This window comes from Schistocerca americana, chromosome 1, assembly GCF_021461395.2.
Source record: "Schistocerca americana isolate TAMUIC-IGC-003095 chromosome 1, iqSchAmer2.1, whole genome shotgun sequence".
Lineage (NCBI taxonomy): Eukaryota > Metazoa > Arthropoda > Insecta > Orthoptera > Acrididae > Schistocerca > Schistocerca americana.
In genome coordinates this window covers 926,826,322-926,898,410 of record NC_060119.1, presented here as the reverse complement: position 1 = coordinate 926,898,410, position 72,089 = coordinate 926,826,322, and positions in this window count along the sequence as shown.

Below are 72,089 nucleotides of genomic sequence, written 5' to 3'. Positions count from 1 at the left end.
GGTTGCCATCTGAGCTCTTGATAGTCATACAAGTGGTTCTCTTCTCTCCAAAGGTCTCTTTAATTTTTCTGTAGGCAGTATCTATCTTACCCCTAGTGAGACAAGCTTCTACATCCTTTCATTTGTCCTCTAGCCATCCCTGCCTATCCGTTTGCACTTCCTGTCGATATCATTTTTGAGAAGTTTATATTCCTTTTTGCCTGCTTCATTTACTGCATTTTTATATTTTCTCCTTTCATCAATTAAATTCAATATCTCTTCTGTTACCCAAGGATTTCTATTAGCCCTCGTCTTTTTACCTACTCGATCGTCTGCTGCCTTCACTACTTCATCCCACAGAGCTACCCATTCTTCTTCTACTGTATTTCTTTCCCCCATTCCTGTCAATTGTTCCCTTACGCTCTCCCTGAAACTCTCTACAACCTCTGGTTCTTTCAATTTATCCAGGTCCCATCTCCTTAAATTCCCACCTTTTTGCAGTTTCTTCAGTTTCAATCTGCAGTTCATAACCAATAGATTTTGGTCAGAGTCCACATCTGCCCCTGGAAATGTTTTACAATTTAAAACCTGGTTCCTAAATCTCTGTTTTACCATTATATAATCTATCTGATACCTTTTAGTATCTCCAGGATTCTTCCAGGTATACAACCTTCTTTTATGATTCTTGAACCAAGTGTTAGCTATGATTAAGTTATGGTCTGTACAAAATTCTACCAGACGGCTTCCTCTTTCATTTCTTCCCCCCAATCCATATTCACCTACTATGTTTCCTTCTCTCCCTTTTCCTACTGACGAATTCCAGTCACCCATGACTATTAAATTTTCATCTCCTTTCACTACCTGAATAATTTCTTTTATCTCGTCATACATTTCATCTATTTCTTCATCATCTGCAGAGCTAGTTAGCATATAAACTTGTACTACTGTAGTAGGCATGGGCTTTGTGTCTATCTTAGCCACAATAATGCGTTCACCATGCTGTTTGTAGTAGCTAACCCGCACTCCTATTTTTTTATTCATTATTAAACCTACTCCTGCATTACCCCTATTTGATTTTGTGTTTATAACCCTGTAGTCACCTGACCAGAAGTCTTGTTCCTCCTGCCACCGAACTTCACTAATTCCCACTATATCTAACTTTAACCTATCCATTTCCCTTTTTAAATTTTCTAACCTACCTGCCCGATTAAGGTATCTGACATTCCACGCTCCGAACGTAGAACGCCAGTTTTCTTTCTCCTGATAACGACATCCTCTTGAGTAGTCCCCGCCCGGAGATCCGAATGGGGGACTATTTTACCTCCGGAATATTTTACCCAAGAGGACGCCATCATCATTTAATCATACAGTAGAGCTGCATGTCCTCGGGAAAAATTACGGCTGTAGTTTCCCCTTGCTTTCAGCCGTTCGCAGTACCAGCACAGCAAGGCCGTTTTGGTTAATGTTACAAGGCCAGATCAGTCAATCATCCAGACTGTTGCCCCTGCAACTACTGAAAAGGCTGCTGCCCCTCTTCAGGAACCACATGTTTGTCTGGCCTCTCAACAGATACCCCTCCGTTGTGGTTGCACCTACGGTACGGCCATCTGTATCGCTGAGGCACGCAAGCCTCCCCACCAACGGCAAGGTCCATGGTTCATGGGGTGGTGCGGGGGGGTGGTGGGGGGGGGGGAGGTGTACACGTATGATACTGTTAATTACGAAAGCCATCCACCACGGCAAGGTCATATGACATCGAATGGGAGAAATCGGTTTTTAATTGTCCCAAGGTAAAAAACCGTATAAAAAGCATCAATCAAGATCAAATCGTATTTAACTTCCGAGTGACTGGTGCAAAGCATGTTCAATATGCTGTCCACCGTTTTCTGTAACAAGTTGAAATCGAGGAACAGCATGTTCCACAACTGATCGAAGTGTTTCCGGGGTCTCGTTCAGAATTTGCTGCGCAATGCGTGCCTTCAATGCAGCTACGTTTGCAGTCGGAACACTGAACGCAACATCTTTCAGGTATCCCCACAGCCAGAAGTCACACGGATTATGATCAGGTGATCGGGACTGCCAGGTTCTAGGGAACAGGCGGTTGATAATTCTAGCATTTCTGAAATGGCGCTTCAGCAGCTGCCTAAATGGATTTACAATGTGTGGAGGTGTGCCATATTTCACAAAAATGATCCCATCCAAACATCCACGCTGTTGGAGAACTGGAATGACGTGGTTGCGCAAAAGACACTCATAGCGCTTACCAGTGACGGCACAGGTAACAGGACCGGAACCACTTGTCTCTTCGAAAAAATATGACCCTATGATAGATAAATGATACCGTAAATCCGCACCACACAGAGAGCTTTCCAGAATGAAGTGGTACTGGTTGATTTGCGTGTGGATTCTCCGTTGCCCATATTCGACAGTTCTGTGTGTTGACATACCCTGTCAGACGGATGTGGGCTTCGTCTGTCCACAAAGTCGTCCACGGCCAGTCACTGACCACTTTCATACAAGCAATTCTAAAGCAAAAGTGTCTCTTTCTGGCAGGGCAACAGGAAGCAAACTCGCGCACATGGGTAATTTTGAATGGCTAGCAAAGAAGGATGTTTCGTAGGATTTTAGGCACCGTGCTCACGGGTATGTTCAATGTTCGGGCAATTCTCTGAGCACTTCACGTTTGCACATCACCACTCGTCTCCTCCTGCATTGCTGTGACCACTGCTTCCACTGACGTCGAATGAGTTCGTTTCCTCCATCTACCAGGATGATCACCAAAAGAACCAGTCTTTTAGAATTTCCGAATCATTTTCTCCAGACCCACGCCATGTCATCAGACCAACGCCTTTTTTCAAACCCTACAGTGTTCGAAACGTGTGCAGAGCGAAGAGTGCACAGTCATCAGTCTTGTAATACAGCTGGACAATCAGAGCGCAATCCTGCATTGAGACACTCATGGCGGACGTCGCAGACTCGAAAGGCGCAAAAGCCGTGTAGCCGGCTTGTTTCTACCAACTTCAATTGGTCGTGCGCATGACAGTCGTTTGCGTATTCTGACACATACAGTGCCATCTCTTGATCAATTTTCGCACTATTTTTTTCTTCTGCGATACGTTTTCCTCCTTCTCCGACAGTATTCCGTTGCAATATGACGTCATTGTGACCAGTGGTGTTATTTCTACTGCGTTTTGAAAGTTTAACTTTAATTATAATCACCCTGAATATATTATTAGTACCTTAATCTATACCAACTTATGTGTGTTTTTTTCTGCATCTGACAGTATTCCCGTGACCATATCTCATAATTTGATTTGCTATCTGATGTTTTCTGCACAGTCTTAACTGCACCAGTATGTGAATTATACAGACTAACCGTTTTGCATCCATGTGTCCATACTTCAACACCTGGCCTGCTGGCCAGGGTAGAATATCTATTAATGGTTTGCTCTTGCCACTGTTACTGAAGGTACTAACCAACATACTAAAAACATGCTATTCCTAATAGCTATAATTATTAGTCTACAAATTAGGTAAATACCGATGCAATGTTGTTCAGTATGCTGTCCTCAGTCACTAATAAAAATATCTGCACTTGTACCGCTAATACCTTTTATACGGCTCCCTTCTAAGAGTCGAAGGTGTTTCAGCGGATATTTGAAATTTCGATTTCCATTACGTAGATGGATGCCCAGACAAAGAGTGCTCATCACGTCTTCCATGCGACCCCCAGTGTCGACGGAGGCGTTGGTTTGTTTCCCGTTACAAACAAAATAATTTTTAAAGCGAAGTTTTACGTGCTTATTCGATACGTCGGTCACAGCTTAGTCTAGGGCGACATTTTTTTTATCGATATGTGTTAAGAGGGACTGCAAAACTCGAAGAATAATCATTACCCCAGTAGCGACTGCACTGCCCTGGCCCACGCTGACTGCTACCGCTAAGTAAGAGTATGCGGCGCTACTGAGTCCTTACTGGATTGCAGTTTATTCTTCGTTTTTTACTGTCCCTGTTAAGACATATCGATGACACAAATATCACACAAAATGAAGCTGGGACCACTCTCTCTGTCGAATGGGCTCGTAATATTCCGCTTGAAAAATCATTTTCTTTTTAACCGACCATTTTCCGTCGAGAGGGGGCGTAGCGTCAAAGATGTGAGGAGCACTATTTGTCTGGGCTGACTCCAGTTACACAACGCAAGAACGAAATTGCAAATATCTGCTGAAACACCGGACAAAATGCGTCTAACAAAACGTCCCATGTGCACCAATAACCTTTTGTCAATTAAGTCAAACGTTAAAGTTCAGTTTACGATTTGTTAGAGAAAAGAAATTACAGTAAGGTGAATACACGCAAATTTGAAATATAAGGTGCTGAAAAAGGGAAAAGAGCCTGAACGTTTTAACTTACACTTTACAAAACCGTCCAAAGCCTTGAAAGGTTTTCGTTGTACGTCCCTCCTGTCTCTCCCTCTCTTTGCTGTCGGTGTCCATAACGATATGCAGCCCACGGAGCAGCCAAGATTCCGGTTGCTTTGAACGGTGAAATGAAATCTCGTGTGGCAACGGTCGTAAAGGGTCAGTGGGGGGGGGGGGGGGGGGGGGCACTCAGATTCAGAAAAAGGGATGAAGAAACAGTTTCTGTTAACAGAGAGGCTCCACCGTCAGTAATGATCAGATTCATTTGGGCAAAGGCCTCTTTCACATTTACTAGGATGAGATTGGAATTATCTTGACGATAGTTGTCAACCGAATCAAATTTATGGGATACTTTCTTTTGTTTTCACAATTTCCAGCAGAGTTCTCGCAGATCTCATAAACGTCTACAAGAAATCCTTTAAGCGTATCTCGTCTGTTCAACTGAAAGTGAACGGCAAGTGAGTCAACAACATTTTCCCTAAAAGTATTGTCTTTAACGTCTTTGGGACTAAAGTGGTTGTCATTTTTTTCGGCAACGGTACCGGTGCCGGTTACCGGTGCGTACCCTCGCAAATCAAAAAATGGTTCAAATGACTCTGAGCACTATGGGACTCCAGGGATTTTCTCTGCCTCGTGATGACTGGGTGTTGTGTGCTGTCCTTATGTTAGTTAGGTTTACGTAGTTCTAAGTTCTAGGGGACTGATGACCATAGATGTTAAGTCCCATTGTGCTCAGAGCCATTTGAACCACTATGGGACTTAACTGCTGTGGTCATCAGTCCCCTAGAACTTAGAACTACTTAAACCTAACTAACCTAAGGACATCACACACATCCATGCCCGAGGCAGGATTCGAACCTGCGACCGTAGCGGTCACGCGGTTCCACACTGTAGCGCCTAGAACCGCACTGCCACTCCGGCCGGCCCTCGCAAATCAAGCACTACATACAGGGTGTTACAAAAAGGTACGGCCAGACTTTCAGGAAACATTCCTCACACACAACTAAAGAAAAGATGTTATGTGGACATGTGTCCGGAAACGCTTAATTTCCATGTTAGAGCTCACTTTAGTTTCGTTCCACCTACGCTCAATGAAGCACGTTATCATGATTTCATACGGGATACTCTACCTGTGCTGCTAGAACATGTGCCTTTACAAGTACGACACAACATGTGGTTCATGCACGATGGAGCTCCTGCACATTTCAGTCGAAGTGTTCGTATGCTTCTCAACAACAGATTCGGTGACCGATGGATTGGTAGAGGCGGACAAATTCCATGGCCTCCACGCTCTCCTGACCTCAACCCTCTTGACTTTCAATTATGGGGGCATTTGAAAGCTCTTGTCTACGCAACCCCGGTGCAAAATGTTGAGACTCTTCGTGCTCGTATTGTGGACGGCTGTGATACAATACGCCATTCTCCAGGGCTGCATCAGCGCATCAGGGATTCCATGCGACGGAGGATGGATGCATGTATTCTCGCTAACGGAGGACATTTTGAACATTTCCTGTAACAAAGTGTTTGAAGTCACACTGGTACGTTCTGTTGCTGTGTGTTTCCATTCCATGATTAATGTGATTTGAAGATAAGTAATAAAATGATCTAACATGGAAAGTAAGCGTTTCCGGACACATGTCCACATAACATATTTTCTTTATTTTTGTGTGAGGAATGTTTCCTGAAAGTTTGGCCGTACCTTTTTGTAACATCCTGTATACAGGGTGGTCGGAGATCCCCGTTACAGACTTCTAGGACTTGTAGAGGGGAGTGAGTAGATCGTATTTTGAATACGAACCCATGTCCGGAAACGTCACCCAACGAGACTACAGAGCGTCAAAGTTATAGGCACGGGCGTCTGTAAATGTACGTATACACGGGGTGATTCCGTGATGATGTTACAGACTTTCTAGGATTACGGAGAACGATAAATGTATTTATTTGAAGTAAGAATCCCTGTACCGGAAACGAACTAGTCGAAAGTTATAAACGAAAAGCATTCTGATACCTCTGACAGTTGAATACATATACTGGTTCTTGTGTTGCGAGGAGTGTAGGGTTGCTGACTTTCAGTGGTGGTAGTTTGGACAAACCTAGAAAATATGTCCAATAAACGTGGACTTTAAATTGGATACCTGAGGAGCTATGACCATTCGTTCATCTTCGCTAGCCGGCCGGTGTGGCCGAGCGGTTCTAGGCGCTTCAGTCTGGAACCACGCGACCGCTACGGCCGTAGGTTCGAATCCTGCCTCGGGTATGCATGTGTGTGATGTCCTTAGGTTAGTTAGGTTTAAGTATTTCTAAGTTCTGGCGGACTGATGACCTCAGATGTTAAGTTCAAATGGCTCTGAGCACTATGGGACTTAACTTCTGAGGTCATCAGTGCCCTAGAACTTTGAACTACTTAAGCCTAACTAACCTAAGGACATCACACACATCCATGCCCGAGGCAGGGTTCGAACCTGCGACCGTAGCGGTCGCGCGGTTCTAGACTGTAGCGCCTAGAACAACTCGGCCACCTCGGCTGGCAGATGTTAAGTCCCATAGTGCTCAGAGCCATTTGAACATCTTCGCTAAATTGTAACACATTTCCTTTACTGAGCAAGTGTTCATAGCTGCTAAGGGACGCACTTTAGAGCCCACGTTTATTGGACATTTTTTCTCCTTTTTGTCCAAACTACCACCACTGAAAGTCACCAACCCTACACTCCTCGCAACACAAGAACCGGTACATGTCTTCAACTGTCAGAGGTATCAGAACGCGTTTCGTTTATAACTTTCGACTAGTTCTTTCCGGTACAGGGATTCTTACTTCAAATAAATACATTTATCGTTCTCCGTAATCCTAGAAAGTCTGTAACATCATGTCGGAATCACCCCGTGTATACGTACATTTACAGACGCCCGTGCCTATAACTTTGACACTCTGTAGTCTCGTTGAGTGACGTTTCCGGACATGGGTTCGTATTCAAAATACGATGTACTCACTCCCCTCTACAAGTCCTAGAAGTCTGTAACGGGAATTTCCGACCTCCATGTATATCGTATACGTAGATGGCAGCACTTACCTATTTTGTATGGTTGCACTGAAATACTAATCGCTAGCATACGCAAGCATGTAATACACTTGGTACTAATTTGAAAGTTTGTTGCATGCCGTCTTCTTGATGTTGCTGTTTTAACGGCCAGCAGTGTATATTTGGGCGACGTGCTATGGGCAAAATGTGAGTCAGTAGTCACTGGCGCCAGTCCGCTGGCGCAGTGTGTGACTCAGAAGGTTCTTCGCGGCTCTCCAGGCGAGCCTAGTTTGGGTCGGTCGTTAACCCGGCTCTCAACGGCTATAACGGGTACAGGCCCTGCTGCGGCAGCAGGGTCGCACCGCACCACAACTACCTGTATAACGGCGGTCGATGCCACGACGTGTCGAGTCGTCCAAACACTTGTTGCTCCTGGCTGCGATCCACTCTTCTCTCGTCGGGACGTAAAACTACTATTGTAGTTCGAATTACCAATGTAATTACTTTTCGTCTTTTTTAAGAGAGCAGAGCGAGTGACTGTAGACATATCATTGGCGACTATGCTATCCTTACTATAAACATTCCAATCTGAACATAAGATTTCGTTGTCACTGACGTCTAGTTTCAACCAACTTTCTGTTCCCAATACTATCTTTGCATTATATCCTTCAGTAAGCGATACTAATTCTGGTACCTTTCTTTGGATGCTCCTGCAGTTTACCAAAATCATATTAATCTTTTCTGTCTCTGATTTGCGAGGACTAAGATTCTCTGAGGTTGCTGTGGCTCATTTAACAGATACATCTTTTCTTTGCTCCTAAGGGAGGAGTTCGCTAACATAAAAAAGACGCATGTGCACACCACACGTACCGTTCTACCCTAGTAGCCGCTTGCTGCGTGTAGTGCACGCCTGGCCTATTAAGGGGAACCCTACAATTCTGCATCCGATAACTGAGGTCGAGAAATTGGCATCCCATACCGTCGCAGAGCCGTCTGAGCCTCTAGTTTAGACCTTGCACTCTGCTCCAAACCAGAGGACCGCGATCAACCCTGGGAACGACGCAAAAAATAGACAACTTAGCCTGCACCTCGTGTGCGTGGCTAGTTGCTTTCACCAAATCAGCCAGCCGCCGAAAGGAGCCGAGGATGGCCTCACAACCCAAGCGGCAGGTGTCATTCGTGTCGACATGTGCCATTACACGCAGCCGGTTCCACTCAGTGCGCTCGATAGCCGCCGGCAGGGCTTCCTCCACATCACGGATGAGACCTCCCGGCAAACACACCGAATGAACACTGGAAATCTTTCCCGCCTTGCCTGCTATCTCCCTTAGGGGCTCCAGCACTCTCCTAACATTGGAGCTCACAATGACTAGCATACCTACCCTCTGTACTTGTCCGGACTGGGCAGGAAAATCGACCGCTGGCCAACAGCAGAGGCATCCCGTGCTGGCTCAGAGTTATCATCAACGCTGAGTAGCACCTCGTACCTGTTGCTAAGACGTAGGGAGCCAACCGCAAGGCCTGCTCCCTCTTTCGCCTTCCGCCCAGTGACACGCGAACCCACCACTGTCTGCCACCCACTCTGGAGTGAGGACGGACCGGTCAGATGTAGCGTATCGGAAGCCGCAGCGACGTCCGAGTCACCAGTGGGTTACAGTGTCACCTAAAGTATCACAGGTCTCGTCGCTGGTGCCACGACGTCACCACAACTTTGAGCATTAGCTAGAAGCTTGTCGACGGTAGCCAAAGCAGCTTTCAGCTGTTTACGGACAGGAGCCAACTCTCCATGTATCCGCTCACAACAAGCACAGTCCCTAGCCATATCGTACTGTGTATAAAATAGATATAAGGTCTCAAATAGCGGTACCGAGTTCGAAAATATACCAAAGGAGAATAAGGTAACACTAAAAGTTGCTGTGCAGATTCCTCACTGTACTCTGTGACCGCAAGCTATTAAACAGAAATAAATTTCTCTATTGAAGTTGATGTATTTACAGATACCTGTTATTACAAATTCTGTTTGCCGAAAAGTTACTGTAAGAGACAAATATTCAAACCAGAATGCACTGATGTAAACTGTGTGCTGTCTACTACCACAAAATTAGAACTTAGTGACGGAGTCTCTGGTGACGGGAAAATTTACACTAGGAACCCTCTCTACACAAGGATATTCACAACACTTAAGTAAGACAAGAACTACGATTAATTTTCTAACCACAAGTCTACACAGTAATATAAACACGTATAGTTCACTTCTTAGCAGAAGCACGTGAAAAAAAAACGAAGACTAAATTAATTTACAGTTTATCAGACAAGTGCAGCTGCCGCTCTGCTGCGCGTCATCTCGGCTCGGCGGCTGCCGCTGGCCTGATATCCAATTTTAGCAGGAACAAAAAATACAATAAGCACCAGCGAGTTTGCAATAAATGGCTACGGACGAGGGGCACACGGACAGAAAAATCTATGAAATATATAGTCTTACGTAAATTTTAAAATTTTCCGTCGAACAGTATATTCAGAGAAGTTGCGGACTTGCAGTGGTCGTTGTTCTCTTCACTGCACAACATTTCGATTGGGCGTCTGCTGAGTCGATATATCGTGAAGTGAAGCGAAGACGGCCGGCTGCAAACCCAAAAATTCTTTGAATATATAATCTTATACAGGCTCAGCCATAACTCCACCCACAGACTTTTAGAGGTGGTTATAAGGACCAAAACAAGAAGAAAGAGTCCAGGCAAATTGGACTCTGAAATGAAAACAAGAAACAAGTGACCAGTCAAGATGGATTCTGAATGCATGCTTTGCTATGAGAGTAATAGAAGGGATGCGTTTCACAATAGCAAAGTTGAACAAGTGCTCACAGCTCTTAAGGCATGTATTTTAGAGCCCATCTCTATTAGGTATTTTGTTCTTGTTTTGTTCCATACTACCTCTTCTGAAAGTTTGTCGGTGGGGTTCTGGTTCGCCCTATAAATGCTCAAATGGCTCTAAGCACTATGGTACTTAACATCTGAGGTCATCAGTCCCCTAGACTTAGACCTACTTAAACCTAACTAACATCACACACATCCATGCCCGAGGCAGGATTAGAACCTGCGATCGTAGCAGCCGCGTGGTTCCGGACTGAAGCACCTAGAACCGCTCGGCCACAGGGGTCGGTCCCTATTCTGAGAGACTAATCAGCTCTGTAATTGTGAATTTCCTCTTGACTTTGTATATGTCAGTAGAGAATGTTGGTGGAAACAAAAAGAAGAAAAGAAAAAAAAGGATCCACATGAGAAGGGTGGTGAACTATTTTTAGACGTGCTGACAGCAGGTGAGGTGGACGGACGGCATACTAGGACACGAAGTATGTACATCAGCAACATATTCAAACTGAGTATGTGCAAAAAGACTATAAACACTATCCTTGGCAAAAGGAAGGAATAACAGGGCCTTAGTTGACGAGATGCACAAAAGAAGCCAGAAAAGATAGACGGGTTTACGATGCAGGTAAAATGTTCCAGAAGAATGACTTCATGAACTGCAGAAGTTCAAATGTTCAAATGTGTGTGAAATCTTATGGGACTTAACTGCTAAGATCATCAGTCCCTAAGCTTCACACTACTTAAGCTAAATTATCCTAAGGACAAACACACACACCCATGCCCGAGGGAGGACTCGAACCTCCGCCGGAACCAGCCTCACAGTCCATGACTGCAGCGCCTAGACCGCTCGGCTAATCCCGTGCGGCGAAGTGCAGAAGTACTACAGAGCAGTAGTCATGACCAATAAGAAGCAATCAGATAAAAACAAACTCTTTCTTCATTTTCGTAAAAAAAGATAATAGACTCGTTTGGATCTTTAAAACCACAGACCGTAATCAATATGGCTAAAATGAAACGAAACGTGAACATGTAAGGTTCTTTAAGCTTTGGATTTTATAAAATCCGTTCCGGCAGTAAAATATTTCATAGTTACTACAAAAGAAATTATTCCTTAAGCTAGCCGGAAGCTACCGCGAATGGATGATTTTGGAGGAATACTGAGGGATATGCGCCAGTCGTACCAGAGGTACCACAAATACTATGCACGCCAGGGGATACTGTTTCCTCCATAGGAAGTGCAACATCTACCACCACTCGTCCACCGGACTGTGACTGGGCTTTCAGTGATAGATTTAGGGGCCCAGTAACGAGGAGACAGGGACCATGTGAAGCTCAGGATCCCCTTAACCAAAAAGATTGAGGAACGCTCTTCCAATAAAACGGAACCAGTGAGACTCACTTCATCTTTTGCGAAGCCTGGAGTGAATCGAGTCAGGGGGAGGCAAACGTAAGGGTATAGACGTCTATAAACTGTAGGCAGTTCAAATACACGGCGAATAATAGTATCCCTTAGGGACATTGCAGCAAGAGCTGGGAGGATAACTTTGTGCTCTTAATATGTATTTCCGTAGGCTTAATTCAATATGTTGATGAGGCTGTTATGACAACCATTGAGGGAACAAGGTACAACCGGCAGTGGAATGTAGCACACCATGGATCAAACGATGCTTGTTGTCTGCAGTCCGAGTTCATACTTCGATCATTCCAGCGTGTGGCAGAAAAATTTTAACGAAGCTCACAATCTACAGCATTTTCCTGAAAACTGATCGTTGTCTGCGTGCGCTGAGTCGAGTACATTAACCAGAGACTTACAAGGTTCTGAGACAAGTTAGGCTGCGACTTCCTAGACATGTGACACAGAATTGAGAGTTGTGGAGTCTCCCTAAACGAGTTGAGATTGCATTTCACATATAGTGTAGGAAACCTAGTGGCATTGAAAAAGCTTCCAGTCGTCCCTAAGTGGCTAAATAAAAGCCCAGTGCGGTTTTCAAGGGAATCTTATACCACTCTTCGTGCAAATTAGTGGCAAGTTCGGGCAACGATGATGGAGGTGGATGGCGATCACACACCCTTCTCTCCAAAGCGGACGACAAAGGCTCAGTAATACTGAGATACAATAATGAGATCTGGCTATTGTGGTGGCCAGGGAGGTGCGACAATTCATTATCGTGTTCACAAAACCAGTCCTGGATGATGCAAGCTGTGTGAGCAGGAGCTTTGTCGTCTTGGAACACAGCATCACCACTGGGGAACAAACATTGTACGATGGGATGGACCTGATCAGCCAAAATGGTCGCGTAATCCTTGGCAGTAACGTGACATTTCAGAGTAACTATGGGGCCCATGGAGTATCATGATAGCCGGCCGGTATGGCCGAGCGGTTCTAGCCGCTACAGTCTGGAACCGCGCGACCGCTATGGTCGCAGGTTCGAATCCTGACTCGGGGCATGGATGTGTGTGATATCCTTAGGTTAGTTAGGTTTAAGTAGTTCTAAGTTATAGGGGACTGATGACCTCAGAAGTTAAGTCCCATAGTGCTCAGAGCCATTTGAACCATTTGAGTATCATGATATGATTGCCCAAATCATCACCGAACCTCCCATTATGTTTATGGTTCGTTTTTGGGACGTAAATTCTGCCAGTAGTTGGAAAGAGTGTGAAAGAAGACTCGTCCGACCACATGACATTCTTCCGTTGCTCCATACTCAAGGTTTTATGGCTGTGGCACCACATTTTCCTGTTACGAGAATTTGCATCACTGTTGAATGGTTTTGGAATTCGAGTTCGCGCTGCGGCTCCCTGCCTAAGCGGCTCCCTCCGTGTTGCTTTGTTACTGACAGGGGTCGCTGAGTACGACATTCAGTTTGTCGTCCCTCCTTTTTGTTACTGTCCTATTGAGTGACTGTCCGTCGCGATCACTTAACACACAATTTCGTCCGCGTTGTGACTTAGAAGATGATATTTTTTCGCTTTTCCTGTAGGCGGTATCAAACTTTGATTCGATGCCTCTAGTAACACCAAACACTTCGGCTACCTTGGTTACGGAAGCAGCCGCCATACGGACAGCGACAATTTGCCCACATTCGAATTCACTTAGCTCCGAAATAATGCACTCACAACTACACAGGCCTCTGTTCTGACGACTACTGATATTGGTAACGTATTGAGGACACTGCACAGTTGGCGTTCGTGTTCAAATACAATAGCACATCCTGCAGGCTTGAGCATCATTTACTTTCATGTTCAAGCGTGCTTTTCTCACAGCGTTTCCATACGTTTGCCCAACCCAGGAATTTACAAATGCTGAGTAAGCTGATATGGTATCAGTAACACTCGACGCTCACATCGGAGGCCCACCGGAAACCCACAGGCCAATGTGGAGATACTTTTCAAGAAGGCTTCTCTGTAAATGTGTAGTGTGATATGCTTGACAATCAGTTGCTTGGTCCTCTTGTGTTACAACAGTGCTTTACAGGGCTCCTTTATATCGACTTTCTTGAAAACGAGCTTCCAACATTTTTGGAAGAGGTCCCTTTGGTTACAAGTATTGGTATGTTCTTCCAGTATGAAGGGGCCTATGCAGCTTCTAGTCGCCACACAACACGTCATCAAAACCTAACATTTTTCGAAAGATGTGTCGGTAAAAATGGTTACGTTTCCTGACCAGCTTGACCGCTGTGGTCTTCAAAGAAAAAGTAAACTCAAGGCACGAATTGATTATTGGGGTAATGAACAGTGCGGCCACCATAGAAGAACTCAAAGACGACCTCAGAAGAACTATCCGTGGTGGTGTCAAGAGAATTCAAAAGTGTGTTATAATCGGAGGTGGAGTAGTTGAGTGGTCAGCGTGACAGGATGTCAGTCATAAGGGCCCGGCTGGGTCGGAGATTTTCTCCGCTCAGGGACTGGGTGTTGTGTTGTCATATTCATCATCATTTCATTCCCATCGCCGGAGTGGAGTCAAATCGAAAAACTTGCACCCGGCGAACGGTCTACCCTACGGGAGGCCCTAGTTACACGACAATTACATTTGCATCGGAGGTGGAATTTACGAAAATCAAATTCGAACTCGGCCATTTGTTTTTGCTTAACACCTAATGTGAGTATTTGTTTGGGTTGCGTTCAAACAGCTGTATCTCTGTAACTGATAAAAATTGGACACATGTTTTATGGAATGTTTTATTCGAATTAATCTACACTAGCAACTCTTAAAATATTTACTATTGTTCCTGAAACGCCCAGAGTACAGAAGGTGTTTCAAAGTCTTTGCAGCAAACGTTTACGGATGATAGACCTTGTCACAAAGAACGACTTTTGTTACACACAAAATGTTTGCTGACGCTCCCCGGCGAAGCTTGGCGCTCTTCAGTTTTCGCTGACCCTGCGGTGACGAGTTTCCACCGAACTAGAAGGGTCGAGAAACGAGGTGTGCTGCATAGTACCAGATGCTTATAATTAAATTTCTCCTAATCACAGAGCTCCAGTGTGGGCTGTAATTATCGTCTTGCAGCGAAACTTGGTGGATATTCTATTGCGTTAATGCGCAACCGATTTACGCTGGAAAAAAGTAGTTCCAGTTTTGGCCATCAGGTGCAACTCTTGAGCTGTGAATGCAAGAAAGACGTATAGTTATGTGTCCATACATAATGGATTAGGAACAGGACGTGGGTAGAAAGTTCAAACAAGTGAGAAAGGCTTGAAGTTGATTTCACTAATAACCGAACATGTCCCTGATAAACGCGTTCTTTTAGATATCAGAGCGAAAAATCTCATGGACACAGATCAGGTGATCTTGCAGGCCACGCGCCTGGAAAACCTCTGGAGATTTACGTTTGTGGAAGGTTGCATTAAGCAGGTCTTTTACTGGGCGAGCATCATTAGGTGTTGCCGCATCTTGAATGAAAACAATGCCTTCCACACAGTTGCACTCTTTCAAAACAGGAATAACAAACTGTAAAAGGATGTTTCCATAATGTGCAGACTTCACTTAACAGCTGAGAGGTCCTCTAGGTGTATTCTCTTCAAAGAAGAATGGACCGAAAATGTGCCTCGTCACTCCACAGAGTATTGCCCGGCCTCACGGCATCAACTTCGATCCGTGACAGAAACCGAAGAGTAAATTCAAAACGTTGTTGCAGATAATGAGGTTTCACCAGTGTAAAAGAAACTGCAAAACTTTCCTTACTATCGATAACGTGATGGATAATTCTCATGACACTGCATGAGCACTGGCACCGCACGGGGAACTTGCCGCATGGCCAGTTACCGCAACAGCAACCTCGTCAATAACTTCTACTGGGATACGATGCCTTCCTTTTCCAGGTGCCACACGAAGCTCGCCCATGTTTCCCTTATCATCTTCTTTAAAACATTTAATGACATCGGTTCTCTCGTCGGACGTTTCATTGGGCGATACTCTCTCAATGCAGCACTGTAATTGTTGCAGTTCACACAAAACAGTTTCACTAACAGCACATGGTCTCTGTATTCAATAGCCATACTATTCACTCACGATATGGTTTGTCAAATGACAGCGTGGATGTCGAACCATGATAAAAACAGTGTACAGCGCTGTATTTGCACCTGTTGGCCAAAACTAGAACTAGTTTTTTTTCCATTGTAAGTCGGTTCCACATTAACCCATTAACATATCTACCAAGTTTCGCTGTCATATAGTAATTACAGCCTGTACTGGATTTCCATGAGTAGGTCACTTAAATTATTACCAACCAGTACTAGTACTGTTTATTTCCAACGTCCGATCAGTCGTGAAATGGAAAACACAGTGAAAATCAAAAATGTTATATTTACTTCTTTTAGCTACACCTTCAAGCTACTTCTCTACTTAGTCATTTCGTGGTACCAACTTTCCCATATCGTCGTCATAGAACTCAGCCGCCTCCGACCCGCCCATTCCCTAATCCGGCCTGTTGCTCGTTGTCTGTGCCAAAATGCTGTCCTCATAGCCAGCGGTTCATGTGAGCGAAGAGACGATAATCAAAGAGAGCCAATCTCAGGCAGTATGCTGAGTGATCGAACATTATCTATCAAAATGCTGCAGCTACATCTGCGTTGCACCTGTAGTGTGCAGCCAAGAACTATCACGAAGAAGGAAATGCATGACAGTGACGTTATGTGGGTTGTATGAAACCAGGCAAAATCCCTCAGCAGCACTTTATACTTGGTGGGACACATTGTTGTCTAGACATCTTTACGTTCTCACTGTGCTGTCAGAAATGGAAAGTAAGATGTGACACGAGGTATAGGCATACTAGGGACATAGCTGGGCGGTCACAGGCGTCTTGCCACGGTTCGAGTCCTCCCTCGGGCATGGTAGAGTTTCGTACCATCCTATAACTGCACCTATACGGCTTATTTCAAAGTCTTTGCATCAAACGTCCGCAGATGGTAGATCACATCGTGGGAAATAACTTTTGCCAGAGGCAAACTCTTCGCTGGCACTTACGGGCGATGCAAGGCATCTTTTTGTATCAGTTATGCCCCTGAGAGGTGGCATGATGTAGCACTCTGTGGGATGCATATGCATATGCCCACATAACGTAACTGTCATGCATTTCCTTCTTCGTGATAGTTCTTGGCTGCGCACTACAGGTGCAACGCAGATGTAGCTGCAGCATTTCTGTAGATAATGTTCGATCACTGAGCATGCTGTCTGAGATTGGCTCCCTTTCATTATCGTCTCCTTAGCGTAAGTTAGTTTAAGTTAGGTTAAGTAGTGTGTAAGCCTAGGGACCGATGACCTCAGCAGACTGTTCCATGGAAACTTACCGCAAATAAAAAAAAATAGAGACATTGTGCAGCACATCTGTGCTAAAACTGTACCGAATTTCCACTGCGATTTGAATTTCGGGATCTATTACAGGTTGAAAAAATAAATAGGCATCGTACCTACCCTACACTGATAGTGAGATTTTCGATAAGAGAACCTCCATGCAGAGAAACATATTTCAGAAGCGAATCAGGAATTTAAATTTTGCTAGGCCTAAACCCTTTCATACAAAGCAGATGACTGGATTGTAGGCAACACACAAGGCAAACGTATCCCACAGAGTGCTACATCATGCCGCCTGTCAGGGGCATAACCGATACAAAAAGATGCCTAGCATCGCCGCTAAGTGCCAGCGAACAGTTTGCCTCTATCAAAATTTGTTTCTCACGATGTGATCTACCATCTGTGGACTTTTGATGCAAAGTCTTTGAAATAACCCGTATGGGTGCAGTTATAGGATGGTACGGAACTCTACATCCTGGTACAGTTGGCAAACATCTGTGTGGGATACTTCATAGCGGATTGCAGAGTCTCCATATACACTACTGGCCTTTAAAATCGCTACACCACGAAGATGACGTGCTACAGACGCGAAATTTAATCGACAGGGAGAAGATGCTGTGATACGCAAATGATTAGCTTTTCAGAGCATTCACACAAGGTTGGCGCCGGTGGCGACGCCTACAACGTGCTGACATGAGGAACGTTTCCAACCGATTTCTCATACAGAAACAGCAGTTGACCGGCGTTGCCTGGTGAAAAGTTGTTGTGATGCCGCGTGTAAGGTGGAGAAATGAATACCATCACGTTTCCGACTTTGACAAAGGTCGGATTATAGCCTATCGCGATTGCGGTTTATCGTATCGCGACATTGCTGCTCGCGTTGGTCGAGATCCAATGACTGTTAGCATAGTATGGAATCGGTGGGTTCGGGAGCGTAATCCCAACGGCCTCGTATCACTATCAGTCGAGATGACAGGCATCTTATCCACATGGCTGTAACGGATCGTGCAGCCACGTCTCGATCCCTGAGTCAACAGATGGGGACGTTTGCAAGACAACAACCATCTGCACGAACAGTTGGACGACGTTTGCAGCAGCATGGACTATCAGCTCGGAGACCAAGGCTGCGGTTACCCTTGACGCTGCATCACAGACAGGAGCGCCTGCGATGGTGTACTCAACGACGAACCTGGGTGCACGAATAGCAGAACGTCATTTTTTCCGATGAATCCAGGTTCTGTTTACAACATCATGATGGTCGCATCCGTGTTTGGCGACATCGCGGTGAACGCACATTCGTCATCGCCATACTGGCGTATCACCCAGCGTGATGGTATGGGGTGCCATTGGTTACACGTCTCGGTCACCTCTTGTTGGGATTGACGGCACTTTGAAGGGTGGGCGTTACATTTCAGATGTGTTACGACCCGTGGATCTACTCTTCATTCGATCCCTGCGAAACACTACATTTCAGCAGGATAATGCACGACCGCATGTTGCAGGTCCTTTACGGGCCTTTGTGGATACAGAAGACGTTCGACTGCTGCCCTGGCCAGCACATTGTCCAGATCTCTCACCAATTGAAAACGTCTGGTCAATGGTGGCCGAGTAACTGGCTCGTCACAATAAACCAGTCACTACTCTTGATGAGCTGTGATACCGTGTTGAAGCTGCATGGGCAGCTGTACCTGTACACGCCATCCAAGCTCTGTTTGACTGAATGCCCAGGCGTATCAAGGCCGTTATTACGGCCAGAGGTGATTGTTCTGGGTACTGATTTCTCAGGATCTATGCACCCAAATTGCGTGAAAATGTAATCACATGTCAGTTCTAGTATAATATATTTGTCTAGTGAATACTCGTTTATCATCTGCATTTCTTCTTGGTGCAGCGATTTTAATGGCCAGTAGTGTAGAAGTATATCTGGAACCACAGGAGCAGGACGGAATTTATACTACGGTCTTCTTCCACAATGCGCCCGCTGTCACCGCTTGCTGTGTGTCCGTTTCCTGCCGGACCGGGCAGCGTGTTCCAGCAGGCCGCGGGCGGCCGCCGGGTGCCGGGGTGTGCCCGCGCCCCCGCCGGCGGCAGCCGCCCGCCTCCTACGCGCCGCCCCCCACACCTGCCGCGGGCCGGCATCGATCGCGCTCGAATCAGGCCGCGGGGCCCGCTGATCGCCGAGGCGTCGCCTCAGGCCACCTCCTTCGGGCACAAAACACCTCCGCCACGCTCGACTGCCCGGCGAAAGCTCACCGCAGCTCCCCACCGTCGTTCGCGTTTTTGTACCGCAGGTCGCTGGGCAATTCATTTGATGTTCGAAGCGTCTGATTTATTCTATTGTTGAACCATTAACAGTCTATACAGCTGTTTGATGCTTTAAATACAATGAAGGGCCAAAGAAACTGTCTAATATCGCGTAGGCCCCCGTGAGCATGCAGAAGTGCCGCAACACGACGTGACATGTACTCGACAAATGTCTGAAGTAGTGGTGGAGGGAACTGACACCATGAATCCAGCAGGGCTGTCCGTGAATCCGTGAAAGTACTTTGGGATAAGGGTAGTTACGGGAATGAATAGAAAACATCTTTAAAAATGAACCGAATGACGTGAAACAATAATCATGAATTTATGATACATCCTTGTACATACATTTCCTCGCGTTCAAAAACGGGATTACATTTGGAAAGTTTGTCCTGGCTTGTACGACGCAAAGAGATCAGGGATTGTCAGTAGGGCCTCATAACCTGTTGTTGTTGTGGTCTTCAGTCCTGACGCTGGTTTGATGCAGCTCTCCTATCCTGCACAAGCTTCTTCATGTCCCAGTACTTACTGCAGCCTACATCCTTCTGAATCTGCTTAGTATATTCATCTCTTTGTCTCCATCTACGATTTTTAACTTCCACGCTGCCCTCCAATGCTAAATTTGTGATCCCTTGATGCCTCAGAATATGCCCCACCAACAGGTCCCTTCTTCTAGTCAAGTTGTGCCACAAACTCTTTTTCTCCCCAATTCTATTTAATACCTCCTCATTACTTATCTGATCTACCCATCTAATCTTCAGCATTCTTCTGTAGGACCACATTTCGAAAGCTTCTATTCTCTTCTTGTCCAAACTATTTATCATCCATGTTTCACTTCCATACATGGATACACTCCATACACTTTCAGAAACGACCTCCTGACACTTAAATCTATACTCGATGTTAACAAAGTTCTCTTCAGAAACGCTTTCCTTGCCATTGCCAGTCTACGTTTCATATCCTCTCTACTTCGACCATCATCAGTTATTTTGCTCCCCAAACAGCAAAACCCCTTTACTACTTGAAATGTCTCATTTCCTAATCTAATTCCCTCAGCATCACCAGCCTTAAATCGACTACATTCCATTATCCTCGTTTTGCTTTTGTTGATGTTCATCTTATATCCTCCTTTCAAGACACTGTCCATTCCGTTCAACAGCTCTTCCAAGTCCTTTGCTGTCTCTGACAGAATTACAATGTCATCGGCGAACCTCAAAGTTTTTATTTCTTCTCCATGGACTTTAATACCTACTCCGAATTTTTCTTTTGTTTCCTTTACTGCTTGCTCAATACACAGATTGAATAACATCGGGGAGAGGCTACAACCCTGTCTCACTCCTTTCCCAACCACTGCTTCCCTTTCATGCCCCTCGACTCTTATAACTGCCATCTGGTTTCTGTACAAATCGTAAATAGCCTTTCGCTCCCTGTATTTTACCCCTGCCACTTTCAGAATTTGAAAGAGAGTATTCCAGTCAACATTGCCAAAAGCTTTCTCTAAGTCTACAAATGCTAGAAACGTAGGTTTGCATTTCCTTAATCTTTGTTCTACGGTAAGTCGTAGGGTCAGTATTGCCTCACGTGTTCCAACATTTCTACGGAATCCAAACTGATCTTCCCCGACGTCGGCTTCTAGCAGTTTTTCCATTCGTCTGTAAAGAATTCGCGTTAGTATTTTACAGCTGTGACTTATTAAACTGATAGTTCGGTAAATTTCACATCTGTCAGCACTGCTTTCTTTGGGATTGGAATTATTATTATTATTATCGTTAATTCCCCATTAAGGAGTGCGTTAAAACACAATCAATATTCACAATGACAATATGGTACATAAATTGGTACATTTCAAATTCATGGCACTTTTTTCTGTCTCTTTCTTTTCTCTTCCCAAAAACCTCTCATAAATTCACTGTGTTTCTTCTTCCTCTCTTCTGTCCACTTCTTTCCTGATTTCTTCTCTTTTGGTGTTTCTTCGAATTTCTGTTTGTTGATTTTTTTCTCTGTATTTTCCTCTGTTTGATATTTCTTCTGTGGAGATGTTTAGATTTTTGAGGTCTTCCATGGTTTCCTTTACCCAGTTAGTTTTCACCTTATTCGTCACCACTATTTAAAAATCTTCTTGGTCAGCCTATTTTCATTCATCCTATGAATGTGCCCATACAATTTTGCCCTTCTTTTTCTGATATTGTCTGTAATTGTCTCTGCCTGTTTGTACAATTCCTTTGTTGGTCTCTTTATCCAGATCCCGTGACTCTGAACTGGCCCATAGATCTTTCTCAGAATTTTCCTCCCTTGCTTTTCCATTTCCTTGATTTTAGTTCTTCCTCTGATTACTGTTGTTTCTGAGACATACGAGGCCTCACGTAAGATTACTGTTTTGTAATGTCTTAATTTGGCATTGACGGAAATATTTCTTTTATTGTAATGGTTCCATGTAAGTCTGTATGTTTTTTGTAGTTTTGTAACCCTTTCTTCATTTGCTGTTGAATTCAGTCCAGTTTTCTGTATAATCTCTCCCAGGTATTTGAAACTTTCTACTTGTGTTATCTTTCCGTACTTTGTTATCAATGGGCTTCTGTCTGTAGATATTGTGTCCACGTACTGGGTTTTTTCATATGATATTTGTAGTCCTGTTCTGGCTGCGATTTCATGCAATTTCTCTAGGGCTTCTCTGGCTTCTTTTCTATGATTTGTAATGATGGCTATATCGTCGGCAAAGGCCAGACATTTTGATGTTGACGGTTCTATTTTTCTCTCTCCCCATCTTTACCCCATTGACTCCTTTGTCCCACGTCCTGATTATTTTCTCTAAAACAGCGTTAAATAAAATGGGTGACAGGCCATCTCCCTGTCTCACTCCTGTCTTGATTTCGAAAGATTCTGAGATCTCGCCCATGAACTCCACTTTTGACTTTGTATTTGTTAATGTTTCCTGAATTAGTTTTCTGGTCTTATTGTCTACCTTTATTTCTTCTAGTGTATTAAAAAGTGTTTCTCTGTCTATGGAATCGTAAGCCTTCTTGAAATCAACAAATGTTACTTTGGTGTTTCTGGACTTTCTCGTTTTTAATAATGTTCTCAGACACCAGATCTGCTCACTGCATGATCTTCCCTTCCTGAACCCTTCTTAGTATTCTCCGATCTGTGGATCTATCTGAGGTTCTAAGCGATTTAACAGAACTTTTGATAGAATTTTGTATGTCACCGGCAGTAACGAACTTCCTCTATAGTTATTAGGGTCTGTTTTGTCTCCTTCCTAAATCACAGTTCAAAACGAAAATTACACACACTGAAGAGCCAAAGAAACTGATACACCTGCCTAATACCGTGTAGGGCCCCCGCGAGAACGCAACAGTGCCGTAACAAGACGTGGCATGGACTCGACTAATATCTGAAGTAGTGCTGGTGGTAAGTGACACCATCAATCGTGCTGGACTGCCCATAAATCCGTAAGAGAACGAGGGGGGGGGGGGGGGGGGGAGATCTTTTCTGAATACCGTGTTGCAAAGCATCCCAGATATGCTCAATAATGTTCATGTCTGGGGAGTTTTGTGGGTAGTGGAAGTGTTTAAACCCAGAAGAGTGTTCCTGGATCCACTCTGCAGCAATTCTGGACTTGTAGGATGTCGCATTTTCCTGCTGGAGTTGCCCAAGTCCGTCGGAATGCAGAAAGGGCATGAAAGGATTCAGGTGATCAGACAGGATGCTTACGTATGTGTCACCTGTGAGAGTCGTATCTAGACGTATCAAGGGTCGCATATCACTCCAACTGCACGCGCCCCACTCTATTGCCGGCCGAAGTGGCCGTGCGGTTAAAGGCGCTGCAGTCTGAAACCGCAAGACCGCTACGGTCGCAGGTTCGAATCCTGCCTCGGGCATGGATGTTTGTGATGTCCTTAGGTTAGTTAGGTTTAACTAGTTCTAAGTTTTAGGGGACTAATGACCTCAGCAGTTGAGTCCCATAGTGCTCAGAGCCATTTTTGAACCCACTCTATTACAGAGACTCCACCAGCTTGAACAGTCCCCTGCTGGTACGCAGGGTCCATGGATCCATGGGGTTGTCTCCATATCCATACACGTCCATCCGCTCCATACAATTTGAAACGAGACTCGTCCGACGAAGCAACATGTCTCCAGTCATCAACAGTCCAATGTCGATGTTGATGGGCCCAGGAGAGGCGCGAAGCTTTGTGTCGTGCTGTCATCCGACAGCCCATATCGATGGTATTTCGTTGAATGGTTCTCACGCTTACACTTGTCAACGGCCTGGTACTGAGATCTGCAGCAACTTGCGGAAGGGTTGCAATTCTGTCGCGTTGAACGATTCTCTTCAGTGGTCGTTGGTTCTTGCAGGATCTTTTTCCGGCCGCAGCGATGTCTGAGATTTGATGTTTTGTCGGATTGCTGATAATCACGGCACATTCGTGAAATGGTCGTACGGGAAAATCCCCACTCCATCGCTACCTCGGAGATGCTGTGTCCCGTCGCTCGTGCACCGTTGTAGCACCATGTTCAGACTCACTTAAATCTAGATAACCTGCCATTGTAGCAGCAGTAACCGATCTAACAACTGCGGCAGATACTTGTTGTCTTATATAGGCGTTGCCGACCGCAGCGCCATGTTCTGCCTCTTTACATATCTCTGTGTTTGACTCCGCATGCCGGCCGAAGTGGCCGTGCGGTTAAAGGCGCTGCAGTCTGGAACCGCAAGACCGCTACGGTCGCAGGTTCGAATCCTGCCTCGGGCATGGATGTTTGTGATGTCCTTAGGTTAGTTAGGTTTAACTAGTTCTAAGTTCTAGGGGACTAATGACCTCAGCAGTTGAGTCCCATAGTGCTCAGAGCCATTTGACTCCGCATGCCCATACCAGTTTCTTTGATGCTTCAGGTGTATAAGGGGTGATAAAAAAAGTTTCTGTCTGAGGGCGTTGCTGCAGCGTATTTGCAACGTACCACGACTTCCATGGGGGTATATAAGCACCGTCGTGTAGGCAAGGGATTTGTGTGGCAATAAATGCGGAAACGTGAACTGTGACGATGTCATTGCCAAATGCGCACAAATAGGACCAACGTGATGTTTTTGTTTTCTATGTTTCCAGAGGACAAACACCAGTAGAAATCCACTGGAGAATGAAGAACGCGTAACGGGTAGCAAGTCTGTCAAAAATCACCATTGTGAAGCGGTGTGCCAAGTTCCTTCCTGGTCGCGGTTCGATACATACTGCCGGTAGATCGTAATCCAGGAGTTACGCCAAGTGGGAGAGACTTGAGCACCCGCCCTATAGCCCCAACTCTCACATCCTCGGTTGCTTAAAAGAGGCCTTGAAGAGTCAACGACTCCTGTCGGACGAGGATGTGCGGCAGACAGTTGCTGACTTCCTCACGCAGAAGCGCGACACGGTATTTTCCAAACAGGTGTCATCAACCTGGCGCTTGGGTGGGATGATTGCCTCAGTGCTCAAAGAGATTTTGCCCAATTGACATACCGATTCTGGACTGTACGGCCTTCGACCTGAAACATTTGGTCGCCCCTTATAACTAAAATACAGCTAAGAGTTATAGATTTGAGACGTGGGACTTAGGAAAAGCAGGAAAAGGTGTGGACGGGGCCTAATCAGTTACCGTTACTTGCACAGTAAACACATACACTTTATTTAAGTAAATAATTTAATAAACAATCAGTTTTTTAAAAAATTGACTGTAGCAGAGGCTACACTGACGGCTAAAGGCCTTATTATGAAAGAATTCTAATTATTTGTTGGCTGAAGGCCACAAGCAATAGACACAATCACACCAAATAAGGAATGGAGTGATCCACAGACAGTCCTCCAAGGAAGCAGGCCTGAGAAAGTCCCTACAGCTGCGTAAGCGGTGAGACAGGCAGCCAAGAGTTATGCTCACCTAGCAGGATGGCAACTCAAACTAGGGTCAGTTTAAACGCAGATCAATCCTCTTACCAAATCCACCTAACGTATGATAACCATTCATGCGAGGGCGAAGTGACAGACAGCACTACGTCTTCAGAATCCGGTGTTTGAAACATCGAAAGGCAGAAGGAACCAAGGCAGACAACAGAAACCACAATCCAGACCGCAATCAAGGAGGCTGTCGAACTGCACGTCACGCCGGACAGCATCGGCAAGACGGGGAAAAGTACACTGCAGCAAAAATACGCTAACCTCCAGGGCAGGTAACTGGGGCGTTAGCGGCCACTAGGCAGTAAAATACCGCAGGTCGCACTTCACCAATAATAACACAATATCCAAAAACTAATACCAGGTAGTAGAAGATGGCTAATAGATTCCACCAACATGACACGCTCCGCTTGTTGCTGTTCGTCTCACGGTGACCCTGCGAGCAGCATCGCACGAACAAACGGCGCGATCACCAAATAGCGGAGGTTTCAATACAGGATTAATGTTCGCTCAACTCAACGTCCTGGATCCGGTGGACGACGAGGTTGTGGCCCTCGGAACTACAGCCCCTCGATCCGGCAATGCTTGCGTGCCGCCAGCGGTCCTGGCCTGTCCTCGAACTGCCGGACCTCTCTGCTGCTCCGTCCCAACCGAACTACTCCACACACCCGACCTGGAAAAACACTTCACGTCCTTCCAGAGATGGTATGGGTACTAGATATCGATAAACGCTGCTGCTGTCACTCGCGGACAGACAACGCTAGCAAACGTAGTGGCGCCAGTAAACAGAAGAAGCAAACGACACGCCACTATCCCTATTACACGATGCCAACCTACCAACGACACCAACGCGAGCCGCACACGGCTCAAGTTTTAATAAAAATAACTGCAGCAAGAGCAGGTAGAACATTATAGATCAACTGACACAGCAAGTTATGCAGCATCTGCAGTGCGCATTAATTCCAAATGCTAGGATTTTGATGTCATTAGTTTTGGTGTCGCACAAGGTTCTATCTTGGTCCCTTTGCTTCTTTTAACGTGCGTTGGTAGACGTCCCACTTGCATTGCTTAACGGATACCTCTCACACATTAAGCTCCTTGTGTAATACCGGAAAAGATAAGAGGTAGAGAACTTTCTTAGAATTTATTCGATATAGGCAAAAGATCGAATCTAGGAACTCCTAATTTTGGAAAAATTGACCTGATTGGTGTTATTAACATGTGTCAGAATTTGGTTAACAAGAGTACTATAAGTCACATTCTTATCACGGCAAAATCAGGCTGTGTACCCTCTTTGCCACAGAGTAACTGTCGTTTCTCTGAAAATTGTATCTTTGTTTCTTTTTTTTTAACTGTCGTAATGATAGTCTAACTAATGAACAGTAACGTCTGTAAATTTTGTTGTGTGACATTCCGTTGATCATTGGAGTAAATGTCAGTCCATTTTTATTGTTACATCAGATTTGTTTGTATATTCAAATTTTCAACGATTTACTTGTCGACACCATAAGTTGTTAACTATTGTACTAGTAGGCCGTGTGGTTGTTTCAGAATGTGCCGAATTATATCATGCAGACGTCACGAAGTAATAGAACTCTGTACATGCTACTACAGATCATATTGATGTTTGTGATGGAGCAACCTTAACAGCGCTAATGACTCCGTTGATGCTAGATAACTTATTTGTCTGCAGGCTTTCAACATCGAGTGTACAGAAGCTGCTCCGATTAAAGTCATTATTGGACATATTAATCTCAGTAGCTTCTCAGATGACAGGCTCCAAATAGGCACATGGGAGGTATAAGATTTTGGTTTCATCTAACATAATCTATACTAGTTTACGAGGGTGTGTTCGGCAACAGTATATTTCTCGAAATCACGATATTTAATGTGGCGTCGGTTTTATGACTAACGGGGCTTGAATCATAACTGGCTATACCCATTAAAATCAGTTGGTAGCCATGACTATGTTCCTATACTTTCTGTTCAACAAATCTGTCCATAAACGCCTTAAAAGTAGTTCTAAAATGGGACATTATTATCAAAATTGTGCATGTGCACATGCGTGTAAAAAACCAAACTTGCCATGTCCTGCCCATATGAAAACTAGCAATATCCCTTGTAAAATACATGATCTGCTACAGGCTCTACAGGGTGATTTTTCCCATCGTGAACAAACTCTAGGAATAGATCAATGAGAGGTTACGGAACATAAAAGATCTAATGTCCGGAAATGCATGGCTTCCATGCTAGAGAGACTTATTCAATCATACATTGTTACAGAGACTATACGCACTGTACCACGCAGCCACAGTCACAACATGGATGGTTTCCTCCTATATGGTGGTACTGTTCCTCATGCGTCATACCCTAGCGCCCTCTCCTGCCAAACTGATTGCTAATGTTGTGTCCGACTCACTTCTCTTGTAGTGGATGTGATACAGTGTTGTACACAATGGTTCTGTATTAGAATCGAGAGCTTACCGACATGGTGTTTACTTACGGAAAGGCAAATGGCGACGGGCGGCGGGCGGCGGGCAAGAAGGTTGTATCAGGAGACCTATTCCCACTGACAACAGTTACATCATTCAATGTTTGCAACAGTGTTTCGCTGTTTTCTGAGACAAGATCGTTTCAGAAATGCACGCACTGTTGAGTAAATAGATGGTGCGATTGTCGGATTGGAAGTTTTTCAAAAATCAGTGCTGTTTTCGTAAAGCTGAAAATAACTTAATTCTTAAAGTTAATTTTTAAAATCTTGAAAATGGATGCAAGTGTAATATACACCGGTGGAAGAGGGCGTAATAAAGTGAGAGATGAAGCGAATTGGAAAACAAACAAAAATAGACAGCAAAAGCAAGAATAATTATGTAAGTTTTTTAGCTGTTTTGATTACCATGTACATTGCGATGAGCAAGAACATTATTGGCTACTTTCTGTTTTAGGTGCTCAACCTCCAAGCCACCAAGACCTCCTATATGTGGCCAAAAGCCTTCAGTCTTCTACTGCAGCTCGCTAAGCCATCGTGACATAAAGCATTTCCATGCAACATTCTATGTTACGTCTAAAATATCTACACTGGGCTATCTGATTTTGAAGAATACTACAGCCATTCCTCTTGAAAGGCCAAGATCAAGAAAAGCACCTAGATCCAAAGTAGCAAAGCAAAGTTCAATTAAATTTTACGTGAAGAAAGCAGTGCTGAGTCCAGTAAGAATGCAATGGTAATTCTAGTTTGCAGAGACACATTCCTTGGAATACTACAGTTATATACGGACAGAGAGCAACGAGTATGTAAAATACACTTACTAAATGGCTGAGCTCCTAAGGAGCTTCGAGGTGGTGAGTATGAAGGAAAGGCGTGATTCTTAAAAAACTGTGCATGCTGTTGAAGCACTCTATTTCTCAGGGCATGTTACATCCAGACAGTATCTTTCTCTGAATTAAGTACTGCAAAATTATGGAGACAATATAATCATTATGTTGCTGCTGATGCAAAGGTTAAGAAGGCTATTTTCCGTACCTTTTTAAATCAGCATTTTAATACTGTATTCGGAACTCCGCAACAGATACGTGTTCTAAGTGCGTTATGTCAAAAGAAATCCTTAAGATAAAGTAATGAAGCCAATGAGAGGACCCAAACTATTACCATGCTAAGGATACATAAACTAAGAACTAAGGCGTTCTTTGATATTATAAAGACACCAGAAGAAGGAGTGGTGCTGTTTCCATTTGACTGCCAAAAAATTTAGTTCTGCACAAAGTACCAGACGAAGCTGCACATTATTCAAGACAATTGCACTATTACAGTTTCACTGGTTGTGGAAGATATTCAAAACAAAATAAAAATAACGAAATCATGTTTCTTTGTGTGTGGAAAGAAAGCCATGCTGCCAAAGTAGCAAATGAAATTGCATCGCCAGTATATGAAGATGAGAAAGAAGTCAGGCGTATATCAAATGGTTGGGGTGGCCAGAATAAGAATTTATTACTGGCTTACCTATGATGTACCACTCAATATAAAAGAAATTCAATTAATTTTTTCTCCAACTGGACATTCATACATCCCACCTGATCATTTTTGCGTGGGAACTGAGAAGTTTTTGTGAAAAAGAGACATAACAATACTTCTAGAAGAGTATATCATTATATTTCAGGACCATGCAACAGTAAGAAAATATGGAGAAGGTACAGTAACTTATGATGGAAGAATGTTAAAGCAGAAATTATTAAACCATTAGGAGCGTGGCATTTCGGTTTCAATCCTTCAAGACCCATTTTCATCAAAAAGTCGAAATCTGTAAATTTATTTGTGAGAGGTGAACTAAACTACAGAACCGACTGTGGCCAATCAATATAAAGCAAAATGCAAAAGAGGGAAGACGTGGCCGGCCAGAGTGGACGAGCGGTTCTAGGCGCTACAGTCTGGAACCACGTGACCACTACGGTCGCAGGTTCGAATCCTGCCTCGGGCATGGATGTGTGTGATGTCCTTAGGTTAGTTATGTTTAAGTAGTTCTAAGTTCTAGGGGACTTATGACCTCAGCAGTTGAACCCCATAGTGCTCAGAGCCATTTGAACCATTTTTTTGGAAATACGTGCTCTGTGATGAACAAAATGCCAATAATTCCTCTAGTTACAATTAAGAAAGAGAAACTGAAAGTTACAGATAATTACTTCCCATACATTTCAGAGAAGAGTTCATTGGTGGTGCAAATGATAATGCAGTTGGTATGGATGTAAACTATACTGACAACTTTAAGGAACCAACGGTTGGAAATACTTAAAATCAACTTTCTCAACTTTTATTTAACATTCAATATTTAATTGTTGCTTAGTAGGTGGTTTTGTATCAAGTTCTTAAAAGCATCGTTTTTTTTAATTGTAACCCACTGGAAGGATCTGAGTTTTGGTAAATTAATAAGCTTCTTGTTCGCTGTTCAATACGCACCTGTGAAAAAAATGTTTATGTCCAACTATGGAAGGAACAGAACTGGCTATGTCCAGCGGGTTAGTAATAAAAGTTGCTATTTTTTAACCCCCATTTGACAGTGTATTGTTATGTTCCTCTTTTGTCCTATCCAGATTTTGGCTTTTATGCCATTATCAAGCACAATACTAAAAGTTGTTACACCATTAAGTTATATTTGTTAAGATAGTCACTGACTTAACAAATATGACTTAATAACGGCCTAACAACTTTTAGCAATGAACTTGATGATGGCATAAAATCCGAAATCTGAGTAGTACAAAAGATAAATATAAAAATTCACGGTCAAATTCAAATGGCTCTGAGCACTATGGGACTTAACATCTGAGGTCATCAGTCCCTAGAACTTAGAACTACTTAAACCTAAGGACATCACATACATTCATGCCCGCGGCAGGATTCGCACCTGCGACCGTTGCAGTCCCGCGGTTCCGGACTGAAGCGCCTAGAACCGCTCGGCCACCGCGGCCGGCTATACAGTCAAATCGTGGTCTACTTTTTTAAAAAGTATTGCATGACTGTGGCTTAACGCCATCGAAAAAGTCGCTATGTTCGAAGAGTATTGCTCCATATCTTGATCATAAATTACTCACACTTTCTAGTAAAGCCATTTTTAATTTCCTTTCGTGCTAATTTAATTGTTTCACACACAAATGGAAGAAAACTGTGAAGCAACAATGCGTAAATAAATTCAAAAATTTTAGAACGGATTCTTTGACTGCAGCACAGTGATCGGTATAAAATGCTAAAAGTCAATAAAACAACGTCGATCGCGTTTTCAGCTTTTTTTATTTGTTATTAGCCGCTTCTGCCCCTTTCCTCAGACCATCAAAAATCTGAAAACGCGATCGAGACTGTTTTCAATGATTTTTAGCGTAAATAAATATTGCAATTTTTCTCAAAACAACTTTGCTTGAACATAGCCAATTCTGATTCAAGCTTCCTCAAGTTCTATGTTCTGAAATCGTACATACGCACATTTGCCAATATATCTGCTACAATACTGACAAGCATTTTTATAAATTCCAGAAATATTGATACCAAGGTTGTAATTAATGTGTGCCGCATCTACAAAATTCTTGAGTGGTTGGAAAATAGAATGGATATCTTGCCTGACCAGGTCTCTGCCTATTATATTAGATGCACTCTGGGAAACGAAAGGAGTGTTACAGACTAATCATCTTTCGTTTCTCAGAAATGGCCAACTTAGTATCTTGTTAACTTGTAGCCCTTCTTTCACAACAACTTTTTCACGCATCTGGTCTCGGAAAGTAGGTGGTTCTTGTCAGAAACAGTTTTAGTTCTATATAACAGCGTGTTTACCCTCTTTTAGGCTGAGTGATAAAAGCTTTGTCCATTGAGTTATAAGTGTGTGTTTGCTTCTGGTAAACAACAGCGCACGGGAGTCATATCCGAATTTCGTTCAATTCAAACATCTAAAAAGATAATATTCCTGTTCTCTCTCTCTCTCTCTCCTTCTCAACAGAGAACATCATATTAGTGTGGATATTAATTCATATGATCGATGAACATGTGAACAGCATCAATACATTGTGATTATCAACATAAAAAAAGAAGAAGGAAGGTTGAAACAAAGTCGAATTAAGGCGTGTTCTTCGAAATGCGCCCCAAAGAAATTAACCCCAGAAAGAGATAAACGAGAATCAATGGTTGTTCCATTACTTATTTCGTATGATTTACCACTACACAAAAAGTAGGTGGTGGTCGGAATCTGGTGAAATAATCTGACAGTGTCGGAGGAAAGCAATCTGCTAATCTCAGAGAGACCACATTCAAACAGATCATGATATGTCTAGATCAATTCTGACTTGTTTAATTGTGTCCAAAATTTTGGAACTTTTTAATCCGATGCTCACAACGGCCAACTATTGTCGTTAGTAACTTCCTAAATATTTCGCGAGCCTGTATGTTGTAGGAAGAGTAGCATTAATGGTAGGTTGCGTTGCAATGCCTTCTTTGTGGATTTCAGACAAACTGTAGAGCAGGGGAGCTCAACCTCTGAGCTTACCTGGGCCACAGTGGAGGAAGACAAGTATTTTTAGACCGCACATAATTTACTTTACACTAATAATAATAACCACTGAGATAAGAAAAAGAGGGAGAGAAAATAGTATTTAGTGGCAGGAGTTTCGTATTGAAACATTCAATTTCTCATAACGTTACATAAATATAATTTAATAGGATATTTGTATCGGTCGTGTGATAGACACTCATTTCTTGGACCTCAATGATTCTTACTGTGGACCACATGCAGCATGGGACGCAGGTGGGGGAGGACTATGTGAATGCTTTCACAAATTCTTAAACGTATTATCAGGTAGGCCAACTACATGAGAACATATATGTGGCGTACGCCGACAGTTCTCTTCTGACGATGATGAAAGGGGAAGTTGCTGAAAGCTTGAGTATTCAAGCAAATACGATGTAGCAAGAAAATTAAGAATCATTCATCCATATGTAATGATGAAAAATGCTGAATTTTCAAGTATGTATCGATCCCGTCAGTTTTGAGTCGATTGTGCGTCATGAAATTCAGGGCCGATTTTCTCAAAAACGGAGGGGTGTTGAGCCATAAAGTCTTACCTTTTTGGTTGGACAGGCGACCTGCCAAATATGACCTGAATGTGTTGGTCGTGGCCGAAGCCTGACTTTCTGAATGAAGTAAAATTGCATTTCCGCATGATCCCGAGCAGAGGCGTGACGACACGTTACAAACACTCGAGCACAGCTGGTCGTTCTCAGCTGCTGTAGTCCGCCAGTGCTATCAACCCGTGGTGAGAGAATGGTTCACATGTTCTTTAGCACCGGAATTCAGTTACCATCCACTTTCACACCCTCCTACTTAAAATTATCGGGATGTTTAGTAACTTGTACGGTCTTTGTATAACATCACCCTGCTCCTTCCGATTAAAATTAATGGGCTGTTTAGCAATATTTACGGTCTCTGTGTATAAGCTTTTCATAGTATCCGATTGTGACTGCCAGATGGAACGCGCCGGTGCAGTTGTTAAAGCACTGGACACGAATTCGGTAGGACGACGCTTCAAATTACAATTTCTCTCTTCCCCCCCAAGAACCACGGATCTTGCCGTTGGTGGGGAGGCTTGTGTGCTTCAGCAATGCAGACAGCCGTACCGCAAGTGCACCACAACGGAGGGGTTTCTGTTGAGAAGCCAGGCAAACGTGTGGTTCCTGAAGAGGGGCAGCAGCCTTTTCAGTAGTTGCAGGGGCAACAGTCTGGATGATTGACTGATCTGGCCTTGTAACATTAACCAAAACAGCCTTGCTGTACTGGTACTGCGAACGGTTGAAAGCAACGGGAAACTATAGCCCTAATTTTTCCCGGTGGCATGCAGCTGTACTGAATAGTTAAATGATGATGGCGTCCTCTTGGGTAAAACATTCCGGCGGTAAAACAGTCACCCATTCGGATCTCCAGTCGGGGACTTTTCAGGAGGACATCGTTGTCAAGAGAAATAAAAGTGGCATTCTACGGATCGGAGCGCGGAAGGTCAGATCACTTAATCGGGCAGGTAGGTTACAAAATTTAAAAAGGGAAATGGACAGGTTAACTTTAGATATACTGAGAATTAGTGAAGTTAGGTGTCAGAAGGAACAAGACTTCTGGTCAGGTGAATACAGGGTTATAGATAGAAAATCAAATAAGGTTAATAGTGAACGTATTATTGCTGCCAAGATAGACATGAAGCCCACACCTATCGCAGCAGTACAAGTTTATATGCCAACTAGCCCCTTAGATGATGAAGAGACTGAAGAAATGTATGATGCGATAAAATAAATTATTCAGATAGTTAAGGGAGATCAAAGTTTAATTGGTATGGGGGACTGGAATTCGATAGTAGGAAAAGGGAGAGAAGGAAAAATAGTAAGCGAATATGGACTGGGGGTAAGGAATGAAAGAGGATGCCGCCTAGTAGAATTTTGAGCAGAGCACAACATAATCATAGGTAACACTTGGTTTAAGAATCATGTAAGAAGGTTGTATACGTGAAAGTGGCCTGGGGATGCTGGTAAGACAGAGATTAAGGAACCAGGTTTTAAATTGTAAGACATTTCCAGGGGCAGATCTGGACTCTGACCACAATTTATTGGTTATGAACTGTACACTAAAACTGAAGAAACTGCAAAAAGGTAGGAATTTAGGAAGATGGGACCTGGATAATCTGAAAGAACCAGAGGTTGTGGAGAGTTTCAGAGAGAGAATTAAGGAACGACTGACAAGAACAGGGAAGAGAAATGCAGTAGAATAAGAATGGGTAGCTTTGAGAGATGAAACAGTGAAGGCAGCAGAGGATCAGATAGGTAAAAAGGCGACGACTAATAGAAAACCTTGGGTAACAGAAGAGATATTGAATTTAACTGATGAAAGGAGAAAATATAAAAATCCAGTAAATAAAGCAGGTAAAAGGGGTACAAAGTCTCAAAAATGCGATGGACAGGAAGTGCAAAATGGCTAAGCGGGTATGGCTAGAGAACAAATGCAAGGATGTAGATGCATATATCACTAGGGTAGGATAGATATGGCCTACATGAAAATTAAAGAGCCCCTTGGAGAAAAGAGAACACCTTGTATGAATATCAAGAGCTCAGATGGGGAACCAATACTAACCAAAGAAGGAAAAGCAGTGTCTCCATGAAAAAATAATGTGCAATCCAAGTGCGAATTAAAGAAATGTCTGTCGACAACATTTTTTTACTTCAGCTTTGTGTCCGAAGACTGGTTTTATGCAGTACTGGAAGGTAGCTAGTCCATCCTTCGCAACGCCTTTTCACCTCTTCATAACTGCTGCAGCCTACATCCATTCGAAACTCCTTATTGGGCACTCTATACAATTTGCACCTCCCTCTCTTCCCTCCCCCCCCCCCCCCCCCCGCCACGTTTCTCACGGTTATCAAATTGACCGATTCCTTGACACCTCAGAATGCGCAGCTTCAAGAGAGCCCTTCTTTTCCTCAGGGTGTGCCATATTTTTTGTTTTTCCCTAATTATAATAGGTCCAGTATTTCCTCATTAGTTATTCGATCTAACCAACTAATCTTCAAAATTCTTGTGTGGTACAACACTTCCAAAACTTCTACTCTCTTCTTACTTGAACTAGTTATTGTCCACGTTTTACTTCCGTACAAGGCTACATTCCACGGAAAAAAACCTGCAGGAAAGACTTCCTAACATTTAAATTTTTGTTCGAGGTTAACAAATTACTATTTTTCAGAAATGTTTTTACTGCCATTGTAATGCTACAGTTTACTTCTTCTCCAGTTCCCAGCATTTGTAGATTTAGAGAAAGCTTTTGACAATATTATCTCGAATGAACAGTGACGGGTTGTTAACCATCCACAGCGGATAAGCTTAGTCTGTTTAGCTACTTAGTTACGGATACTTGAATAGTCTTTCGTTTGTTACAGTTAATACCGAGCGAGGTGGTGCAGTGGTTGGCACACTAGGCTTGCGTTCGGGAGGACGACGACTCAAACCAGCAGCCGGCCATCCTGACTTAGATTCTCCACGATTTCCCTAACTCGATTCAGGCAGATGCCGTGATCGTTCCTTTGAACGGGCATTGCCGATTTCCTTCCACCATACATCCCTAATCCGAGCTTGTGTTCCGTCTCTAATGACCTCATTGTCGACGGGACGTTAAACACTGATCTCCTCCGCCTCTCCACTTCCGTCAACGTCATCTATTTTTCTGCCCAACTAGCAAAGCTCATCGTCTATCTCATATCCTAATTTAATTCCTTCAGCATCACATGATTTAATTCCGCTTTATTCCGTTACCCTGTTTTTGCTTCTGTTGCCGTTCATGGTTCAAATGGCTCTGAGCACTATGGGACTTAATATCTATGGTCATCAGTCCCCTAGAACTTAGAACTACTTAAACCTAACTAACCTAAGGACATCACACAACATCCAGTCATCACGAGGCAGAGAAAATCCCTGACCCCGCCCGGAATCGAACCCGGGAACCCGGGCGCGGGAAGCGAGAACGCTACCGCACGACCACGAGCTGCGGACTGTTGCCGTTCATCTTACAAGCTATTTTCAAGACACAATTTATTCCGTTCAACGGCTCTTCCATGCCCTTTGCCGTCTCTGACAGAATTACAGTGTTACCAGCAAACTTCAATTACCGATCGAAATTTCTCCTCGGTTTTTTACACAGATTGCTCAATGCACAGATTGAATAACCTCGAGGATAGGCTACAATCCTATCTTAGCCTCTATTCAACTACGTCTTACCTGTAACGTCCTTCGATTCTTATAATCCAATTTGGTTTCTGTACCAGTTGACATAACTCTCCGCTCCGAGTATTTCCCCCTGCTCTGAATTTCAGAATAGTCCAATAAATATTATAAATTTCTGTTAGTAGAACATCCACAACTGTCACGTAGATTGTACGTAACCGAAGCTTTCGCGACAGTTGTACAAAATTTTTATCTCTGAAGTCTTACGTAACTCGGTTTCGAGGTGTGAGTCCCATCTTCAAGTGCACCTGCAAATTAAAAATGAAATCGTATGTCTGAACAGTAAAGACTCACGAAAAGCTACTTATAGTCCAAAAGCAAATAAAGTCAGAAATATAAGTAGACTATAACGAACATACCTAAAATCAGTACAAAGTGTACATGTCCAAGATGCTGTAAGTTAAAAGGCACCACGTCTGCTGTACATGTTTCATCAGAGGGAGTATGGAAAAGTGACCGCACTGAAACCACATTTCACTTGTGTCTGATGTTAAACCAACCATATGCTGTAAGCGCCGGCCTGGTCCTTAAGTCTAAATAAACCCAAACCAGCCGCATTAGAGACTGTACGAAAGAGGAGGAGCTACAAAGCAAGGCTAAAAATGAGCCATTAACAGCTACATTTAGGGTAATCCGTGCCACGTTTGCACAGAGCTCTCGTTGATAGACAGCCTGTAAATTGATGTAACTGTAACAAACGAAACACTGTTCATCCGTAACTAAGCAAGTAAACAGATTAAGCTTATCCGTTATGGATGGTTAAGAACAAGTGACTATTTATTGGATACAATATTGTCAAAATCTTTCTCTAAATCTACAAATTCTAGGAACTTGGGTTTGTCTCGCTTCAGTCTATATTCTAAGACAAGCCATCGGGTTGGTATGACTCTGTACGTCCTCCATTTCTCCGAAACCAAAACTGATTGAAGAAATAATACAAAAGCCAAGATCGCTTAAAGACTGTTTACTAGATGATCGGTTTCAACACAATGAAGGTGCCATCATCGGATCTGAATGTAGCTTAACACCTATAAACCAATGTTGCATTCAGATCCGATGATGGCACCTGTAGTGTGTTGAAACCGGTCATTCAGTAAACAGTATTTAAGCTATCTTGGCTTTTGAATTGTTTCTACAACAGAGTGATCGCCCCAATACACACTATGCGTTCACTCTAAACTGACTGGTTAATCTATACTGGTTTTTTCATTCATCTGGAAATACTCGTGTCAATATTTTGTAGCTGTGAATGATTAAACTGATAGTTCGGTTGTATTCACACTTGTCGGCATATGTCTTTTTTTTGACTTGGTATTATTACATTCTTCTTGAAGTCTAAGGGTCTTTCGCCGCTTCCATTTATCTTGCATACCAGGTTATATAGTTCTGCCATGGCTGGTTCTCCGAAGGATGCCACTAATACCGAGTGAATGTTGCCTATTCCAGAGGCCTTCCTTCGAATTAAGTCGTTCAGGGCTCTGTCAGATTCTTCTATAGTATTGTATTCAAGTTCATTTCCCTTCTAAATATACCGAAAACGCTTCACTTTTCCCTTCTTTGTTTAGTACTGCTTTGTTATCTAAGCTCTTGGTATTCATACAGGTGCCTCCCTTTCCTCCAAAGATCTCTTTGATTTGCTGATAGGTGGCATCTGTTATTCCCGCAGTCATGCATGCTTTTACAACCTTGCATTTATCTTCTAGCCAATCGTGCGTAGCCATTTTGCGCTTTCCTTCCATCCCATTTTTTTAAACGTCTGTGGCTCTTTTTGTTTGCTTCATTTTTTGCATTTTTATAATTCTTCCTTTTATCAGTTAAATTCAGCACTTCTTATATTCTCAAGAATTTCTTTATATTCGGCCTTGTGGTTTTGTCTATCTGGTCCTCTACTGTCTCTATTATTTCAATCCTCAAGATTACCCATTATGTCCTACCCGTATTTCTTTCCCCTATTTCCGTCAATCGTTGCCTAATGCTCATTTGAAATGTTCAACGACCTCTGATACCCGTGATGGTATACCGCTGGCCTTTCTTACTACATTCTTTATTTTAGTGTCCTTTTCGACTGTAGCTGTAGCATTACGTTTTATTCCTCTTCATAGAGTGTAAGTTCTGAAGATTATCTCCTAGAAGATCGAAAGTGGTCATCTGAAAATAAAGATAAACAACTCAAATGCGGTCACGACTGTGTGTATTGAAATAAGTTATAATACCACAAGATCGCTGTTCTATAAAAATGTTCCAAAAAAAAAAGTTCCATATCACTTGAGATTCTTTCTTAATATCATAAAAGGCAAATCTAAATATTTCTTACATAGTTTCATATCACACAATGATTTTGCATAAGGGCGCTTTGTTTCCCTTGCATGAGCGTTCTAATTTATCCAGCGCCGTTGGCGGCGCTGCCCTGTCTCTGACAAATGCTAGGGGTGCGTCCTTCCTGCGCTGCCTTCGTTGACTCTATTAACGAGCTTCCGTTTAATTTCCGCTCTGTGCTGCTGGAACATCGGAATTAACTCGATGAATACTGCGTTCGAAATTTTTCTCGCAGTATCAGATACTACAAAGTTCCTGGACTTCCTCTAGAAAGAGTTGTCATTAAAAAAACTACGCTATGCCCCAATCCTTCCGCTACCACTGTAGACTCTGATTGTCTTTTGCAGCTGAGTACCTCTGTTTCATTTTCAATCAGTTTTTACCAATTCGATCAACACCCCTGTAAGCTTATTTCGGTCCCTACGTTCCTATACAACATCAATATGCTATTTTTACTATGTATGTCTGCCGAACCTTTTATTTTCTTTGTACTTAGTAGTTAGTACATTTAGTAGCATCGGCGATTAACACAGAGAAATTTGTACATTTGTGGTATGCACATAATTTAAAATTAAAAAGAAACAAAATTTAAAACTTTTTCCTACAGTTCGTTCACTTCATGAGCAGGCATTGTCTTTACCCCCGGTAGCTGAGTGGTCAGCGTGACAGACTGTCAATCCTAAGGGCCCGGGTTCGATTCCCGGCTGGGTCGGAGATTTTCTCCGCTCAGGGACTGGGTGTTGTGTTGTCGCCGGCCGGAGTGGCCGAGCGGTTAAAGGCGCTACAGTCTGGAACCGCACGACCGCTACGGTCGCAGGTTCGAATCCTGCCTCGGGCATGGATGTGTGTGATGTCCTTAGGTTAGTTAGGTTTAAGTAGTTCTAAGTTCTAGGGGACTTATGACCACAGCAGTTGAGTCCCATAGTGCTCAGAGCCATTTGAACCATTTTTTTGTTGTGTTGTCCTAATCATCATCATTTCATCCCCATCGACGCGCAGGTCGCCGAAGTGGCGTCAAATCGAAAGACCTGCACCAGGCGAACGGCTACGCGACGGGAGGCCCTAGCCACACGACATTTCCATCAACTTAGTACAGTGTCCAAAATAATACGCATATCCGAGTGTACTTCCTTCTAAGAACATTATATTACAAATTATGTACTCTCACTAGAAACTGAATTAGAGGTACGTACCTGTTAACTGCTGTTAGAGGCTGACTTGGGGAAAGAACAGCTTTGCTTCTGGAGAAGTGTAAGAATACATGAAGAAATACTGACGTTACAACTTACCTTAGCCAAAAAGACTGTTTGAGGTGCCGGCCGCGGTGGTCTAGCGGTTCTGGCGCTGCAGTCCGGAACCGCGGGACTGCTACGGTCGCAGGTTCGAATCCTGCCTCGGGCATGGATGTGTGTGATGTCCTTAGGTTAGTTAGGTTTAAGTAGTTCTAAGTTCTAGGGGACTGATGACCTAAGATGTTAAGTCCCATAGTGCCCAGAGCCATTTGAACCATTTGAACTGTTTGAGGTAAGGTAAATAAACATTTGTAGCATTACTAGATGTAGAAAAAATGTTTGACAATATCGACCAACAACATAATCTTCGGAATTTTGAAGTTATCAGGGATAAACACGATGAGCGAAAATTTATCTACCGTTTACACGGTAACCACGGTGCAGTTCTAAGAGTCGAAGGACTTGAAAGGGGGGCAGAAATTGAGAAGAGATTGAAGCTCTCTTGTAAACCATCCTCATGTCATCGAATCTGTATACTGAGCAAGCAGTAGGGAACACTGTTCTCTCCAACCTAGCTATTATCACTGATTCAGTTGCTCCCAAGCATAGGTGACGGAAAAACTCAGACATCTTCCGATCTTTTCTAACGGAGAATCTGCTGTTTTGAGTGACTTTGACAACGGATGCTGTGTTATGACCAGGCGCTTGGGTCCAATATCACAGCAACGGGGGTGGTTCTTCGAAACAAACGAATACCGTTGCTTTTACAAATGGAATGAAATGAAGTGAAAAGGAATGAAATAAAATGGGGAACAAACCGCACTTCAGGCAGTCATATTTATCACAGTTTTCCTTAGCGCTGTACACTTACATCTGTATCTACATGATTGCTCTGCCATTCACACTTAAGTATTTGGCATGGGATTCATAGAATCACTTTCCGATTATTTCTCAGTTCAACCAATGTATTGCTTCCTCCTGCATGGATCTCGGGGAAGACCATTAACGTGCCGGGCGTGTTGGCCGAGCGGTTCTAGGCGCTACAGTCTGGAACCGCGCGACCGCTACGGTTGCAGGTTCGAATCCTGCCTCGGGCATGGGTGTGTGTGATTTCCTTAGGTTAGTTAGATTTAAGTAGTTCTCAGTTCTAGGGGACTGATGACCTCATATGTTAAGTCCCACAGTGCTCAGAGCCATTTGAATTTTGAACCATTAACGTGAAATTAGTGAGATTCGAGCTGACCAATAGCTTACCAAGAGCCGTTCTTCCAGCGTACCATTCGAAACTGGGACAGTAAATAGAGTTTGTGGCAGCAATTCAGCAAACACCCTCTGCAACACGCCGTTGGGTGGCTTGCTCACAGTAAATACAGATGCAGGCCTATGTAGGCATTGATAATGTGCACGTCAGTTGCGAAGCACGGGACTAATCATTCTCGATATGCCCATTCGCCATGCACGTCGATACCTAGAGCATGCGGTCTGTAAGCACTTGACTGATCAGATTCCTATGGCAGTTACTGCTAACGGACTGTGGGTTTACACGAAGCAATCTAACAAGGAACGTCAGAGAAATTCTCGCACTTTCAAATTAAGTTTCATTCGCTTTTCTTCCATAAAGAATATTTAACTTCAGATCTACATCTACATGACCTCTCTGCAATTCATAATTAAATGCTTGGCAGGTAGTTCACATAATCACTTTCCGACTATTTTTCGACCGTTCCAATCCCGAATAGCTCGTGGGAAAAATGAGCATCTACATTTAAACGTTTTATTTTATTATAGTTGTGATTTCTCAATATGTAGGTGCAAGCCAATAAAATGTTTTTGTGTACGGATGATAAATTTGGTGACTGTTACGTCATGAAAAGATCTCGCCGCAACGAAAAACGTCTTTGTTTTGATGATTGCCACCCCCAACTCGCATATCATAACCATGAAATCTCTGCCCTATTTCGTGGTAATGCAAAACGAGCTGTAGTTCTTTGAACCTTTTCTATACTCTCCGCCAGTCCTACTCCATAGCGCACAGCAGTACGCCAGAAGAGGACGGACAAGAGTACTGTACGCAATATCTTTAGTAGATCTGTTACATCTCCTACGCGTCCTCCACAAAACGAAGTCTTGATTCGCCTATCCCACAAAATGTTCTGTTTTATGGTTTCCATATTAGTTGTTCATATTCGTTTCCCTAGGTATTTAGTTGAATCTACAGCATTTAAATTTGTGTGATTTATCGTGTAGCCGAAATTTAATGGATGGTATTTTTTTGTGCTCTTGTGGAGGACCACACACTTTTCATTATTTATGGCCAACTGCCACTTTTCCCATCATACAGATTTCTGAATCATTTTACGATTCATTTTATCTTTTCATCAGCATCAACTGCAAACAATATAACGCAGCTTCTCAGATACTCTCCTGTTGTTGTTGTGGTCTTGAGTCCTGAGACTGGTTTGATGCAGCTCTCCATGCTACTCTATCCTGTGCAAGCTGCTTCATCTCCCAGTACCTACTGCAACCTACTTCCTTCGGAATCTGCTTAGTGTATTCATCTCTTGGTCTCCCTTTACTATTTTTACCCTCCACGCTGCCCTCCAGTACTAAATTGGTGATCCCTTGATGCCTCAGAACATGTCCTCCCAACCTATCCCTTCTTCAAACTCCTCTTCTCCCCAATTCTATTCAATACCTCCTCATTAGTTATGTGATCAACCCATCTAATCTTCTGCATTCTTCTGTAGCACCACATTTCGAAAGCTTCTATTTCTTCTCTTCTTGTCCGAAATGTAGATATACTGTCTGTATTAGAGGGAACTTCAAAAAGTAAGTTATACATTATTACGGCAGTCCATCTAACTTTTATTGAGTGCTGCACTACACTTCAAGAGACACAGATACAGTACACTATTTTTCAACATATTCACCTAGACAACGATCGGCATGTTCTGCGAATCGTTTAATTCCTCGACGATAGAGATCCGTTGCTTGGTTACAGAGAACTGCTGCATGAACGTCCTCGTCATTGGAAAATTTTTTCCACCATAGTGTCTTTCAGTTTGCCTAAAAGACTGTCTGGCGATTGTTGTCTCTTCTCGCTGCTGCCTTTTTCCCTGATCAACATCACTCGTGTCTGTGCGGTCTGTGTCAAATTCTTGGAACCATTTCAATACGGCCGGAGGCGACATAGCAGTTGGTCCATATACCGCCGGAATTTCACGGTGAATGTGTGTGCAGTATAGACGTACTCTCCTGCGTATTTCAGCTTTGAAGTAGGGTTACAGGTGCGTTTCATTTCATTCGCATACTGTGATGCAGCTATTATCCGTGCTGCAGCAGAGCTGTGCCTTCAGCAACGCGTACTCTCCTCTAGAATGCGCCACTCTTGCTGCACAGTGGTGTTAGCGCGGAACAACATGTGCAACTTACTTTTTTAATTCCTGACGTAGATCAGAAACTGCAGAGGAACTACAAAAGTTGCTTCGGTTGTAAGACGTGTATATTTCTATTTTGTCTATTGTCAAACCACAATTTATGAAAGATGTTTACATTTTATTAATAGGATTAAGTAGGAATAATTAATAATTGTCATGTTAGAAATAATTCTGGTAGCAGGGAACGTCTGCACCAAAGTATTGTTGGCAAGAGAGGCCGCAAATTGATATAATTTTAAAAAGGGCTGGAGAGACCGCGTATGGATACATTTTAAGAAAAGAGCGGGAAAGACCGCAGTTTGTAATGGTAGCAGTGATTGTCTGCACCAGAAAGCATTGTTGGCAGGAGAGACCGCACTTCAGCGTTCGTAGGAAGTCAGTAGTAAGCGAGATGTGAAGCGAGTCGGTAGCAGGTCTGAAGCGAGAGGTTGAGAGGAGCGGTGTGCCTGCCAGCCACCAGCTATGATTTACAAGAGATTATAAACGGATGTACAGAGACATCAGCTAACTATTATCATAAGAGGAACTAATATTATTGAATTAATTTTTTGAGAAACTCGAGACTACTGAAGATATGTTTGCGCATTGCTAGTTGTAAGATTATTGTAAAAAGTAAGTCCCATTTGAACGTTTGTAAAATCATTTCATTCAGAATATAATTAATTTTTGCCAGCAATATTGCATTACTGATTATAATCCATCTCAAAAACCATCAACGTAAAACTTCGCAAAATTTTATTGTTGTCAAGAAAAAGTTTAACTATGAATTACGTAACTTCAGTCAAATTAATTAAAGAATGAAGTTAGCTTTGCTATTAAAGAATAACGTCAGCTTTGGTAATAAACACAGCCACTTGTTATGAAAGCCCACTAGCAGCTAACAGAGTATAGTAAAACAGAGTAAGTATGTTCATGTCGCAGCTCGATGTAGCCGTCACATGGCGATCCAGTAACAGTAAAAAAGGTAAGGAACAGTTTTTGGTTACTGCAGGTAACGACTGAGGGCCACGACGACGACACATTCTATGTTTTGTCGAAATAATCAGTAAATCACTTTTAATAAGCAGCATTTAAATTTGTATGCGAAGATTGAGAAAGAGAATTAATTTCAAAGGGAAGATTTCATTTGTTATTATTAAGCAAGAGATAGAAATCCTGACGAAAGGTTTCATAGGTTATTGTAGAAGGGAAGGTTGCGTAACGAGAGAGATATAGAGGAGACGGGAAGATTTCACAGTAACCCAAGGTAACGCGTCTGTTTCATTCGATGAACAGTTACTATGAACGGTGAGCTTCATGTCAGTGAATCACGAATCCAGTCGCAGAACTGAGACGAAACTTCATAAGCATGCACTTTAGTTAGAAGTCGCTTGTGGAGAATGGGATCGAAAGGTTTCTCGAAGTCTACAAATATCCCATTTCAGTAGCACTCCTTACTTGGTGTGAATAGAGGGCCAGTTGTGTTTCGTAATAATCTGAATAGGTACTGGTTATGCACCAATAGAGCGTTTTGTTCGAGATTGTTCATGTTCCACAATCCTAGTGCAAATCGATGTCAGTGATATGGATCTATAGTTCAGCGAATTACTCCTATTTCCTTTCTTGTGTTTTGGTGTGACGTGCGCCATTTTCTGGTCTTTAGACATGGATCTTATCTGGAAGGAGCGGTTGTCTATGACTGCTAAAAATGGACCTATTTCAATACCGTACTCTGAAAGGAGCCACAGTAGCATACAATCTGGAGTGGAAGACCTGCATTTATTAAGTACGTTAGCTGCTTCTTTACACCGAGGGTTATTCTTCTAAACTACTCATGTTGGCAGGTGCTCTTGATTAGAACTCTGGAATATTTACTGCATATGCAGGATGTGGAATAACAACCAGTCACAATAGAAGTGTTTTTATATAATGCACGACTGGTTTCGCGCTTGTGCCCACCTTCAGGTGGTTTACATTCAGTTACATGTTTCACCACTCATTGTTGAAGATCACTGTTAAAATAAAAATTAGTAATGTGACGATAACTAAATAGACCCATCTGAAACAACTGGAAGATGCTAAGTGACATGTGTTGTAATAATTACGTACGTAGGATTTCCTATGTGAACACGTTAAATGTTGTGAGTAAACGTGCTTCTGAAGTTATTAACATCACTGTATCACGGATAGGAAGTACCAATGTTTATCATGATGTATAATACAGAGTTAATATGTAACAAATCGAGATTTTTTTTTGTAAAAAAGACGTGGATGCTTCAGCTGTATATAAGTAGTACAATACTTTACAACAAATGTCGCTAAGCAGCTTCCAACTGTTTCAGTTTGGTCTATTTAGTTATGATCGTGTTATTTGTTTTTTATTTGAACAGTGACCTCCAACACTGAGTTTTGAGACATGTAACTGGGTGTAAAGCACCCGAAGATGGGTAGAAGCCCGAAACCTGCCGTACATTAAATAAAATGACCTTCTATTGTGACTGGTAGCAGTTATTGCTCTACACACTATAACGGAACAGTCACTGAGTTCAGCTGCAACCATTACGGATAAAATTGTCCGCAGCTCGTGGTCTAGTCTCCACGATCGTGTTGCAGCTTATTATAGTATATGAATATTGTTCATTCCTCATTGGGCTATGGTTTTATCGACACTACCGGCAGGGTGAAACACGTATGTATTCAGTAGCAGCGATGGCGAGGCATGACAGAATCTCTGACCAGAGAGTTATTTATCGTTGCTAGTCTGCGCTTGACCGCGAGTGAGTGCTGTAGTTGTACGTAGCGAGTCGCGAGAGCATGTAGTTCGGTTGCGAGCAGTTGCAGTTGCGAGTCGGAGTCGTGTGTGAGGAGTCGGCGGGCGTCGACATGGGTCTCTGGTCACGATTCGGGACGAGGTATATTGTTAAATAAGGTAATGAAGCAGCATTGCGCTCAGCCAATAACATCAGTCAATTGTAATTAATTTGTTCAAGAAATGCCCCAATAATAATTTTGTTTTCAAAGCAATCGTTTTAAGAAAATAATCATTCCAATTGAAACATTATTTCCTATGCTTTTCCTCTCAGAATGAATTTATCAGATTAACTATTGCACAGGACTTAAGGTCAGCGATGCTGCCCTTATAAAATTTATCAGGTTCACCCTAACGTTAATTTTGTGGGAACTTAACATTTTTGCACATTTTTATTATCATTGAGTTTTATTACTGTGGGAAGCTAACATTTGGCACTATTTGCAATTCTATTCAATTCTTTTCATTTTGCATATTTTACTGGGAGGTTACACTTAGCACGATGTCTATTCTCGTTTAAATATTTTCATTTAATTTTTATTGTGGGGAGGTTACACTTGGCGACATCCGGTCCAGAATCGTATTTCTTTGAGAACCTTCTGAAAAGTAGCCAGATATCTGCTTTTATTTACTTAATATAATTAGTATTTGGCGCAACGCCTTTACTAATTTTGTGACTTTCTTCTACAGGTCATCGGCAATTCGTTGCTCTGTTGTATTTTGTTTGTTGCTTTTTGCATTGTGCTTATTTCACTTGTGAATAATTTTGACTATTGTAAAAATGCCGCGAAAGACTGTGAATACTGTATCGCGAAGTATAATGAATGAAATTACTGATTTAAACAACCTCACCGTTAGTACTTGTGACACGCAGTGTAATGATGACAATCCTGCGTTCACTGACAATCAGTGCGTTCCAACCACTAATGATGATTTTTATCTTAATGATGAACAAACGAACTCAATTGTCTCATCTGTTAATTTGATGAAAATTGATGACGCGGGGCGTTCTGTTGCAATGAACGCTGCCCAGCTTAACACACGCGGTTTGTAAAATTCAAGTAACGCACAGACAGATTTTTCTAATGAAAATGGACAGTGTACTGAAAGTACGACGGATTTATTTAATTCCGAAATAGTGACTGACAGTGTACATTCGACTGGCAAACCTTTTTGTAAATCTCAGAATAACCAAATGGTTACAGAAAGCGAGACAATTCTAGATCCACCATGAAATAGCACAGAGAATAGAAATGCTAATTTTGTGTCGGATCCAATTATGGCATTGTTGCTACAAATGAGTAAACAACTTAATGAAAATAGCGAAGATAACAAACAATTTAAAGAAAATTTCAGACAACAGAGTTAAAAACAAGACGAACTTAATGAAAAATTAGACAACAATTCCAGACAGCTAAATGAAAAATTAGACAACAATTCCAGACAGCTTAGTGAACAGATCAGACAGCTTAATGAAAAACATGATAGCCTTATAGAAAAATTAGACAACAATTCCAGACAGCTTAGCGAGCAGATTACAGCCGTTGCCGCGCAGTGTCATGATACTAAGGAACAATTACGTGAGGAAATTGAGGCTTGTTCAAAGAAAAGTAGCGAAGAAATTAGATCTGTTGCTCAAGAATTAAAGGATATGCAAACAACTACAACAGAAACACTTAGAGAGGAAATTAGTACAGTCGGTAAACAATGCTCTGAAAAAGCTGCACAATTACGCGACGAGTTTAAACTAATGACAGCAGAACTTTCGCGCACAATGGATACAAAGATAGACGCGAAATTCGACCACAGAACACTCAGATTGACGAACGTTTTAATCTTCACCTACAAAACAGTGATACGCGTTTCCGCAAATTTATACAGGATCAAAATAAAGTAAAACGTCAAGTCATGGAAACAATCACTGCACAGAGACAAGAAGATAAACGTAAAATGTTTGCGAAGGCAAAAACATACATAGACAACAATATTGCTACAGTATCGGACAAAATTAATACCATCGAACAGTTGAACACCGAATTACGTGATGAAATTTCTGATCTTAAATCAAAAACAGACACACATACAACAGACTTTCAGGCAGTGACCGACAGACTCGAACAATTAGAACTAACACAGGATTCCGATGATATCAAAGCTGACGTTAGAAAACTGAACGAAACCACACGTAAAACGCAAAAACAGATTAATGCCTCTGACACTAAAACCGATGATCAGGTGAAAATACTGACTGAAAAATGTGTTGAATTGGCCAGTCGTATTGACGTTATTGAAAATAATAATGACAGCAAATCAGACAATACTTCACCGATTTTGTTTAACCAAACACCTGAATTCCAAAATTTACAGCGGACAATCAATGAGATCGATTCGTCTAATAACACATTGCGTAGAAAATTGTCAAGTTTACAGCAAGAGATAACAGAGATAAAAAATATTTCAGTTAATGACACATCACAGCAGACGCCGCTTTGCGAACATTTGTCAGACTTGCGCAGCGCGTATAACTTGTGTAATCAACAGAGAGTACGGGACTTAGATTCAGAACAGACACAAACAGATAGATTCTCTTATAATACAGAGCCTTTTCCGTCATACAGAGACGATAATTTTGACTACAAACATTTTCTGTCAGTGAGAAAATTTAAAGTGTTTAAAAATGACAGAACACAGATTCACCCACTGGATTGGATACAACAATTTAGCTTTGCTTTTCCACCGACTTGGCCCGTAACACATAAACTTGAATTTATTTGCAGTTTTTTGGAAGGCGAACCGGCAACTCGTATGAGACCGATCGCGAGACAATGTTACTCGGCTGAGGAATTTCAGAATGCTTTTCCGTCAGCGTATTGGTCGAAGACGACACAGCGTGGAATTAAAGATCAACTAATTAGTTTACCAAATTATGAGAACACAAATTTTCCCAGTGTCACGCAATTTTTTGAGCATATGGTCCAACAAAACCAGTACTTACGTGAACCATATAGTGAATCTGCACTCTTTCAGTTATGTATTTCTAAATTGCCACAATCATTAAGAGTGTCACTTTTAACGGGTCAGCAAAAAGAAAATATTTCGGCATTCAGGGATCTGTTGCGGCTTTTAGAAGTGCAGCAATCAGATTATTCTTTCGTAAACAAAAATTTTTCATGTAACAACCAAGGCCAACAAACGTACAGCAATTACGATCAGCCACGTAATTTCAATAGTAAAAGTAACAGACGCTTTAGGAACGACAACCACCAGAACTTTAATAACAGACAAAATTCTAATTATCAATATCGTCAAAATTTTCAGCAACAGGAACCACATTATAGTAACAATAGAGGTTTTTCACAACAACAGCAACAAAACCAGCCGGTTAGCATACCTAACCAACAATGTAATGCACAAGGTCAACCAAACTTTAATGTTTCGCCGCGTGGACGTATAGTCCCAGGTACAACAAATAGTAACGCACGCCAGCAAGGAAATAGCTACGTGCAGAAAACACAGTACTTCAATTCCTATCGCAATGCACCGTATAGGAATGACTATTACGACAGACGTAAAAATAACGAGCACAATTTTCAGCGTACATCTAACAACAGTCGGTCTTACCAACAGCAAAATTATCCACAAGAACATATTCTCATGAATGAACCCGACAGTAGGTATCATCCAGAGCATAATACGTGTGGAAGAAATAATAGAACAGTTCAAATAGTAGAAATGCCACAACATCCTCCAGAAAATAATAACACGTCAGATAGAATCTGACTAGATATTGTACAGGTCGCATCTTCCAGTAACACAAACACTACTTTTGACACGCAAAATGTTGTTCACGAAACGTGAATCAAGCAAAAGAAGTTCACGAACTTTTGACGATATCAGAGACACTCTTTTACAGGAAAGACCAGTTGTTCAGAAAACTATTTCACATCCTGTCATCGAAATTAAAATTGGTGCATCGAAATTTTCAGCAGTAATCGACTCCGGATCACCTATGTCAGTTATAAATGAAGAAACTTTTAACGAGTGTAACAAAGAGAATACCTATCCTACATTTCCATTAGGCAAAACGAAAGTAAAAGGAGCAGTATCGAGTAAAGGAGTAGACGTTAAATTACAGACACATTTATCATTTTGCATTGCAGGTCACACATTTCACTCAAATTTTTGGATTATTCCGTTATTGACGACAGACATTATTTTAGGTACTAATTTTCTGGTACAACACGACGCAGCTATTGACTTTCAAAATTCCTATTTAATGTTGAAGGATGAAAATGTACAATTGGCTTTAGAATTTCGGCACTCATTATCTGCATAAGAACAAACAATTAAACGCACAGAGGTCATTTCCGCAACGCGTAACATAGACTGTAATCCCACATTGTTCACAGATACGTACGTACATAACTATGACACTCCAGGCGAAGCTGACCGCGACGTAATGCAGATGATTTCTGATAAAGTTAAACAAAGCAGTGCAAATACAAACGACGAACGCATGCAACTACACAAAATTCTTTTACAACAAGCTCCAGTTTTTGACAACATTCCTGGTACTACGTCCGGATTTATGTATGAATTTCAAGTCAAACAGCACGACACATTTAAAGCAAAGCATTATCCCATTCCATATATCCACAGAGAACAAGTTAAAAAAGAGTTGCAAGATATGCTTGACCAAGGAATTATTGAACAAGCAGTTAGTCCGTACATAAACCCGCTACATATTGTTAAGAAAAAAGATGGCTCACTTCGCCTCGTACTTGATTCACGTCACATCAATGACATTATTATTAATGAAACCGATCGAGCACAGACACTAGAAGAACTTCTACAAAAATTTCATGGTACTGCTATTTATTCTACATTAGATCTAACATCGGGATTTTGGCAAATTCAGCTCCATCCGAACTGCAGAAAGTACACAGCGTTTCTCTGTTTTGGCGACTGTTATCAATTTTGCAAATTACCATTCGGTTTAACTATTTCTTCTGCAGCCTTTATTCGCGGTTTGAATACAATACTTCCGACAAAACTTAAAAACAGAATTACAACGTACGTAGACGACTTTCTTACTGCAGAAGCTAACTGGTCTGAACACAATCTGATTTTAGAGCAACTGTTGCAAACCTTTCATGCACAAGGACTCACAGTTAATCTCAGTAAATCGCACTTTGGCAAAACTTCTATGAAATTTCTTGGACACGTAATTTCAGCAGAAGGCATTGCGCCTGATCCGGAAAAACTTCAAGCTCTACGTGACATTACTGTTCCTACAACGAAAAAACAACTACGCAGCTTTTTGGGATTAATTAACTTTTTTCGTAAATTTATTCATCACTCTGCTTTAGACATACCTAGAGTATGCCAATTGACAGGTAAAAACACTATTTGGTCCTGAGATAAGCAATCACATTCTGAATTTATGAGCTTGAAACACGCCTTGTTGAATGCACCACTTTTATGGCACCCAGATCTTACTAGAAATTTCTCCATTGCCACCGACAGTTCTAACACCGCTTTAGGCGTACATATTTTTCAGGAAATTGAAGAAGATGGCTCAACAGTAATTAAAAACATCGCATTTGCAAGTCGCATTCTGTCACCTGCTGAACGAAATTATTCCGTTACTGAACTTGAAACATTATGTGTTGGTTGGGCATTTACGAGATTTCGGCATTTTCTTTATGGGAGACACACTACAGTTTACACAGACCATAGAGCTATACAGTTTTAACTTTCGGCTAAATTCACACACGACAGACTACGTAGATGGAAGCTTTATTTACAGGAATTTAATTTTACAATTGTTCACATTCCCGGCACACAAAATGTCGTAGCAGACGCACTATCTCGTTCCCTCAGCAACAATCAGCAAGACGTCGCAACCAACTTCTGCAAAGCAAATTTCAGCGTTATGTACATTCTGTAATATTGCTACATTAATTTGGTATGATGAAAGCGGTACTGACTGACAATAAAACCGGGTTAAAAGCTGTGATCTGTCTGGGGACGTTAACCGTGGATTACTGGGCAACTGTTTCATCAGATATTTAGTCTAAGTTTACCAAATTCCCAAACAGACTAACATTAATGATAATCTTTTAGTAGTCATACAACAACCGGTAATATATATATAAAAAGGAGAATTTAAATAACAAGAAAGAAATCAGTTTATATTTGGAAATTTATTTTTAAGATTGGTCACCGAAATTTTAGCATATTAAATTCTACTCGTAACAAGCTGGTGCCTTATTTAGGATTGTGAAAATCTTACGGAACACATCAAATATGGAGCCAAGATTGGGAGACTGCATACAACCCTGCATTCACAAAACAACACCCAAAGAACGTTGAAACATAAGCAAGGAGAAATTAAACACAACCAACAGATTCAGTTTTCCCCAAAGAAATTACGTTCGTAACACAATCCTGTCCGTCATGTAATTACCACACACTGGTATACTAAATTCATATTAACTCTTTGTAAAATCTTCCCAAAAGGAATAGGTGAAGGCTACTTTGATGATTACACCACATGCTCCACGTGGTCAACTTGGTTTACAGAAAGCGTATAACTCCACAGTAATTTTGATAATTAAAATAAATTCGATCGAAAAGCAATTGACAAAAGAAAAACCTTGAACTGGTTACTAACGTCTTACTATTAACCTGATGGGTCAAACAGTTATATAAGCACGTGGTACTGGTCTCGCAAAGTACACTCCACGTGGGTTGAACATAAAGAAAAGTTGCTATATTGTAAAATATTGTCAAGACGAGACGTTATAATCACACAAGCATTCACATTTAAGATTGATGAACTTAGTTAGAGTTACTGATCAACACGTGGTTCCACTTTACTCACAAAGTAGTAACAAAGCAACAACCGGAAAATAATATGAACTTCACACGAGAATTACACTACGCTGCAATTTAAGATAACATCGGATATTTTAGACCTAAACCCGAAATAAGGGTGATTAAATTTTCAGTTAGGCTGAACTTAAGAAATCCATTGTCCTACGGGCTTAACAGACACGCGCTTAGCCGGAGATCTTACCACTTCAGACGCTCGCCACGGCCACCCTGCAACTGCCTACTGCCGAGCGTGTTTCCTGAGGGTGGCTCACAAAGACAAACGGAAGGGGCCAGAGGGGCAGCTTCCTATACCAACATGACAACGGACGGACAGAACCATACTAAGGATAGAAACCTCTCTGCTTTAAGAAAGCGTAGCTACCTGTTCCGACGTTGGTCCTACTGTTCTCTAGCAGACAGCCTTGTCTGCTACCCTCAAGCATGCAACTACAAATACATTTGCTCATTCATACTCTCACACAGAAGGGAAGGGGGATGACAGTATCTTATCATATACAGTATATAAAAGAAAGCGGATGTAGGTTCCGTATGAGACTGTGTGACATGAATTACATATAAACTGTGTTTTAAAGTGTAGTAGTGTGACAGATCGTTCTTGTTTATGTGTAAAAGTAACACGTTCCACTACTCAGTCTCCTCCCAGATAGTCAGAAACGCCACAGTAAATTTAGGAGAGGAATTTATTCCATAAATGACAACAGATTTAAGAAATCAAACATGAAAGGAATCCAACAGAGACCTTTCATAACCCCAACGCTCCGGGAAAAGACTGTGCAGGGAATTTTCTGGCCATGCTAGGACATTCCCAAGCAGGCTTCTCACACCCTACTTAAACCAAAAGTGTAAAGAAAAGGCAAAAGGTCACCAGCTACTTGCTAAAACACAATAATTTCAACAAATCTTTAAAATCTACTAATTTCAAACAGAAAAAAAAGAACACAATCTGTGACACCTATTTAAAAGATAGTGTAGACCTAATTCGGTCAGCAAGTAAAAACAATGGTTCCTGTGTCATTAATATGAAAACAATTTCTGGTTGTTACCCTTATGGAGTTCACCAGTATTTGCTCATTGCAAGAGCCAACTGATCACAGGAAAATTTATGACTTTATTAACAAGCAAAATTTATGAAAATAGCAAAGGTGCCACAGCAATTAAAAAAAAAGAACATCAAATAACATCGGTATTAAAAAGCAGAACATAACAATGCACAATCTGCAAAAGCAACAAAATGATAAGAGAAAAAACATGTTTTACAAAGTGGTTATCGCAAAAAAAAATTCTACATCGTATAAAACTAATAATTTGTAGAATTAAAATAACTATGTGGCACTCATTTAATCACTCTACTATATTTCAATTAGCTAGCAAACAATGAGCACTGTGTCATTATACTGAAACTACAATAATTATGTGATTATTACCCTTAAGGGGTTCCTCACAGTAAATATGCCCCATGCAAAGGCTAATCGATCACAGTTCAATGAGAATAAAAAGCTATCTGACTGATAAACGAAGCAATGCCACAGCAATGAATTTACGAAACAAAATATCACAAATCTAATACATCACACAAAAACGAACATTGATAAATAAAACAGTACAATAGTCAATATCTAATAAAAAACACCAATAAATAAAACACCTGCAAAATACGAGAGTCAAAGTCTAAAATAAACAATAAATAGAACACCTGCAGAATACGAGAGTCAAAGTCTAAAAAAAATTAATAAATAGAACACCTGCAAAATACGAGAGTCAAAGTCTAAAAAAAATTAATAAATAGAACACCTGCAAAATACAAGAGTCAGTCTAGTAAACACCAATAAATCGAATCCCTGCAAAACACACGAGTCGAAGTTTCTGTGACAGAAACACACGTATATGCATTGAACTAAGAACCGTATAATCACTGATCACTGATACACTCACTAGTTCCACTGTTCCGTGGCACAATATAAGGGGAGGGGAAGGGGGTGCGTCGCCGCAGCTGTCAGTAGGGATTTTTGTCCATCTGTTGCGTGCAATCCCGCCGTCTCTGCCCTCTCATGAAGTTTCTCTTGGTGGTCTGTGTCACGTACATCTCGATTTGGTTCCATGTTTGTGTTGTCAAATTCGTGGGGTATCCTCGATTGACACGCCAGGTTGATATTCCTGGGCAAGGATGGCACTTAGTGGCTCTTCTTTTGTGCCACCCTTGGCGACCAGAGAACATCGAACCATGATTTACTGTCGCTTGACAGTAGGCATCCATCAGGAAATGTTGATAGGCGTCGTTGAAGTCTGCCAGTTTCTCTGGACAGTACCTGTCAAAAGGCTCCACGCCCCTTGTGTTGTTTCTCCGTGGCCGTCTCGTCACGGTCGCGTGCGTGTGGTGCGTTGCCAGCAGATGGATTTCCGCGCGGTGGACCGCTCGCCCATCTCAGGTCGTCGCCTTCAGGAAGGGTCGCACGGGGCGGCCGCCCATTAGCTCCAGGTACAAGGGAAAGTGTTTGCCGCGTACCTTCTTTTGTTGTCGGCCGCGCTCCCGAAGTGGCCTGGCTGACAGCGTGTCCTGCTGGGAAACCCGCCAGTTTACAACTAGTCCGGCTGCTCCCGCTGTCTCTTAAGAGTTTTGCCGGTTCGCTTTCACGTTCTCAACTGCATTCACAGAAATTTTTCATCATCCTTGTGTGATTACACAATGTCATACATAATACCACTTAGTATTGTCTTTCACAATTTTTAAGAACAAAGTGAGACTTAATTTTTTTTAATAAAAATAATTAGATGAATCAACAATATAAAATAAAATTTAAATGACTTGACAATGTAAAAAAAATAAAAGTGAAATGACTTTACAATGTAAAAAAAATAAAAAATTAAATGAACTGACAATATAATATTTAAATCCACATCACTAATGTGGTTCACTTACGTTTTAATAAATCCAATGCTACTTATTAATTCACTAAAATGAATAGGATTATGCCTTGTGCAAGTATAGGTCAGGACAGCATAGGGTTCACATGTTATTTACACACACATACATGCACACCTGTTGTCTATTCTACAAACTAACTACCCATAAACATGCATTACTCAATATTCTACTTCTATCCACTGCTAGTTAAGCCAATAAGCTACTTCAAAGCTATTTCAACACCGTGTATATACCACTACAACATTGTTCTAATTCGTCCTCTTCTTGACGCTCGCGGCATACGTCTTGTCACATGATAAATATGGAGAAACTTTCCTTAAACATACACAGTAAAAAGAACAATGGTTATTTACACACCAAAACATTTATACCAGTTCGCACATCTGAAAAGAGACTCGCAATTATACATTTATCATACTCATATATTCACACATAAAACAGTAAGAAAATTTCATCTAAAATTACGTTATCACAAGAATTAATCACACAGATGGCTCTGAGAACGGTAAAAATGTCTGCACTATACAGGTTATACTACATTTTCTTACCCATTTTGCTGCGATTTCGTTCCTTCTTTAAGTTACCTCTCGCTTCCAAATCAGTCATTTCGCCTGTGGTGGTTATTCTGGATTCATTTCTCATGAATGGCAAAATTGTGGTCACCTCTATTCTGTAAAACAGTATCATCTTAACATATTGAACTTACAACAGACACAAAAGATCCGAATCCTCCTGCAGTTTAAATGACAAATGTTTTGCTTCATCCTTATTACCTTAAACCAAGCTTTCCTTCGTTCCCATAATCAAAATTATTTAATCATCCTCTACCTTCAAGAGGGAAATTTCCTCAGTACAAATCATATAGGCTGCAGTGCATCCCGCACCAGCGAAAACGGTAAGCTGTAATGCTCACAGCATCAGCAAAAATACATAAACGTCGCTTTTCTAGGACAAGTATTAACGCAGAATAATTTTTTAGGCTCTGGCTCAACATCAGTGAAGACTACAAAAAGGATCCACATTTCCGTTCCATTCTCCATTTGCTGGAAAACTGCTCGTATTTGGCTGCCACAATAATATTTCAGGGCGACGTAAATTACACAAACCACAATTCTTCTTTCACCTTGAAGGGAATCAATCTACTTACGAAATCCACAGACAGCACTTTCCGTACTCAGCTATAAAGAACAAAAAAGACATATATCATCAATATTAACATATCATCGCATATTGGGAAGCCAATGGTTAAACAATCGTATTATCGCGTCCTGTTTTCAAGATTCCAGATTTACTCATTCCTTTCTCAGAGTTCTCCTGTCTTAAAATATTCATACAGCACGCATACTATAGTAAGAGATCCTCATTTATACTGACAGATATAGAATAGTAATAGATAGATAGTAGCACTGAAAGCAGAAAATCGGAAACAAGGCTACTAACAGCTGGGGACCTGGGTTTGCCAGACCCATAATACCCACAGATCGGATATTCCCCTGAGTTTTGCATTAATTCAACACAGATCTTGCTTCTCTCAGGAGCGACTCTTTTCAATTTACACACACAAAGAAAAACAGCATTTCACTCGTTCACAAGGAAACCTTTTATCTTCACGTTTGAATCAAACTAAATCCTAATTGCACAAGGAAAGAAAAAAAAATGAAAAACATCATTTCAATCAATCACATAGAAACATCTTTATCATTATTTTTACCAACATATTATTCAAAATGCATTTATCACAAATGTAAACCAATCAATTCTTTCTCCTCACCGTCCTCTCTACTTCTCACTGTCCTTTCTACTCATTTGCCATGTCACTCATTTGTTCCGATTGGGCGCCTTCTGCGCTGATCATTTATCATTGTCGGTTTTGTTCATTTCCATTTGCTGGATTATGTCTAGGATTGGCCGGCCGAATTTCAACATCATGAGGTGCTCCCCCTACAGTCCTATTCCCACCGTATTCATCGTAGTATCGATTCTGGTTGCCGTACCTGTAGCGTTCACGATCTTGTCCACGTCCTCGATCATTTCCGTTGTTCCACCTGTGTTCGCGACTGTTACCCCAGTTTCTATACGGCCGGTCCCGATTATTGTTTCGTTCGCGTCGCGACGACCAGTCACGCCGTTGATTAGTAATACGGCCACGACTACGGTCGCGCTGCTGTGCCCCGCAATAACTTTGTGCCTGATTAGGCGGGCATTCTGCTGTATTATATTCCAACTCTTGGAGAAGTGTTTTAAACGTTTCCACGTTTTCTTTGCATCGTCCCGCAAGAATGACGTGCCGCAAGTGCATTGGCAATTTGGTGATGCATATCCTAATTAGTTCCGCAGGCCCATATGGGTCGTATAAAAATTGATTTGCCTGCAGCATGTGGTCGAATAGGCGTGCAGGGCTGCCGAAACCAGACTGGTTCAAATTTGGCAGCATAATTATGCCATGTTTGACCCTATCTTGTGCCGCTTCCGACCAATAGGCGGACAGAAAGGCTTGTCGAAACTCCCGAGTGGAGTTGCAGTGACGCGCTGCCGACCTCATGCGAATCGCCGGTTCGCCTTCCAAATAGCCACACATATATTCTATCTTATGTGAACTTGCCCAGTCGGGAGGAAGACAGAACTCAAATTGCTCGAGCCATGCTCGTGGATGTATTCCTTTTTGCGAATTTCGGAATATCTCAAACTTTCTCACCGTAAGGAAATGTTTGAAATCAAATCCCCGCATTTCCTCCTGGCGACGCCCTTGAATGTTTCTATTATTCTCATGTCTGCCCCTCAAATTACATTCTTTCCTGTCGTCAAAATCTCCCTCGTGGCCGGAGTCCCTCTCTGCACTGTTCGTACGGCTATTGTTAATGCTATTGACGAGTTCGGAATCACACGCCATGCGGTTTTCCAGATGCGCCACGCGTTCTTGTAATTCGCCTGTTACAGCTCTGTTTTGCCTGTTCACTTCGAACTGTCCCTTCTGAAATCTCAGAAGCGAACGCACTTCTTCGGTCTCTGCGGCCGCTACCGGTGTAGTATTGTTCTCGCTTTCCGTCAGCTTCATCGTGGCTACAGTGTCCGCTAATGCCGCAATCTTATCATCAATTTGTCTCTTGTCCTCCGCCCCAGTCTGCTTCAATTGTTCTATTTGCTGTTCCAACGCGTGGATCGCTAAACTGTTGTCCGCTATTGTGTTGCTAACGGACGTGGGACAATGCGTTTCCGCCTCTTGGACCCTCGAGAGTACCTGCTGGTGTTCCCTTTGGCATTCTTCCCTCAGCTCTTGGAAATTCCTAAGTAGCCGTTCTTCGCTTTCTTTAGATTCGGTATCGCCCCTCCGCTTGCTCTGTTCTAAAGCTTGCAGACGATCATCGATTTGTTCAAATGTACGGCCTAATTCTTTCATAATATCACTTTTTATCTCACTTGCCAGATTGTTTATTCTTTGTGAGATATCATCGGACACTCTCTGCATCGACTTGTCGACTTTATTTGTCTGCTGGATTAGTTTTTCGTCTATTTGTTCGCCTAGCTCTCGGATCGATTTTTCAGATTTATGCGTCATTTGTTCGCCTAGCTCGCGGATCGATTTTTCGGATGATTCTTTTTGTTCTCGGAACGATTTTTCTGATGATTCTTTTTGTTCTCGGAACGATTTTTCAAATGATTCTTTATTTTGTTGCAATAAGGCTTTCATGAGTTCTGCCAAATCAATTTGGTTAGTTGGAGGCAAATTAATTTGTGTCTCTGATGTGAGCCCGTTCGTCCTGTCTTGCATTTCGTCTGAAGTATTCCCCATTGCATTTTCGGAACCGCCCGACGCGTTAACATTCGAAATTAAATTATCCCCTTGGTCCATGTTGCTTAGGTTGTCGGACCGCTTACTTTTAGTTTGGTTACGTGTCTGCATTAGTGCAATTTATAACCGGTATGCGACACAATAATCAAAATAAATGTGTCTCACAAAAATTACGATAGTCACACGAAAGATACCCAACCTAGTACGCACTTTTTCACACGCAAAACAAAATTTTATCTTAGATCGAAACAGTGGAATTTACAAGCGAGAATAAAAAAAACACAGACATATAAAACACACAAATATAAAAAACACAACAAGACAAACAAGGCAACGCCGATCAACAACGCCGTGAATCTTTTGAAAGTCTGCTCGAAAACAACGCAGAAGTTGTTTCAGCGCTGTAGGGGAAAAAAAATTAAGATTATAACACGCTCGCAATCTAACGTTTCAGAGATTCCAGAGTCTAGCGGAATCACAGAACAGGGTCGCCATGTGTAATGTTGCTACATTATTTTTCTTAGCTGCTGTGTAATGTTGTAACTTTAATTTGGTATGCTGATATCGGTGCTAATTGACAATGAAAGTGGGTTAAAAGCTGTGATCTGTCTGGGGACGTTAACCGTGGATTACTGGGCAACTGTTTCATCAGATATTTAGTCTAAGTTTACCAAATTCCCAAACAGACTAACATTAATGATAATCTTTTAGTAGTCATACAACAACCGGTAATATATATATAAAAAGGAGAATTTAAATAACAAGAAAGAAATCAGTTTATATTTGGAAATTTATTTTTAAGATTGGTCACCGAAATTTTAGCATATTAAATTCTACTCGTAACAAGCTGGTGCCTTATTTAGGATTGTGAAAATCTTACGGAACACATCAAATATGGAGCCAAGATTGGGAGACTGCATACAACCCTGCATTCACAAAACAACACCCAAAGAACGTTGAAACATAAGCAAGGAGAAATTAAACACAACCAACAGATTCAGTTTTCCCCAAAGAAATTACGTTCGTAACACAATCCTGTCCGTCATGTAATTACCACACACTGGTATACTAAATTCATATTAACTCTTTGTAAAATCTTCCCAAAAGGAATAGGTGAAGGCTACTTTGATGATTACACCACATGCTCCACGTGGTCAACTTGGTTTACAGAAAGCGTATAACTCCACAGTAATTTTGATAATTAAAATAAATTCGATCGAAAAGCAATTGACAAAAGAAAAACCTTGAACTGGTTACTAACGTCTTACTATTAACCTGATGGGTCAAACAGTTATATAAGCACGTGGTACTGGTCTCGCAAAGTACACTCCACGTGGGTTGAACATAAAGAAAAGTTGCTATATTGTAAAATATTGTCAAGACGAGACGTTATAATCACACAAGCATTCACATTTAAGATTGATGAACTTAGTTAGAGTTACTGATCAACACGTGGTTCCACTTTACTCACAAAGTAGTAACAAAGCAACAACCGGAAAATAATATGAACTTCACACGAGAATTACACTACGCTGCAATTTAAGATAACATCGGATATTTTAGACCTAAACCCGAAATAAGGGTGATTAAATTTTCAGTTAGGCTGAACTTAAGAAATCCATTGTCCTACGGGCTTAACAGACACGCGCTTAGCCGGAGATCTTACCACTTCAGACGCTCGCCACGGCCACCCTGCAACTGCCTACTGCCGAGCGTGTTTCCTGAGGGTGGCTCACAAAGACAAACGGAAGGGGCCAGAGGGGCAGCTTCCTATACCAACATGACAACGGACGGACAGAACCATACTAAGGATAGAAACCTCTCTGCTTTAAGAAAGCGTAGCTACCTGTTCCGACGTTGGTCCTACTGTTCTCTAGCAGACAGCCTTGTCTGCTACCCTCAAGCATGCAACTACAAATACATTTGCTCATTCATACTCTCACACAGAAGGGAAGGGGGATGACAGTATCTTATCATATACAGTATATAAAAGAAAGCGGATGTAGGTTCCGTATGAGACTGTGTGACATGAATTACATATAAACTGTGTTTTAAAGTGTAGTAGTGTGACAGATCGTTCTTGTTTATGTGTAAAAGTAACACGTTCCACTACTCAGTCTCCTCCCAGATAGTCAGAAACGCCACAGTAAATTTAGGAGAGGAATTTATTCCATAAATGACAACAGATTTAAGAAATCAAACATGAAAGGAATCCAACAGAGACCTTTCAATTCAACAAGTTGCATTTGAAAACTTTATTTCGTCGTCATTACAGGACATAGCACAAGAGCAGAATAAAGAAAACGTATGGAAAGAAATTAAACACCTTTGGCAAGATAAGAATAATGTTACGATTTGGAACCATTACACTGTACGCAATGACATTCTGTTTCGCCGCTCTCATCCTGACAGCAACAATTGGTTATTATGCATTCCTGGCGAACTGGTTAACAAATTAATCTGGTACACTCATTTAAGTTACGCACATTACGGAGCTAGAAAATGTTTTCTTATACTGAGACAGAACTGTTATTTTACCAACATGGAGAAACGTATACGACGAGTTTTAGCGTCATGTAAAATTTGCCAGAAAGCTAAGTCAGACACAACTTCACATATTCCTCCATTACATCCAACTGTACCTATTAAATTGAGACATATGGCCGCTGTAGACATTTTTGGTCCAATTCCGAGAACTAATAGAGGTTTCTGCTACATCTTTGTCGCTGTTGAACTCACTTCAAAATTTGTTACTTTCACTCCGTTACGCAAAGCTACTGCTAAAACCGTTTCGAAAGCATTTGTAAAGCATTTTCTATTTCATGTAGGGCATGTATTGAAAGTAATTTCCGACAATGGACCACAATTTCGATCTGCTATATGGACACGTATGTTACGAACTAGAAACATTTCTCCGATCTACTCGTATATATCCAGGTACCATGCTTCTTCGAACCCTTGTGAACGATTAATGAAAGAAATTGGTAAACTGTGTAGAATATACTGCCATAAAAGACATGTTGATTGGGACACACACATACATTCATTCCAGGATGTCATTAATTCCATACCAAATGAATCTACTATGCTATCTCCGTATGTTATACTGAAAAATGTTGAACCACCTAACAAAATTACAGAATTAGTAAACTTTCCTACATCTCGTCGATTACGACACCACGAAATAATCAACATTGCGCTGAACAACATCAAACGTGCCGCAGAGCGCCGGAGAAGACAGGAGAAACAAGTTTGTATACGCCGTGACTTACACATTGGACAGAAGATATTAGTACGTACACACTATTTATCCAGCAGAATAAAAGGTAAGTGCAGTAAATTTGAACTTCTATACGCAGGTCCATGTCGGATTCGCAGCATTCCTCACCCCAATGTAGTACACGTCGAAACTCTGAGAACCGGAAAAAGTAAAGGCAATCACCATGTCTCCAATATTAAACCCTTTATTGAATGAAGACACTTTATGATTCAACGTACTATGTGATGCCATTTACTAATTTTTATGATCACTTATGCAATTATATTCACATGACTAATTACTGATGATTATCGTATTTTTTCTTGGCAAGTAAGGTAAGGTTAGCAGGTCGCTCTTCTTGTCGTTACACATCAGACCGTGCATATTTTTCCAGATGAATTTACACATTTATGACTATTTTTGCAATTATGTTTATGTGACTACTTATTGATGATTATCGTATTTTTTCTTGGCAAGTGCCCGGCAAGGTAAGGTTATCAGGTCGCTCTTCTTGTCGTTACACATCAGACCGTGCATATTTTTCCAAATGAATTTACACATTTATGACTATTTCTGCAATTATATTTATGTGACTACTTATTGATGATTATCATATTTTTTCTTGGCAAGTGCCCGGCAAGGTAAGGTTAGCAGGTCGCTCTTCTTGTCGTTACATATCAGACTGTGCACATTTTTTCCAGAGAAACTTAGGTATCTTATGAATAATTATGCAATTTTATCTAATGACATATTAATTTTATTAAATTCTCTCTCCATTAAAGTCTTTAATTCTCGCCTCTACTAACTACACAACATACAAGGTGAACTCAAAGAAGGTCACATTTCTTGTCATCATTTTTTTATGTATGTACGATTATTTTCATATTTTGTTTATATGCACTGTGAAATAATGAAGATATAACACACACCAGTTGACTTTGACATTTGCCCTATGATATCTCAACATCGTGACTGTTTTACATTTTTTGCTGCTGCATTGTGATATTCTGTGTACATTTTTGCATTTGAACACTGTTTTTTTTCATATTACGTTTTCTGTCATGGTATGCTGTATGCTTAATCATGTTATCATAAACCAGTCATTATTTAGTGAGTATATGATGTAAAAGCAGGACATTAATCTTTGTTCATCAATTTCAGAAAGAAATGATGCGTAAAAGAAATAAATTAAACAGAAATGGGAATTTCACCTTCGGAATGAACGAAAGAAGATGCAAACCTCGTGATGAAGAGTAAATGGATTAGGATTAACAAGCATTAACAAGAATATACTATACACATCGTAGAATAGCAGTCTTAATTAATTTTTTCTTTCAGAATACAAGGCGATTGATGCAGGCTGTCAGACAGAGCTACACATCTTAGTTTTAGTGATGGAATATGCTAGAGATAAGGAATAGTTATGTAATGAATAATGAAATGATTTTTTTTTGCAGATGATAATGAATGCTGATGAAGAATATGCTACTATGGATAATGAAGTTTTTCTTTACAGGTGATTATAATAATGGAGTTATGGTAATGAAGTGATGGATAATGAAATTTTTTCTTTACAGATGAGGATATTGTTGAAGTTATGTATTTATGCTATATAGTTATTTAAGTATTTGTTGCAGTTTGCTTTGACAGCAGGTGTTATATTGCATAGTATAATGACGGAAGGTTTTGGAAAGGACAGCTATGGAACAAATTTTTATACACATTTCACTACCTGTTAATTCGAAGTTCACTACTTTTCAGCGTAAAATGCATTTCTTCTTTCAGCTTAATAATCCATTTTTTACATATTTTTGCAGGAGAAATTATTTATGAAATTAATGTGCTGTAAGCAGTTGTTCATTAAATCTATGTCATTTATGAATGTGATTACATATACTCTACTTGTTTCATAATCTTGCAACAGTGGACTCATGACGAATGACGTTACACATTTTCATTTACAGCAACAACCCAGAAGCAAATTTTTTTTCTTCCTTTCCCCTATAATTACCCAAAGCAATGCATTGCTAACAAAAAAATGTATTACCTGTCCCAAATAATGATACCAGTTTAAGAGAGTTCTGAATAATGCTGATCAGCTATGAATAATATGACACTTGAATAATGAATGCTACTGATTATGCTTTGTAACTGGGAAAAGAAGCTACTGATTACTGTATTGAGATGATTACTGTATTTAAATGACCACTAATTAATAATGCTTTGTAACTAGGAAATGAATGCTACTAATAATGCTTTGTAACAAGGAAATGAATGCTACCGATTATGCTTTGTAACTGGGAAAAGAATGCTACTGATTACTGTATTGAGATGATTACTGTATTTAAATGACCAATGATTAATAATGCTTTGTAACTAGAAAATGAATGCTACTAATAATGCTTTGTAACAAGGAAATGAATGCTACTGATTATGCTTTGTAACTGGGAAAAGAATGCTACTGATTTCTGTATTGAGATGATTACTGTATTTGTAACTAGGAAATGAATGCTACAGATTATGCTTTGTAACTTGAATAATGAATGCTACTGATTACTGTATTGAAATGACCAATGATTATTTAATAATGCTTTGTAACTTGAATAATGAATGCTACTGATTACTGTATTGAAATGACCAATGATTATTTAATAATGCTTTGTAACTAGGAAATGAATGCTACTGATTATGCTTTGTAATTAGGAAATGAATGCTACTGATTATGCTTTGTAACTAGGAAATGAATGCTACTGATTATGCTTTGTAACTGGAAAATGAATGCTACTGATTACTATATAGAAATGACCAATGATTAATAATGCTTTATAACTGGGAAATGAATGCTACTGATTATGCTTTGTAACTGGGAAAAGAATGCTACTGATTACTGTATTGAGATGATTACTGTATTGAAATGACCAATGGTTATGTAATAATGCTTTGTAACTAGGAAATTAATGCTACTGATTACTGTATTGAAATGACCAATGCCAATGTCGTCTGTAAAACAATTAATGAACATTTTTCTGCAATACTACATACATGGTACAGAAATGTTCAATAACTGGGCTATGAATGCCGCAAACTACTAATGTAATTCCCAATGAAGACTAGTATGTGACTTAATGTCCTTCACCTTCTGACCTAACTACCCTGAATTACTGCAATATCCATTTGTCCTGTATATCCTCTTGATCATGGAGCACTATATTTGGTTTTTGCACTAATTCTACGTTGGTGTGCCTGGTAAGAGCGTGGTGTTGACACGACATGCAGTCCACCACCGAGAGCAATGGAGACGTTATTATGGTCCCACTGTTTGGTGTACGTGATGTACTGCCAAAATGATAACATGGAATATTACTACGACATTTCAGTGTCTTGGGTACGCTGATAAATACTTCTGGGAAAAGAACTTTAGATTGTCTGACTTGGTGTTGTACTTCTGTGGAAAGATATGGACTTTCAGCGCAGCTGCGTGCAACCTAAAGTGCTACAACCATGATGCAATCCTTCCCTTTCCTATCCTAATTCTTGTAACATAGTGAAAATCATTTTTTTTTTTGCTAACATCATTTGTATTCATGGCCTATACATTTTTTTCGATATATTGTGAATTTCAGTGCGTGTGCACTTTTTCTAACATGGTTACTACTCATTGTATGTACATTTTGATTTGCTGATATGTTCTGAAGTGCAGTGCATGTGCACTTATGTCACTTGTCAACATGATTTTTTTTTTGCCATTATGTTTATTTGTTGTGAAAACGCTAAGGAGTTTTCCAGTGCGTGTGCACTTATGTCATTTGTTTTGTACTCATTGTATATATATTTTGTACACGGTGCATGTGCACCACATTTACTTCATGATCTACATCTGAATATTCTGTGATTGTAAAGTTAATTAGTTAAGAAAAAATTTTGTTGCTCATAGCAAGTCCAAATGACTCACCATCGCTGCCAAATTTTTGCCCCCCCAGTGGAGGGTTATGAAACACGTATGTATTCAGTAGCAGCGATGGCGAGGCATGACAGAATCTCTGACCAGAGAGTTATTTATCGTTGCTAGTCTGCGCTTGACCGCGCGTGAGCGCTGTAGTTGTACGTAGTGAGTCGCGAGAGCATGTAGTTCGGTTGCGAGCAGTTGCAGTTGCGAGTCGGAGTCGTGTGTGAGGAGTCGGCGGGCGTCGACATGGGTCTCTGGTCACGATTCGGGACGAGGTATATTGTTAAATAAGGTAATGAAGCAGCATTGCGCTCAGCCAATAACATCAGTCAATTGTAATTAATTTGTTCAAGAAATGCCCCAATAATAATTTTGTTTTCAAAGCAATCGTTTTAAGAAAATAATCATTCCAATTGAAACAATATTTCCTATGCTTTTCCTCTCAGAATGAATTTATCAGATTAACTATTGCACAGGGCCTAAGGTCAGCGATGCTGCCCTTATAAAATTTATCAGGTTCACCCTAACGTTAATTTTGTGGGAACTTAACATTTTTGCACATTTTTATTATCATTGAGTTTTATTACTGTGGGAAGCTAACATTTGGCACTATTTGCAATTCTATTCAATTCTTTTCATTTTGCATATTTTACTGGGAGGTTACACTTAGCACGATGTCTATTCTCGTTTAAATATTTTCATTTAATTTTTATTGTGGGGAGGTTACAACGGTGAGTAAAGGAATCAACGATCAACTCGAATGGATGTCATGTGACGCCCGCCAGGACGAAACACAACGAGCAACACGGGACAAAATAAAGAAAAAAAATGTTGCTAGCGTTGCTGCCTCTCGATCACGGGGTCCCCCGTTCGATTCTCCGCAGGGATGTGGATTTTTCTCTGCCTAGGGACTGGGTGTTTTTGTTGTCCTCGTCATTTCATCATCATCATCATCATTCGTGACAGTGGCTAGGTTGGACTGTGTAAAAAATTGGACTGTGAAAGATTGGGACTTTGTACAGGCGTTGATGACAGTGCAGTTGAACGCCCCACAAACCAAACATCATCATCATTACGGATAGAATTCATTTCCTACATCTTCTTTGGTGATGGAATTTCGGAAAACCGTGTTTAGTAATTCCGTTTTACTGGCACTGTCGCCGTTAACATCACCGTTGTTATTGCGAAGTGAATGTACTGGTTGTGTATTGCTGCTGGTATACCTACCACACGCGCTGTCCTTTGTAAATCCAATTACTACGTCCCACAGAAGTTAATAGACAATTTTCGTATTTCCTAGGAATTACATAAGCTCGCTCTGGGTGTATTTGACGCACGAGCAGCGAGCCAGAAGGGTGAGCCACAAGACAGTCAGCAGCAGGCAGCAGACAGAGCTTCGTCCCGGCCGCTCTGCGGAGGGATAGCAGTGCCCCGGGCCGCGCCGTTGCCATGGATACGGCCCGCGCCGCGCCGTGTCAAGGAGACCAGGCGGGGCTGCGGCGGCTGGCCCCTCTGCCGGCGCCCTCTGCCCACCGTCACCTACACACACACGCACACACACACACACACACACACGGACACGGCGGCTCCCAGGACTCTATACAACCAGGGCAGAAAGCTTCTTCTGTACGGCGCGAGTTGGTAGTGAGGCGTATACCGATCCTGCCTTGGAGGCGGTTAAGTGGAAGATGTGTCACAAAACTGGATAGTGACAGATGGTGACGCGAGACTGGACGCGCACGTAGTTTATGTATCAACCGATAGAGGACAATATTGGTTAGGGGGACTGTGATTTTAGTTTCGATTGTGCCCACTAGAGTGCACTAAAGTAACAGAATGTTTTTCATAAACTGTTCTAATATTTTCATAAAGTTTTATTATGTCTTTTTGTGTATGTAAAATGTTATAAATGTGTTTTAGCAGTATGAATGATGCGTGAGTCTGATTTAAGGTTAATATGAAGATAATTGTGTAACGAGTTATGTAGCGGAATTTAGTGTGGGAACATTTTGAAGAATTATGGATGTCGACAAAGGGGATTTTTGTAGAATAGATTTGTGAAGTAAGTTTATGGTAAAGGGAAAGTTAATTCAGGTATAAATAACAATAGTAAACAACTTTATGCATAAACAAAATTTCAGCATATTAGATAATTACGTCGGTAAAAAGTGCAGTCGTTAGTTTTACTATTTTGCGATTGGTTATTGATGAAAAGCGCGGACTGACGCGGGAGAATGTTGTTTTGCTATAGGCTGTTGAGTAAACTGACCAATGGTAAAACAATATTCTTCGCGCGCCTTTCTCTGCTGGTAGAGAAGACTTAAGAGTATTCTAGAGAAGAGTGGGAGCCTAGCCATGAAAAAGTTCGGACGTGTTTAGTAATAGTTCCGATGGAAACGATAAGTTATCCGATCCAGCAGTGTTTCATACATCAAAAGTGTGGTAAAATGACGGCATAATTATTCCGATGGGCGTGTAGAAATTTCGGAATTTTAAGTGAATTTTGTGACGAGAAAAGACATATATTCCGTGTACCGTATTGAGCAGGTCGGTGGCTAAAAACTGTGACATAATAATTGGCGAGCATTATCAATCAAAAACAATTAGTATTTTTTGTAGCTATTACGTTTTCGGGAAATGCAACACCATAAACTTGCTAACGTGAGTGAAAGGGATTGTGAGTGACTGTGTTAAGACTAGCACGGGCTTGGCAGTGATACTTGTTCACCTAAGTTTCAGAATATATTAATTAAGGACAAGATTTCCAACCTTTCATTGCGTGTGAAAACTTTCTCCCGAAACGCAGATTAGTGACTTTAATTGCAGCCTGGTTCACGTCGAAGTACAGTAGGTTTTGCTCGGCTTCCCTACTGATGATATGCTGAGACAATGTTCACAGGTAGGTGCAGGTTCCATCGTAAAGGGATGGAAAGAACCACGCCGCCGCAGTAGCTAACTTTATCCACTATTATTTTCGCAGCAGTCGTTACATTTGGACTGAGACATTTCATTTCTAACGCCGTGAATAGAAAAATCTCATAGGCCTCGCAACGTCTATCGCCACGGTGCCTATCTTTGAGATGTAAGCCTCATATAACAGGCACAACCCGTAACGAAGTACTCGTAATGTAAGTAACTAGGCGAGTAGGACTTGCTTCGCTTCGTCTTTCTTTCCATTTGTCATTCCAATTGCAAAAAATGCAGTTAGTCATCTCATTTGTACATAATTTAAGTTTTTCAGTGTATATTCTTGTTAACTACTTTTACTGTTTCACTATTTTCCATTCCACTGAATCTGACGATATATTTCCGTTCTGTCTGTGGCGTTCTTACAACAGCTACTCTTCACTATCGCTGGCAACACTCTGATTCTCTGACGCTTTACGCAGTGCGATCCAAGAGACGAAGTTAGACATATCTCTAGCAACCAGTCGTGTGTCATGGTCTTTGCTCTTGTAACACGACGACTAAGTTATTGCTTTGCTAGCACTCATTCTCGCGATCTAGGTGGCCCACTGAACAACACATATAACAAACGTTGCGCTTCATGCTTATAAAGTATTCCAAGTCAATCAAATACAGGAAAGAAATACAACAGGTGATATTCAAACATTTTTACGTGGCACCCCCTTCTCGTCCTCACCCCGAGTCTAGGATTATGTTAAGCTAGCAGTGTTTTTATACAAATAATAGAAGTAATGAGTCATATACGTATAAAATCTGGTGGAAATTACTGCATAGTTCCTGGGTTATGCTTCAGTCTCAGCCCTTTTCACTACCACCCCCACCCCCAGTGTAGTTCTCACACTCATAGTGCTTCTTCCAGATAGTAAGTGATCTACAGGATGTCCATCAGTAAAGTTTCAGTTTTAAAACGCTGTAGAAAGAGAACCTCTCCTCAGAGTGACGTCAAATTTGAACAGCATGTTATTGAGAAGAGGAAAACGTCATGGGAAAAAAATTAACAAAAAATTTGCCAATAAATGGCGCTATAAGCGTCTTAACGTAACTGGGCTCACCTACAAATGACAATTTAATCGCAGTACGACTGCTATGGTTTGAGCTGCACATTAGACCATCCCTACTGTTCACTGTGCATGACTGCACGAGCTCTGAAGTCGACGGTGCGCCACTGCTAGTCAGATAAGCCAATCTACCACGGCAAGGTCGTACCGCAACTGAAGAGATGAAAGGGTCCTGTAGCCACCTTTCATTAGACCGGTAGGCCATTTTCACTGCCATTTCTCTTCCTTTTCCTTGTTTCTCTTTTCTCATAACTGTCATAGTGGTGTGATTGAATGAATGTGATTGTGTGTCACGTTGCGAGACGGTGGCGTAGTCTGCTGCAGAAAGTCTGCGATAGTCATACAGATTCAGCAGCAGTTGTACAGAATAGCCAGCTCTTGTAGTGGTCAAGTAGGCAAGGAGGTTTGCGCTACTTGTGAGAAATCCACCTGCGTTAGGTTCGTGGCGAAAATGGCATCTTTGGGTTTTCCGGGCCACGCTGAGCGTGGAAGAGGCTGGAGAAGAAAAAGGAAGGCAGTCTGCCGCCGGTACGGGAAGCGTCCACAGCTGTGCTCCAGTCGAAGAAGGGTGAGTTAGACTGCCCGCTTGGAGCGTTGTTACTTGGCGAGGGGAGAGCTGTTAGCTTTTGGTCTCGCTTTTCAACTCTGAAAGATTGCTTTGCGTTGTCGCAGCAAGGAATGCAAAACTTTGGCAGATTTTTCTTTTAGGAAATTTCTATAGCAGACTTGGATCCGCCGGAAGAGCGCCACACAAAGGTGTCGATAAGAAGTGAGCACTCGCTCCTGTATGAATGTCTGTTTGCCTTCAGCTGTGCCTGTATATGCTTTTATTTTCCTAAATATTAATAGCTTTGCCTTCTCGTAAATTTTCCTTGCTTCATGTATCTTTCGTCCGTGGGGA